Source organism: Salvia splendens, chromosome 13, assembly GCF_004379255.2.
Source record: "Salvia splendens isolate huo1 chromosome 13, SspV2, whole genome shotgun sequence".
In the NCBI taxonomy this organism is placed as follows: Eukaryota; Viridiplantae; Streptophyta; class Magnoliopsida; order Lamiales; family Lamiaceae; genus Salvia; species Salvia splendens.
In genome coordinates, this window is record NC_056044.1 from 22668587 (window position 1) to 22732538 (window position 63952).

Genomic DNA, 63952 nt, shown 5'->3' on the forward strand with positions numbered 1-63952 from the left:
AGGATCATCGTGGGATGCTTGGCTTTGAAGCCGGTAGTGTACATCCCCTTCCAGGCGGCGGGGCAGTTCTTCCACTCCCAATGCATACAATCTATGCTGCCCAATATCCCAGGGAACCCGTGCACCGACCCATGCATATCTATCAGCCTCTGGCAGTCTTCGGGGCTCGGACTCCGAAGATACCGCTCCCAGAATATCGCTCTCACGCCCGCGCAAAAATTCTTCACACACTCGACGGCTGTCGACTCGCCAATGTGGAGGTACTCGTCGAACATGTCGGTCGCGCCTCCGTATGCCAGTTGTCTGATTGCGACAGTGCACTTCTGTAAGGGCGTGAGTCCGGGTTTGCCAACTGCATCCTCCCTGATCCTAAAATACAGGTATCTTCTCTCTAAAGCACCCACGATATGCATAAACAGCGGACGATGCATCCTAAAACGTCGCCGGAATAAGGCATCCCCAAAACGCAGCTGCGGAGCGAAGTAGTCCTGATACAACCGAATATGTGCAGCAATGTGGTCACGGGGTATTGTAGTTCGACGATGGATCGGCCGATGTACCGCCGCTGCTCCCTCTGGTGTAGCAGCCTATTTATCGCACCTTCCACAACGACCTCCAATTCATCCTCGCTATCACTGTCACTAGCCATTCTAGATATACTTGAAAATAGAGATGTAGAGAGAGAAACTTGTTAACACAAGTGGTGCGAATGAAATGAAGTTCAACGAGCCGTATATATAGAGTTTTAAAAAAAAAATTAAATACCGGACGTTCGACCCACGCCACAATGGCGGACGTCCGCCCGCCCGTCGCCCGCACGTCCGAGGACATCCGACGTTCTTACGGGACGTCCGTATCCGAGTTGAAACGCCACAATGGCGGATGTCCCGGTCGCCCTTCACGGACGTCCGACATTGGAGATGCTCTAATTAATTTGCACCAGTTATACTAGCTAGATACTAGTAGAAAGTAGAGCAATTAATGATTAAAGTTCTAAATTTTTTTAAACGGAATTACCTAATTCGTATATGTCACTTTTGGGAAGATGCTTAAAAGTTTCCCAAAATGTACTCACTCGCATAAAAAAAAACGTCTACAATCCTATTTTCTCTTTGACATATCAACTTCATTTCAGGTATAACATTTTGCAATAAGGCCAGCCTCGCAATAGATTAAATAAATTTTGTTAGAAACAAACAGTAGAATAAAATAACATAGCACCAGGGCACCACCATTGTCTCCTTGGGGAGTATATTTTCCCCCGAAATGACCACTGGAGGGTACGGAGCCAGTGGACTATATGTCTGAAGCCTCTTCAATAATATAATGAGGCAGATTGACAACAACAGATCGAGTGAAGCTCACATTTTGGCTGTGGCCATCTTCACTTTCAAATGACACCTATACAGCCTTCAACCATGTTAAGTTGGTGATTGTTTATATTATGATTGAAAAACTTTTTTGCATTCTTTAACTTGGTGACTATCTCTCAGTTGCCGAAAGGTAGTATGCTACAAAATATACAATTCCCTAGGATGATCACAAACATTGATATAGTATAAAATTACAGATTCCCAGTATACTCTAAATTCACTTTTTTCTCTCTTTTCAGACTCACTTTCCTATTTTTCCCTTTGTAATTTTCTCTCTTTGAACTTTTCCAAATTTCAGTTTCAATTTTTGGTTATAAAATGCCATGCGTCGGGCCATAGCTTTTTTTATTTTATTACATTAAATTGCAATGTTTTATTATCTTTTGCAAAATATATTCGAATCTCATATTACATGCTTTTAATTGTTTGGATGTTTCGAAAGATAAACTAGCTCTATTTTCTATCTTGGTTATAATGACTTGAACAATAATATGTAGAGTGAACTTTATAAATAGTCTGAGCTATATCGATTGAAATTTTGGATCGATGCACGTGTATGATAGAAATATAAGAAATTATATACACCATTCTAACAAATTCCACCTCATTCATTATAGATTATTTTCGTATTTCTTGTATGAACTTATATATAAAAATAAGTACAGTAATATATAAATTAAAATATGAAAATAAAATATAGCATCCATATATGCCTTACATTTATTTGTTTATTTGCCCACTGAGATAATAAAATGCTAAAGGTGTCTTTGTAGGTAGTGTATTTGCTTTGCTTGTAATCAAGAGATTAATCCCCATCTTCCTAACTACTTGATTAAGTGGTTGATTATCATGGGGCCTAATTGGCTATAATTGCTATCTCCATTTGATACTTGTTTGCTTGGCCAAAGTTGGTACTTTACTTATTGGTTGATTCCCTAAATATGTGTCTTGCTAAGTCCACATAAATTAAACCATAGATTATTAACCATTTTTAAAATATCTTCATCATTACTCTAGGAGATAATGATTGATAAATAATAGTAGTGGTAGACTTAAAGTCCTTGTAAAACTGCACTCTACCAGCATTTTAAATTTTATTTAGCTAGTAATTAGAGAATATTGTGTGAGATATTCCTATTGTAAAATTATTTGAACTAGTACTACTACTTAAATATTAACTCCTCTCATAATGACTGTGGTCTCATATAATTTTAATTTGGTGTACTTTATCATGAGTATTATTATATTGTAGTAATAATATTTCACGAGTGAGTATGTCAAAAGAAGGGCCAATTAATTATTTAGTACTTGTGGAATTACTGTTTTGTGGCAGTTTATGTTGGTATTATAAGGAACAAAAGAAGGAGAAACATAGATATATCATTAGGCCACCCATAACGCGTCACGCGGGTTGCCCGTATTCCGTCACGAAGGGACGGGACGGCGGCGTGACGCGTTGCAGCGCCCTGTCTCGTCCCCAGCCCGATCCGCGTTCCGTCACACCGTGACAGTTGGCGAGACGTCTCGCCACGCGCCGAGGCGACGTGGCGTTCTCCGGCGCCATGCGTGACGCCCACTCGCCGGCCCGCGAGTGGGCATCATAACGCTGACGCAATAATTCATTTTTTTAAAAAAAATTTAAATTAAATTAAAAAATAAATAAATAAATAAATAAATAATGAAAAACGGTAATATTACCGTTATATTACCCTTTTTCAATTTTTATTTATTTATTTATTTATTTATTTTACTCTATAAATACTCCTAATTCATCCTCATTTCACACACAAATACACATCTATTCTTCCCAAATCATCTCCATTTCCTCTCCAATTTTCATCTAACCTCTCATCACAAAATGTCCACCGACAGAAACTCTGGCGGTGGCGGCTCCGGCGGGATGATTCGCCGGCGGAGTAGTTTTTTTATTTTCTATAAAATTGTATTTTAAATTATGTCATTTTTATTTTTTTAGGATTTTAATTATGTGTTTTTTTTTGTTTTTTTAAATTTTAGGTTGTATTTTTATTTTATGTTGTAATTTTATTTTATTTTTAATGAAGTGTGTTTTTTAATTGAATTTGGTTGGAAATAAAAATAAAAAATGAAATTGAATGAATAGTAATTTAAGGGACGGATGTTGCAGGTTCCGTCCCTTAGTTAAGGGATGGAGTGAAAAAATACAGTGGGGCCCGTAAATAGTAATTTAAGGGACGATTTAGTGACATCGTTGTGGATGCTTAGGGCTCGTTTTGACCAAATTCATGGATCATAACCTTACCTTTCTTCTCTCTTTTTTTTCATAACCTTACCTTGTCTTGTCCCCACTTCTGAGAAGATGGAATTGGGCCATACCAGATGGCAATCTTTTGTCTCAATACTTATTAGATTTATTACAAAGTTTTGAGTTGTTATAAAATACTACCAATGAATACTATTACTACAAAACTGTGTACTCTGATTCATGAAATAATAATTCTAATGATTATTATGAATTAAAACAATCAAATGATTAAAAAAACTATAATTAAAGGTAATGACCGATAAGAAGAAAGCTAAAAATTAAAAAAAATGGGGAATTTAAAAGTGAGAAAATTCCAAACGCATTTGTATTTTGAAAAGCTGTTGTGAATTTCGAACGCACACATAAAAGTTAATTAAAATGATCTATTACTATTACTATTACTATTACTATTACTATTATTATTATTATTATTATTATTATTATTATTATTATTATTATTATTATTATTATTATTATTATTATTATTATTATTATTATTATTTATTCATTAGGCCATCCACAATGGGGCGGACGATAGCGCGCTCGATGCATCGGGCGCGCTATCGTCCGCCACTGTGGCACCGCGGACGATGGACGATGCGTCATCCGCGCCCGATGCTTAGTCCGCGGACGAAGCGCAGACGATAGGGCATCGTCCGCCCACTGTGGCGACGCGGACGATGTCACGGACGATGCAACGCGTTTTAGTTTTTTGTTTAAATTCGAAAATTTTGTTATATATACACCCCTGGCTTCACTAGAAAGAAGCGGATCAAGCACCGGGCGCACAAGTTGCCACCTCTGACAACTTGTGAAGAGTACGCCCCCGGCCGTACGATCTACCAGTCGGATGAAACCCTCGTCTTGGCGAGGTGTTGGGTGGATATATCGGAGGACCCGATATTCGCAAACAACCAGAAGCAGCTCGCGTACTGGGAGCGCATCGCCGAGCGCGTACAAGCACCAACGGGAGTAGCTCCGCAAGCACTGGGATCAGGTGAAGAAGCAAGTCAACTTGTTCGCGGCGGAGTACGAGAAGTGCTCGAGGGATCAGGGAAGCGGCGAGAGCTTGAGCGACGTGCGCGATAGAGCACTGTTGTCGTACTAGTCCATATTTGGCGACTTCAAGCATTTCAACATCTGGGCACTCTTGAGGGACAAGCAGAAGTTCCAAGGCGAGATTCTGCACACCGGTGCGGCGAAGAGGACGAAGACCACCGACACTGGTGGTTACACGACCAGCGAAAGCGGAACTAGTCCGGTGGACCTCAACCAGACATGCACGGAGGAAGAAAGTTCCGGCACACCGATGTCCTCCCGGCGGCGTCCCATAGGCGTCAAGGCTGCTAAGAACAAGGGGAAGGCGAAGGCGACATCCTCCTCGGCCGCCGCCCCCCATCGCCGATCCCGACCCCGACCCCGGCGACGATCCAGGCGACACTTGCCTACGCGGATTTGGCAACGGCCTCGATGGCGCGGACGTTGTTGGATACGCACAACGCCCTTATGAAGTGTACGGATCCGGCCCAAGCCGAGCGCCTCCAGAGGTTGAGCGATGAGTTGAGCCGGAAGTGACGCGGACGATGTCACGGACGATGCAACGCGTTTTAGTTTTTTGTTTAAATTCGAAAATTTTGTTATATATACACCCCTGGCTTCACTAGAAAGAAGCGGATCAAGCACCGGGCGCACAAGTTGCCACCTCTGACAACTTGTGAAGAGTACGCCCCCGGCCGTACGATCTACCAGTCGGATGAAACCCTCGTCTTGGCGAGGTGTTGGGTGGATATATCGGAGGACCCGATATTCGCAAACAACCAGAAGCAGCTCGCGTACTGGGAGCGCATCGCCGAGCGCGTACAAGCACCAACGGGAGTAGCTCCGCAAGCACTGGGATCAGGTGAAGAAGCAAGTCAACTTGTTCGCGGCGGAGTACGAGAAGTGCTCGAGGGATCAGGGAAGCGGCGAGAGCTTGAGCGACGTGCGCGATAGAGCACTGTTGTCGTACTAGTCCATATTTGGCGACTTCAAGCATTTCAACATCTGGGCACTCTTGAGGGACAAGCAGAAGTTCCAAGGCGAGATTCTGCACACCGGTGCGGCGAAGAGGACGAAGACCACCGACACTGGTGGTTACACGACCAGCGAAAGCGGAACTAGTCCGGTGGACCTCAACCAGACATGCACGGAGGAAGAAAGTTCCGGCACACCGATGTCCTCCCGGCGGCGTCCCATAGGCGTCAAGGCTGCTAAGAACAAGGGGAAGGCGAAGGCGACATCCTCCTCGGCCGCCGCCCCCCATCGCCGATCCCGACCCCGACCCCGGCGACGATCCAGGCGACACTTGCCTACGCGGATTTGGCAACGGCCTCGATGGCGCGGACGTTGTTGGATACGCACAACGCCCTTATGAAGTGTACGGATCCGGCCCAAGCCGAGCGCCTCCAGAGGTTGAGCGATGAGTTGAGCCGGAAGTTGTGGCTTTTGTAGGATAGTCATTTTTTTATATCTAACTTGTGTAACTTTTTTTTTTAATCAATGAATTTTTTGTCGTTCTTTTAGTTAATCGTTGTGTTTTTTAATAAGTTTGCATTTATATATTTGAAAACATTTAAATTAAATAACAAAACAATAGTAAAATGCTTAGGACGTCCCTTAGGGCGCGCCTTAGAGCGCGTCTTAAGGCGCCCCACTGCAAGTGGAAGTGCAGGAGGATAAAATGCTGATGTGGTGGTGTATAGGGCGCGCCTTAAGGCGCTCCATTGTGGATGACCTTATAAACAAATTATAGAATTTAATCGTATATCACAAATAAATTTACAAACATAACTCGTAAGGTAAAAAAAATTAACTAGATTAGATTCATATTTTCTTTTTTTTTGTCGCCGATAATTAAAGTGTGTGGGGCATGCACTAGTAGTATGAAAGTGACTGCCTAGAAGTACATGTTCCCATAGAAGAAATCCTTGTTTAGAAATTGTGTATTCTGTATTTTCTATAACATACTGTATTTATACTTATTTAGTTTATCAACATTAGTTTATCTTACATATCTAGAAAACTGTAAATGGGAATCTACGAAACAAAGCAAAAAAAGTTGTGTCTACAGGTTAAGGCTGTCATAATAAAACAGAAATGACAGTCATATTGACTCCACAATAAAATATTATGAATAAAATGCCTCTAAAATCATGAACTTTCACAAAAGGTTAATTTTTCCCTTAAATTTTAAATGTTGCATAAAAAATCATAAACTTTATCGGGTTGTGCAAATTTCTCATTCGACCCGATAGTTTTTCGGCATAAATTTATCCTATGTGGCACCCAGAAGTATGACTAGGCAACCGGAACACAAGACGACGTCGTTTTGTGTTTGTTGAGAAAAAAATAAAAAATTTGGAGATGAGAGGTAAAGAGAGAGAGAGAGAGGGGAGAGTCAGCGGAGATGAATTGGAAGGGGGAGATGAATTGGGGCGGTTGGAGGTGGATGGTGATGATGGGGGCGGAGCAGCGAGAGGACGGAGCGCCGCCGCCACCGCTGGGGAGATGAATTGGGGCGGTCGGTGGTGATGATGGGGGCGGAGCAGAGAGAGGACGGAAGGCGACGGAGCGCCGCCGCTCCCACAGCGGCGACGGCGGCGCGAAGAGGCCGAGAGTGGGAGAGATAGAGGAGGGGGAAAGAGAGAGAAAGAAGAGGGAGAAAGGAGGCAAAGAAAGAGAAGAAGGGGAGGAGCAGGTGGTGCGCCGGAGCGGCGGCCGGCGGTGGGGCTGGAGGTAGCGGTGGTGGCGCTAGAGTGAGGAAGGAGATCTTTCTTTTTTTTTGAAACTAGGGTTAGGGTAAATGAAATGGAAGAAGAGTGAGTGACTGGAATGAAAATAAACACACTCAACATCCAAATCATCGTCCATGAAAGCATAAATGGCAACATCATCACACTGCTTAGAGCATCAGTAGTGGAGCGGAATTCCCAGTCGAATTCCCCTCGAAATTCCCAAAAACACTTCCTGCCACATCATACGGAATTCCCACTGCCCTGCCACGTCATACGGAATTCCCACTGCACAGTAGTGGAATTCCCTGCGGAATTCCCACATTAAAAAAATTCACAAATTCACAAATTAGACAATTTTCGGAATTAAACAATTTCCGGAATTAAAATTTCGACGCGAATACGGAGAAAATGCAACCACTTTATTTAAAAAAAACATACTTCATTAAAAAAATTACATAATTACTAAAAAAAAGTACATTATTATAAAATAAAAACCGGCTTCTCACCCCTCGGATTCCTCGTCGCCAGTCCTCTCACCGTCGGCGCCGCCGCCCCCCTCGCCGTCATCGTCCGACATCCCGTCGAACCCCAAATCGCAGCGCATACTGTCGAGGAGGGGCTTAAGCTTCCGCTTGTAATGGGGGTCGGTCGCTTGGCGCCATTCAACCATCGCACGTATCAAGGTTTCATGTGCGGCGATGCAGGGGAATGAGGGGTTCTCGGGATTGTTTTGGGGGAGGTGCTGCCGATTGAGCCTCGGCAGATCCGCTGGTGCTTCCCCTCGACATCCGCGCTGCGGACTTTTGCCCAACGGGGCGACGGCGGCGGCCCAACGATGTGGGTGTGGGGAACTCTCCCTCGGTGGGGGGAGTTCCGCGGAACCAACACTGCTACTGTACTCTCCGGAGGCGTTGATCTTCGTCCGCTTCGGCCAGCCAGATTCAACACCCGCAGTGAACTTGGGCGAAGACTGCACCACAAGAAACACCGACCAATACTTGAATTCCCCGAAGCCCTTCTCAGCGTCGGAGAACTGCTGATGAGCCAGCAGCTTCACATCCTCGGCAGATATGTCGCTGGTTGTCGAGCGGAGGTTGTTTGTGTAAATGCCGGCAAATCGGCTGAGCTGCCTCTTCAACCGTTCCCACTGTTTCCGGCATTGCTCCACGTTGTGCGCCTTTCCCCCTTGCGGTTTGAACTGGAGGTAGCTTTGGCTAATGCGCCACCACATCCGGTCGATGTGCTGGTTCGCCCCGACGTATGGATCCTCGACTACACTGATCCACGCCTTCGCCAACGCGACGCACTCGTCCATGCTCCAGACGGTCCTCTTGTTCCCGCTGGATCCCTCCCCCACCTCGCCTCCGTACACCGGGATGCCCCGTCCCCTGCCCCTCATTCGCCCGGTCCTCCCTGCCCTCCCCGTCGCCAGTGGTGCGCTGGCAGGAGTATCCCGGACCGGAGAAAGCCCCAACTCCTCGAACGAGAACGTGTCGACGCTAGCGAACTGAGTCTCGAGAGGAGAACTCACCGGGTTGTCCTTCGACAGTAAATCCATAAAGGGCCGATTGACGTTGTCTACCGGCGATTGGGGGACCTAGGGGTGGGTCGGTACGGTATACCGTACCGACCGTGCCATACCGCATACCGTACCGGAAATTACGGTATGTCAAAATTCCATACCGATACCGTACAGAATTTCCGGTATACCAGAAATTCGGTATGATAATTTTTGATACCGTTACCATACCGTAATAAAGGTATGCGGTATGGTAACGGTATACCGAAAAAAACCTATTGTATCCAAAATATTTATAAATGTAATATAGATATATATATATATATATATATATATATATATATATATATCTATATATATATATATATATAAATGTAATATACATATATTACATTTAAATTTTTAAAATTTTATTTAATATATATATAAATGTAATATACATTTTTTTAAAATTTAATATAATATATATCCAAAATTTTACATTTAAATTTTTTAAATTTTAGAGAATTCTATTTTTTAATTTTTTTTAATATAATATATATGAATGTAATATATAGATTACAACATATTTAATATATATATATAATAATCTATCGGTATACCGGTATACCGTGGATTCGGTATACCGCGGTATAGAAAAATTGATACTGTTACCTTACCGAAACACTGCGGTACGGTATCATACCGTACCGGAAACTGCGGTATACCGAAAAATCGATATTTTTTGGTATTTTTCGGTATTTCAATATAATTTCTCACCCCTAGTGGGACCCCTTGCCTACTCCCCCCGCAGCGACAGGCGACCCATGCATCTGGGGCATCATCCCCGACATCTGGGGTATTATCCTCGGCATTTGGGGCATCATCCCATACCACTGCGGGTACATGTTGTAGTACTCGGGCATCATTCCCGGTGGCATCTAAGACTGGGGCATCATCCCCGACATTTGAGGCATCACAGCGGACATCGGCGTACTCCCGCCGATGGAAAAATGGGGCGTTGGTGACTCGCTCGAGACGGGGGAATCGCTCTCGTGGTGCTCCATTGTTGATTCGAAATAAAGGTATTTTTAGAGAGAGAGAGAAACTTGTTAATACAAGTGGTGCAAATGAAATGAAGTTCAACGAGATGTATATATAGGAACCGGAAAAAAACATTTAATGAAAAAAGCAAAAGCGGAATTCCGCGGGCGTCAACGCAATGGCGGACGTCCGCACGGAATTCCGCGGAACACCGCGGAACTGCGAATTCCTTCGCGAAATTCCGTATCCGTGCCTGGGACGCACAATGGCGGACGTCCGCCACGGAATTCCCACAAGCCGGTGGGAATTCCGCGAGGACGTCCGCCATTGCTGATGCTCTTAGCCGGAATTCTCGACTCGAGCAATTAGCACACGAGAGTAAAGTTCATGATTTTTTATGCAACATTTAAAGTTCAAGGGAAAAACCAAACTATTGTGAAAGTTCATGATTTTAGAGGCAATTTATCCAAATATTAGAGCATCTCCAATAGAAATAGTCCACTCATAGCCCAGCCATAGCCTAGCCACAAACTCCTCTTGCCACATCAACAGCACTAAAAACTCCTCCTGCCACATCATCAGTACAAGCAACTGGACAAGCAATAGCCTAGCCATAGTCTAGCTACAATAAACAAAATTATAAAAACAAATAATTAACAATCACACAAAATACCGAATTAAATTTACGACACAGATACGGGAAAACTCAATAATAATATTGAAATTTAAAAAAGTACAATAATTCAAAAAAAATCTAACGACGTGCAGTCCTCTACGCCCACAACTCTTCAATTAAAACAAGTGGTGCGAATGAAAATGACGTGCAAATTGTTGGATATTTTAGTATAATTGGATTAACTTGATTGATCAATATGATCATAATGAGACATCAAATAAGTTGGAAGTGCGGAGTGTACACTTATTTGAATTCGTTATGATTAGACGGGGGTTCGGGGGCAGCGCCCCTGGCTGGGGTTGAGCTGTATAGAAATATTTTATTTCTATTAAAGTTGTTGTACAGAAAATTCATCCGGAAACGTAATTTCCGAAAGTTGAAGGACTAATTTGCAATAATTTGAAAACGAAGAGACGCGACTCTTCGTCTTCAGCCTCTTCTTATGATCGATTTCTGGTTCGAAGTTGAGATCGAAATATAGACATACAGATCGCGTATATATAGTGTTTCGAAAAATAATAATAATAAAATTTGAGCGGGCCGATCGCTCGCCGATCGGGAGCTTGCAATGGCGGTCAGCTGATCAACGAGCGCATCGGCCAGCGCCCGAAAATCGGCGTGCACTCGCCGATTTGCCTCTCGCCGCCAGCAATGATTCGGCAAGCGGACCGGCCAGCGCCGGGAATCGGCTAGCTGGTCCGCTAGCCGCCATTGTGGATTCTCTTATTACCACATTTGTTCACATGTCTCCGTCAAACCTTTCGACGGTGATGTCTAACTGTGCTTTTTTAACCTGTAGTCATTAAAAAATTTAGCCTCTTTTAAACTCCAAAGTACTGCTCCATAATTCATTTTTTCAGTTTTTACGACGATATTTCACTTTAATCCAAATCATATCATATCGCCTAAAATCCATATCTCATATTATACCGCAATTTAAACATTTCTTTTATCTCTTTCATAATTAATATTCCATTTCATTTTATTTTTGTTTGCGTCGACATTCCAACTCTCCGATCTAGCCTGATCACTGCCATTTGCCAAATATAATTATCGACATCTACTTGCATATTTTGATTTATATTGAAACTGAAATTGTTGGGATTCATTTGAAATATTAAAAGTAGAAGATTGAATTAAGTTGACTATGATTTGGGATGCAAGTGAAAGTGAATTGTGTATGTCAGTATGTGTTTATGGATGGATGTGAATGGGGAAAGAAAAAGAAAAAATGTGCACCCTGATCGGAGAAGGATACTCGCCAGTGGAGGAAATTCACAGCATGGTGTTGTGCCATAAAACGACGCCGGATTGCATTTGTTTACTTGGCTGATTACTAAAACTTACTTTTAATAGATGATGCTTCATCATCACACGGAAGAATTAATTATTCATTTTACAACTTTGCTTTCTTTGGCTGATTATTAACACTGGATTTTTTTTATTCCTTTGTTTTATTTTCCTACTCTTAATAAATTATGAGAATCATAATTATTTTTGTTATACATTTAATTAAATTTTCCATTATACTTTAACCAACAATCAAGTTTGTCAAATAATTAATGTTTAATACGTTACTAACAGTGAATTAAAAACATTAGTTTTTTTTATATTGTTCTTTTAATTTATTATTTTTTTATTTCAACATCTACTCTGTGAAATCTTTTCAAATAAAACTCTCTATGAGATTTTCTGACATACTCCCTCCATCCCATTAAAAATGAAACATTTGATTTTCATCACGAGATTTTATGTAGTGTTGTTTTGTTAGTTAATGAGAGAGAATAAAGTAAGATAGATGAAAAAGTACAGATGCCGTTGTTTTCATTTTAGGAAACGTTTCATTTTTAGTGGGATAACTCAAAAAGGAAAACGTTTCATTTTTAATAGGATAGAAGGAGTACTACTATATATCCACATATATGTAATTACTAAATTTCGTTTCAATTTTCAGTTTATGATTTTAGTAATATTATTTTATTTTGCATACATTATTACGCTTCCATTTGCTAAAAAAATATAAAATGTATAATTAATTACCAAGTATTAGTAGAAGTCAATCTGTCCCATAATAGATGACACATTTGGAGATTGACATGAGATTTTAGAATAAGTTGTTTTGTGTGTTAAGTGCAGAGAGAAAATAAAATATTTATATTAATGTGAGAGATAACTTTTTCAAAAAAGAAAATGTGACATCTTTTATGGAACAGACTAAAAAATTGTGACATCTATTATGAGACGAAAAGAGTATGTAAATTTTAGTATCACCAGTCAGACAAGGAAACAAAATGCAATGCGGCGTCTTTTTTTTGGCACAGCACCATGCTGTGTTTTTCCTCCACTACGGATGATCCATTACCCTCCGATCACATGCTATCATCCCATAATTCCCTAACTCACGATAAGAGCATCACAATAAAAGTGGACTAGCAACAGTCTAGCAATAGCACAGCCTAAAACTCCTCCCGGCACATCTTATGCCATTCCAATAGCCTAATCAGTGCTCTAGCACAACAACAGCCTAGTCAGGGCATTAGCACAACAAATATAAATGACATAAATTAAATTGAATAAAAAATGGAGAAAGCTCAAACATAATAAATTAATTAAAAAAAGATCGGCTAGCCGATCGTTGGCCGCCTATTGCGCTGCCAGCGATTAGCTAGCCGCGCTCATCCACGTCCTAGCTCTAGGGTGTTTTTTTTCATCCTCTCAGCCAGCCTACTGCAATAGCGGACTAGCCGAGCTCTTAGTCGCACGCCGGTGGCTAGGGCACCGGCTAGTCCACTATTGTGGATGCTCTAAGAAGGTAAATTATTTTCTCATAAATATGGAATGATAGGTTTTGAATTTTGACTATTTCTAGCTTATGACTGAATTACAATTACGAACATGGTTTTAAACTCCTCTTTTTTGTGTTTCATTCACATCTAAGAATAAGTCAATAGAAATACACTACTACGTACATAACAGAGTATGAAACTCAATTTTAAACAAAAGAACTCGTTCGTATTTCTGTATAGGTGGTGTTTGATTTTCTAGATAAAATAATACTAAGATATAATATAGGATTGAGTTGTGAGATTATTTTAGTCATAGGGGGTTAGCTATGACTAATTATCCAATGATTATCCATCTATGATTGAGTTGAGAGATTAAATTTCATGAACCAAACGCACTACTAATGTAATCTTGGGATACAATCTTGCTAACCGAACAGGCCATAGAGTATAAAAATAGTGGTCTCAATTATTTTAACAAACAACATCCCTAATTAATGGGCTCAAAATTTAATTCAAAGATAGAATTCACGTCAATTAACTCTCAAACACCTCTATTTAACCCCCAACTTGATTTCAGCTCATCATACGCTTCTCTCTCTCACACTCACAGAGACATAAACAGAGCGTGCTGAATTTGCATAGCTAAAGCGTTTGGAATGTTCGGCAAAGGCAGTCTGAGCAAGCAGAATTCCGCAGCTAAAAAAGCTGTGAATCAGCATCCGCAAAGAAACGGCTGTACGATGAGAACCTGCAATTTCATCTCTCCGGTCAGATATCTCAAACACGTCGGCGGAAAATTCGTCGCCGTGGTCGTGCGAATAACCACCAGGGCGCCGCCGCCGCAGAGGGAGAGGGCGAGAACGAGCGTCGCGCCCATCGATTCCCAGAGAGCTGAAGCCATACATGACTGTATAGACTTCATCAATTCTTCCTCTACGCTACCGAGATCGAATTCGGTCGCGACCTCATTGATTTCCCCCTCTACCGTAAACCCTAATTCAATTTCCTTGTGATTACGTGATTAGATTTGTATGTTCTTCGTGATTTTTATTTTTTAGTTTTTGGTCCAAATTAGCAAATTGGTTGGTGTAAATTATTTGGAATTTTGTTTTTTTATTGTCAAATAATAACGTATTTCGATTTGTTGATGTTGATAACATAGTAATTAACTGAATACATGTTGCTTAATTTTTGCTTATTTGCGTGCTAGAGTAGTTAATTAACTTTTCATTTTCCTTGGATTTCTATTTTAAGTTTTTTTATTAAGACAGAATTTTGATTATCTTATGCGGGCCGCCGGGCACGTGTAAATAGAGTAAGATTAAGATTATGGGGTAATTAATTAATACTAATTAAAAAGGATAAGAAGCGAATAACTGCGTACGTGCGTCAGTGCGTGGGTTTATATATTTGTTTAATTGTTTCTATATCTACCTTCATTCATTATAAATAAATTTGATATGAAGCAATAGATATTAAAATAATTGTACTATTATTAATAAAAATGATTTTTTTATTGAACATAGAAAATAATTTAATTATTACAGATGATTCAAATTCAAAAAAAATGGCAATTAACTGTGGGCGAAGAGAGTTGATTTTTATATGAACTCGTAAAAGCTAATAATACGATTAATTGATTACAGTATTAAACAAGTTGTTTCGGCCACCTCTTGATATAATTTCTAATTTAACTTTTATGATCGTACAGTTCTAAGCTTTATAGCATAAAATAAAAAGTACAGTAATTAAAATTTACAGTATTTACAGTTTAGACAATTTCAAAATGTGTAATATAAATTTATCATATTCTGAGTAGAAATTAATAAATGACGTTCGAATTAAAAGTTTTTCGACTGACCATATCGGTATATGTTAATTGATGCGAATATTCATGTATAATGACTTTATTTATTATATAGTTATATTGATGAACAAAAAAAAATTAAAACTGTTGGATGGTCTTCCAGTATAAGTTATAGTCATAAAAAATATAGAGGTGATGTTTCGAATATAAATTATTAGTATATGGAGTACGATATAATACTCCTACTTTTTATTTGATACTGATCTTTGTATGATATATGTTTTAATTAGGAGTACTACTTTTTATAACAAGAAATATTATTTTTACTAGAAAGCATATATATTTGGTATGAAAATTAATCTCTAGCATTTGTCTAATAAATATTTATATGTCTTAGTACTACTTTTTATAAAAAGAAATATTATTATTACTAGAAAGCATATATATTTGGTATGAAAATTAATCTACAGCATTTATCTAATAAAAATTTACAGGTCAAATCGAAGTCGAGATATTAAAATGAGAAACTTGAATACTAGTACTAGCTAGTATTTATACATACACAATTATGGAGTGAAATAGGAAGACAATGTGACATGGTAGGTGAGGTTTGTGTTGTGGTCCATATGATTGGGTTTTATTATGTTTGTCTCTTAGGATTTACAATTTTATTACCATATTAAATGCATGCGTAGCCTCATACAGATGGTGGATGAGATTAATATAACCTATTTATAAGTTGCCGACCACATATTTATACATTTATTGCAAATGACCAATTCGGCTATCATCATAATAATTAGACATGGGAATATGACAACTTTAAATATAAAATCCATCTTTATTTTTTCTTTAATCATATATCCATCGTGCATTAGATATCTAGATCTATAAAGGATTTTACAATCATTTAATCAATATTTTAATTACAAAATCATAACTCTGCAATTTAATTACCTCTAGATCACCCGGAAGCAAATAAGAACAAGATAGATCTAATTGAGAGCTATAGAGAAAGCCCCAATTATATATAGTTTCAAATTAGTAAATTTGTGATCATTTATTTTTATTTCATTTTAGCTCTATTCACAAGATTTTAATTTTGTAAACATATTTCTTCAGTTATAGATAGTAGTACATATTGACGAATCATCATATGTGGTTGATGGTGGTGGGTTTTTAAGCTTGTACTTTTCAAGCAACAGGAGATGTTAAGATTGACAAATTCATCATAAATTTTACTAGAATGATTTCACAAGATTAAAATTAAATTTGTAAAAGTTCCAAAGATTGATAACCTTTTATGATGATTTTCTTGGTTGGGGAGTGATTTTTTATAATACTGGCCTCATTTCATGGTGGACCATATATGAATTGCTTTTCCAAAAAAGAAATCTGATATGCTAAAATGTTATATTTATATAGAGGCAACCATTTATTTGAATAATTGTAGAAGCAAGTAGGAAAAGAAGAAGGATTAGGTAAATTTTGCCAAATATTGCACGTCACATGCAGGTGTTTCCCGCCCCTCACGGAGTGGAAATTGTCCTTGGCTTTCCGTACTATTTTTTTGTCACAGACACAAACCTTGTCTATGTCTTTTCTCTAATATAAAGAATTAATCTTGTTCGTAGAAAATCAGAAAATGTAACCATTAGTACATTTTGTGTGCAATTATTTTCAAAAAGTATTATATATACTCACACATAAATCCCTCCACATACAATTAAATGGTTGGCGCTCGTTGAAATATTCCATATATCTCGATCAATGTTTAGAGCATCCGCAGCGGTGGCGGTTGGCGCCACCGCCGTCCGTGGCAGCAGCAAGGCGAAGGACCGCCACCGCTGCAACCGCGCCGCTGGCACGGCGCTGCTCGATGTATCGAGCACGTCCGTGCCAGCGGACGCACACGTGGCGGTCTCCCATTCGCCAACGGCATAGCCGTTGGTTTCAAACATTTTTTTATTTTTTTTTTAAAAAATCGGATTTTTATTAAAAAAATCGATAAAAAATAAAAAAAAATTTCACTTCCCCAAAAAATTATATCCGTTTATAACCGTTTTTCCCCACTTTTTAATTTTTTTTTTATTTTTTTTACCCCAAAAATACACACTTTCATCTATAAATACCCCCAATTTCACTCCAAAAAATTCACACTTTCACTACACAATTCTCATCATCAATCTCTCATATCCATTTTCATCTTCCTCTCACACCCTACAACACCACTATGTCCGGTAACGACGACAACCCAAGCGGCTCTCACGGTTGGAACCCCGAATGGTTCGGTTCGCAACCGTTTCATAGTCCGGAAACGGAATATTCGGCCCCTCCTCTCACCCAAGATTCGGGCGTTCCGAGTGGCTACCGGCCATACCCAATCGACGATCAAGGTGCCTCCGATGGGCGCTACGGGTGGACACCGGAGCCTAGGCCTCGCGCCCCTTCCCAAATGCCGAATCCTCCATCTCGCGCCGGTGTCCGCACACCGTACTCACCGGCGGAGATGGAAAGATTGTTCAAGGCGTACTTGGAAATCTCCGAAGATGCGGTGGTTGGAACGAACCAATCCGGCGATCACTTTTGGTGGCGCGTCTCTAGCCGGTACAATGCACACCGGCCGCCGGGAACGATCGAGCGCAACGAGAGTATGGTGCGCAACTGCATCGGCCGAGCCAACGAAGAAATTGGCAAGTTCAACGGCTATTTCATCCAGGAGTCCCGGAATGCCGGGAGCGGCCGAAGCGAGGTCGACATCATCACCGACTCGCTGAGCACCTACCAATCCATGAACGGTAAGTCGTTCAAATATCTTAACGTTTGGCAGGAGACGCGGACGCACCCGAAGTATAAGGGAGGCATAACATCCTCCTCTAGCGGCTCCTCCAAACGCTCACGGTCGGCATCCCTATCCGACGCCGGCGAAGAAGTGGCTAGCCAACTCGCCGAAGCTAACTTGGGTAGCCCCGATGCCCAACCAAGCGGTTCCCGACGCCGACCGCAAGGTAGGAAGAAGGCGGCGGCCGAACGACGTCGCGCCGCGACTCCATCTGCCCCTGCTCCCGAACCCGCACCCTATGTTCCACCTCCACCCCCGAACAACTCGTTGTGGGCCCTTTTGGCCCAACTCAATATGGCCGATAGGTCAACTATGACCCCCACGCAACTTCAAACGCACGAGTCCATGATATTGGGTCTCCAAAAACAATTGGGGTTGGTGCCGCCGGATGCGTAGTCTTCCTCGGGTTATATTAGCCAATAATTATGTAATTTTTAATTTTTAGGAGTTTAATTATGTAATTTTTAATTTTTAGTATTTTAATTATGTAATTTTTAATTTTTAGGATTTTAATTATGTCTTTTTATTTTATTTGTAATTTGTTATTTTTATTGTGGTTTTTTTAATGAATTTTAGTATTATGAAAATGTTTTTGTGTAATTGAATTTTATATTAATTGTGCTCGTCCTTGCGGAATAGCACAGTTGTGGGTGTTGTGCTCTTGCCAGAGAGCAGGCATGAATAGTACCGCCCGGGCCCACAACCGTGCCGCTGGCAAGAGCACGGTTGTGGATGCTCTTAGTAGTTTGAGATAAGACTTCTATAATTATAACTCAATTAAGAAGTTCTCCTATGACACATCTGCAAATAAATATGGGTAAATATCAGTTTATATATCTTGAAACTTATATAAACCATACAAACATATTTATGATATCTCTATTATTTTAGTAGTATTTCCGTCATTTAAAACCCTCACTTAAAACCCTCATATGTTGCACTTACACTTAGGGACATCAATTCAACTCAAAACTAATGGGTTAGCTTGAATTGCTCGATCAATTTAGAGCATACACAATAGTGGACTAGGGACCGACGAGCCGCTAGTCCGTCGCACTAGTCCACTACTGCGATCGGCTAGCGGGTGACGGACGAGCGCGACGGATAACCTCACATCCGTCGGATAAGGCATTAGTCCGTGTGCTAGTCCGCTATTGTGGGCTCCCGACGGACGAGCGGACGGACTAGCAGTTTTTTTTCATTTTTTTTCAAAACTCTATATATACGGCTCGTTGCAATTCGTTTTCATTTGCACCACTTGTATTAACGAGTTTCTCTTCTTTCTCTTTACATTTCTCTCTACATCCCGAAATGGCTAGTGGTAGTGGTAGTGGTAGTGGTAGTGGTGCGGGTGGTAGTGGTAGTGGTGCGGGTGGTAGTGGTGGAGATGCTGATGACGTACGCCGGCAAATTAACGAAGAGTTGTGGGCATATACGTCCGTGGAGATAAATCGCCTGATACAAGCGGCATTGCAGCAGCAGTCGGCGGTACCTCGCCCCATCCATCATCGAGTTGTAGTTCCCCGAGACCACGTCGCTACACACCAAAGGTTGTATGATGACTATTTCGCTGATCAGCCGCGGTTTGGGGACAACTTTTTCAGGCGGCGTTTTAGGATGCACCGGGATCTATTTATGCGTATCGTGAACGCTTTAGAGAGTCGGTACAAGTATTTCAGGTTCAGGTTGGATGCGAGTGGCAGACCCGGTCACTCGCCTTTACAGAAGTGCACTGCCGCAATCAGACAGTTGGCCTACGGAGGCGCGACCGACATGTTCGACGAGTACCTCCACATCGGCGAGACGACGGCCCGCGATTGTCTGAAGTATTTTTGTCAGGGCGTCATTGAGATATTCAGGGAGAGGTATCTTCGGAAGCCTACCCCCGAAAACTGCCAGGCTCTGATGCAGATGCACGGGAATGTGCACGGGTTTCCGGGGATGTTGGGCAGCATAGATTGTATGCATTGGGAGTGGAAGAACTACCCCACCGCCTGGAAAGGAATGTACACGACCGGCTTCAAAGGCAAGAATCCCACGATGATCCTCGAAGCCGTAGTTAACTACCGACTGTGGATATGACATGCGTATTTTGCGGGAGCCGGATCAAACAACAACATCAACGTTCTCCAGTCATCACCCCTTTTCAACGAGCAGTACATGGGCGTTGGTCCGGCCATCAGTTTCGTCACCAACGGCAACCGACACGATATGGGGTACTATTTGCGGATGGGATATACCCTAGGTGGCCCGTCTTTGTGAATACGATCAAATGCCCAACAGATCCAAAGAAGATCTACTTTGCGCAACGACAAGAGTCAGCGCGCAAGGATGTGTAGCGAGCATTTGGTGTGCTCCAGGCTCGATGGGCGGCAGTGAAGGGTCTGACGACTGCATTGTTGATGTCATGTACGCGTGTACTATCATGCACAACATGATCGTCGAACAAGAAGGTCCAGAACTGACTGATTGGACCAATGAAGATACTGATGCTGCCGATCCAAGCCACGACGTGACCACCTCCAAGGTACGAATGGGGATACCTCACGAGGACGGCGATCGGGTCCGTGCATTTGCCGACATGCGCCAACAAGAAGCCCATATTTGACTCTAGCAGGATATAATTGAAGAGTTGTGGGCGCGGAGGAGTGCACATTGATATTTATAATGTAATTTGTGGAAATCGTTATTTTTTTATTGAATTGTACTTTTTAATTTTGATTATGCATGTTTTTATAATTTATATAATATGGTTGCATTTCCCCGTATTCGTGTCGAAATTTTAATTCCGTATTTGTGAATTTGTGATTTTGTTTGTTGGGATGTCCTAGTGCTAGTCCTAGTGCTTGTCCACTATTGTGTAGTGGGATGTCCTAGTGATGTGGCAGTTCAGTGGCTAGTCCTAGTAACGTGGCAGGAGGTGTTTTTGGCTAGTCCTACTGCTAGTCTATTCTATTGTGGATGCTCTTAAGAGCTAGAATTGTAAATTTATAGTCCGATAAAAATCACATCACGAATTACTCTAAATCGAATAGTATGCGGGGTTGGCCCAAAATGAATTAATTCTCATTATTTTATTTTCACTTTTCATTATTTTCTTCAAACTTTCATAGTTTAATGAAATATACTCTTATTTGTTTAATATATGTAAAAATATATTAGATCCATTGTTAGAAATTAAAGATATATTCATTATACTTATTTATTTTACTTTTACTTTTACATTTATCATAAAAACTTAATCATTTTTAGGGGAAAATTAGTATTTTTGTCACTAACGTATTCCACATCATAAAAACTTAATCATTTTTTTGAGAAAAAAATTGTATTTTTGTCACTAACGTATTCCTTTTGAGTTAAAATAATCCTTATTTGTATACGTATTCAATCTTTATAGATATTAAATTTTCATTAAAATATTAATTAAAAAATAGTACTATAAAATTCCTCAAGCCCGATTGACCCGATGTATTAGGGTTGAAAATTTATATTTTTCAACCCGAATAGCATGTATCCAAATAGTTTGACAATCCGAATGGATTGATTGTCATCCACCCATCTTTTTGAAGCCATAGAACTCTATTATGTTTACGTATTTAAGCATGCATTTAATTTTCACATTAGATCAATCCGAGTGGGTTGGCCCGATTAACATCAACCTCATCGTTTTGGAACCATAGAAATTTACTTTTTTCGTCTCATAAAAATAGATATTTTTTTTTATCTTTAATGAGGTGGGCTTCATTGTTTATTAACAAAACCACAATCATTATCTTATATTTCTCCAACTTATTTAATTGTGAATTAAAATTCATGACATACCAATTATTTTTATGGGATAACTGAAGTATTATATTTACATATTTAAGCATGCATATAATTTTCACATTAGACGTGAAGTACGAAACTTAGATGGTATAATGAAGTATACAATAAAATAAATAACAATGCCACCAAACAATAGCACTAACCCTAAAGTATGTTGTACTAATCTCACTATAAAAAAAAAGTCGTGTACAAGATTTTCTTTGGCCGTGCTGGCGAAGACTGGGTTTGAGTAAATGGATACTTCTTGACTCGGGCCACCAACTCAGCGACGATACACTTTACTTGTGCAACATTATCAGCTATGTGTAATAGTAATACACACACTTCTCTAAACTGGCTCACCCTTCATTTTTCTTGTTATTTAATACATGATCAAATTAACTAAGATATTTCATCTTTGCCCCTTCTCCAATAAATCAGTATATGTATATATGAGACCTTATTTATTTTCTCCCAATATACTTTCTATCTTTCTATTTTCATCCATCCATCAAAATTAATACGGTAGCATACTAAACCTATAGAAAATTTTCTTAATTTATTATTCACTTTTTATCCCCACATTCTCTTTCTCTCTCCCACTTTACCCATTTTAACTATTTATTTATTATACTTTATCAATTTCATATTAAAATTTGTGTCATCCACCTATGAGACTATATTTTATGGACAAACAGAGTACTAGTAATATTAATTTACGACTAGAGATTAGAAACCTTTTTCGTTTAGAAATGATTGGGGAGATTCACTAATGGAGGGGAGTGATCAATTGCTAACTAATTAGCAATCACAAATTAAGACTAAATCTTAGCAATTAGATTAGAAGATCTAGTGGTTGAAATAATACCACATGCATTATATTTTAAATTAAAAAGATTATTAAATAAACTTAAAGGGTATTAATGTCAATTCTTTCTAATCAAAATCATCTTAAAACTTTAAATTTACGTAATTTTCTCGATTTAAATTATTTTTTCGCAAAAAATATATCAAATTAAAGATAATTTTATAAGGATTCCAACGAGATCTCAATTGCATATGTTCCGACGATGTTCGGATGATGAAATTTGATAAATTATATTTCAATTTTCGTACATATTGATAAGCAGATTTTATCAACAAATGCAAATATAGTGCATGCAAAATCTCAATATAATGCAAGTAAAATATCAATAAAACTGTGTTGATATTTTCTTGTACTTGTGTTAATATTCTCATGTCATATTGTTGATATTTGTAATACACTGTGTTGATATAAAAATACACCCATAAAAATTATCATATGATAACATAATGACGATATTACCCTTTTGTTGATATTTTGTCCACTATTTATTGAAATTTATGAACTTTAATCTCATCCACTCATTTCAAAATCTAAGGATGTAGATTTAGTTTTAGTTTTGGATTATGGTGTTATAAGCATCAGAAGAGGACTCCACTAATGGATACTCATATATATGGTCACTTAGTCTTAGGGAGGTGAGAGTATCAAATAAAGGGTAATTTTATGAGGATTCAAAATGAAATCTTAATTTAATATGTTCGGAAGAAGAAATTTGCACCGAAAATATAATTTGTATATATCTAATATTTTAAGTGTATTTTCGAATTTGCATGCAGTTGCGGTTTAATAATGAAGTACTTATGTTGCAATGATGTAATGACCCAAATGTATTGTATAAGTATTTAAATGTACTGTATATAATGAAAATAAATGTGTGTATTTTCAAATTTTATAATATGTATATTTAACAAGAAATATAACAAGATACAAAAGAATCAATCGCTTTGTATAGATCTGAAATGTCTTGACCGTTACCGAGGATCTTAACATGTGAGACCACCTAAAAATTGTAACGTGGTTCATCGAACCACCACTGGTCTGCACACACATTCACGGTGACAAGTTACAATACGTAATTGTCTAACATACTCACACTGAAAAACCTAGTTTCTTCAAAATTGAAAATAGGTAAAAAAACGACTGAATCCCTCAATCAGCAAAGGATTATCTCTGATAGGAACTATCAACTCCACACATCCACAACCTAGAAGGAGAAAATTTGATCGAAAAACACAGAAAGACCGTTGATCTTCGATCGACACATGAGTACGGAGTCTGAAAGGAAATAAATCTGACTCAATATATTTTCTACCATATTTATGATAGGAAATTAATTCAGTGAATTACTAATATTTAATAGTATTTCTAATATCTTATATCGATTGATGAAATAAATTGTTGATTAGACCCATGAACCGATTAAAACATTATACTAGTAATATATTATTACCTCCAAAATGATCTTAGGATCACACTATATTTTCATCTACTATATACGAAATCTCAATTCTATAACAGTTCATCTACTATACTAGTACCGTCCCAAGATAAGCGAGTCCAGTGGCGGACGTAGAAATATTTATCGATAGAGGCTGAGATTTCTAAATTTTATTTTACGGTATATATTTAAGTAATTTAGATAATTTGTAGGGGCTTTTACACTATAATTTACACTAAATTTGAATAAATTTTAAAAACAATCAATAGAAAAAAGTTAAAAAAAAAAAAATTCATTGAGGGCTTAAGCCCCTCCCTCAATACACTTATGTCCGCCCATGAGCGAGTCATATTCCTTTTTAGGATGTTCATAAGTGAGTTATTTTCTTTTTTTTAGCAAAAAATTCTCTCTTTTACTTTATTATCCACTTACTTTATTCTCTCTTTATTTCTCCACTTTTCATTCTCTCATACTTTACTATCTACTCTAACTCTTTAAATATTAATTCCTTAAATCCCGTGTTCAAAAGAAATGCTTCACTTATCTTGGACGGAGGGAGTATATCATTCATACTTGGTTAAATGTATGCTATTGATATAAAGGGCGAAACATCTTTACATTCCAAAAAACATAGTGAAGATCGAGTTATAGAAACTCAATATGCAGGCCTTTTCCAAAGGGAATTCGAAATGACTTCACTATCCAACCAAACAACGACTCCTCCTTGTTTCCCAACAACTCTCTCCTAATTATCTCCCTCTCATCCCCTCACTAGCACACTCACCACATACATACACGCGTATACATATGTACACATATATATAAACACACCCTCTCAACTCTCATTCATCAATCAAACAAAAAAAGACCTCTCCCCATGGATTCCCTTTTCATCATCCTCCTCATCACGGCCGCCACATCAGCCTACCTCATCTGGTTCTATCTCCTCGCCCGGACCCTATCCGGCCCGCCCGCCTGGCCCCTCGTGGGCAGCCTCCCCTACACCTTCCTGAACCGGCGCCGCTTCCACGACTGGATCGCCGCCACCCTCCGCTCCACGGGCGGCGCCGCCACCTACCAAACATGCACCATCGCGGTCCCCTTCCTGGCCCGGCGCCAGGGGTTCTACACCGTGACGTGTCACCCCCAAAACATCGAGCACATCCTCCGGACCCGGTTCGACAACTACCCGAAGGGCCCCACGTGGCAGACTGCCTTCCACGACCTCCTAGGGCAGGGCATCTTCAACAGCGACGGGGACACGTGGCTCATCCAGAGGAAGACCGCGGCTCTCGAGTTCACGACGCGGACGCTCAGGCAGGCCATGGCCCGGTGGGTCAGCCGGACTATTCGGACCAGGCTTTGGGTCATACTTGAGAAGGCGGCAAAGGAGCGGAGAGCCGTTGATTTGCAGGATCTGTTGCTGAGGCTCACGTTTGATAATATATGTGGCCTTACGTTTGGGAAGGATCCCGAGACTTTGTCGCCCGAGATGCCCGAGAATCCGTTTGCCGTGGCCTTTGATTCTGCTACGGAGGCCACGCTGCAGAGATTGCTTTATCCTGGCTTTTTGTGGAAGTTGAAGAAGCTTCTGGATGCCGGAGCTGAGAGGAGGCTTAGTAGGAGCTTACAGGTACCCACGCTAACTGACACATTTCCTAAAATAAAACTACTAAAAATCTCATGGAAATGTTCCACTTAGTGAGGTGGAAGGACTATCACTCAACTTTGTTTTCTCATTGCATGCATGATGTTGCTTTATTATATCAATAATTAATACTCCCTCCGTCCCACATAATTTGGACACTTTGACCGGGCACGGGTTTTAAGAAATATAATGAAAAGTGAGTTGAAAAAGTTAGTGGAATGTAGGTCTCACTTTTATATATTAGTTTTATAATTAAATGTGAGTAGGAATGAGTTAGTGGAATGTGGGGTCCACTACCAAAAATGGTAAAAGTGAAATGGGTCAAATTATGTGGGACGGTCCAAAATGAAAAACTGGGTCAAATTATGTGGGACGGAGGGAATAATGTATTACAAGGCCTAATATTAACATGAACATGCAAATATATCACAAGCATTGAGATTTAGGAGGTAATGAAATAAATATAATAATATCTCAGAAAATTGAAACTATTACTGTATAAGTGTGATGGGTCACTTCTTCGGTCACTAATTGGTTTTATGTGAATAGGTGGTGGAAAGGTACATGTCGGAAGCCCTAGACGCGCGAAAGGAGAGGCCTTCGGACGACCTCCTCTCGCGATTCATGAAGAAGAAAGACGCCAACGGCAACCACTTCCAGAGCTCCGTCCTCAAACGCATCGCCCTCAACTTTGTCCTGGCCGGCCGCGACACCTCCTCGGTGGCCCTCAGCTGGTTCTTCTGGCTGGTGATGAACCACCCCGCCGTGGAGGCCAACATCATCCGCGAGATCTCCTCCGTCCTCTGCTCCACCCGCGGCACCGACCCTTCAAAATGGACGGAGGAGCCGCTCACCTTCGACGAGGCCGACGCCCTCGTCTACCTCAAGGCCGCCCTGGCCGAGACGCTCCGCCTCTACCCCTCCGTGCCGGAGGACTTCAAGTACGTCGTCGCCGATGACGTCCTCCCCGACGGCACGGCGGTGCCGGCCGGATCGACGGTGACCTACTCGATCTACTCGGTGGGGAGGATGAAGAGCATTTGGGGAGAGGATTGCTTGGATTTCAAGCCGGAGCGATGGATCTCCGCCGCCGGCGATAGATTCGAGGCGCCCAAGGATGCGTATAAGTTTGTGGCGTTCAACGGCGGGCCGAGGACGTGTTTGGGTAAGGATTTGGCATATTTGCAGATGAAGTCGGTGGCGGCGGCGGTGCTTCTCCGGTACCGGCTGGCGCTGGCCCCCGGGCACCGGGTGGAGCAGAAGATCTCGTTGACGCTGTTCATGAAGAACGGGCTGAGGGTGAATCTGATTCCGCGGGATTTGGCGAGGCCGGCTGACGTGGTGGCTGCAGTGTCGGCGTAGGCGGTGGAAATGGACATTTTTATGATCGGAATGGGGAATTGGGGTTTGAATTGGAGGGGCATATTTGTCATTTGGTGATTTGTGAAATTGAATGTACTACTATGTGTTTATAAGGGTTGTTTATTTACGACACTCTATATTAATCTAAATTGTACTACTATAGAGTGTATTAATGGAAAAGAACTTGTCTTGGTATACAATCTCCTTTAATTTTTAATATATACATAATAAATCATTTATTTTTCGATCAAATGGTTATGTAGTAAATTGATTTTTGGAATTCCCTAATACTTAATTAATGGTTTTATATTTTCATTTATTTATTCAGATATATATAGATTCCTTTTGTACATATAATTAGATAAATTATTGTACGGGATAGATAAATTTTGTGCTGGCGCGCTGATCATCATCGTGCCCTGTCCTTCTTCCCCCTCCTGCACTGCCGCCTTCATTTGCACTCATCGTGCGCGCGCACAGGAGAGTGCCTCAATATGATACTATATGCTGATGGTGGTAAAATAGCAATTTTAGAGTTGAACATTTCTTGATCTAATTAAAAGTTCCAAATTTAGCAAATATTCTTCTAAAGATAGCGACTCGACATACTCCCTTCGTACATAAAAAATAGATAAAGTTGTACATGACATGAGTTTTAATGCATAATTAGTAAAAATAAGCAAGAGAGAGTGAAAATGTGGTGAAAGTAGTGTTAGCGGATTGTGTGGTTCACATTTAAAATAATGTGTATGGTTAGTATTGGTTTAAAGAATACTTTTAGGAACGAGGAGATTATTATTTTCGATATTATCCGTGTATAACTCAATTTAGTGTCCGCAAAACCGAGCTCGGGTAACAAGGCATTCAATTACTCCCTCCGTCCCTGAAAATTTGTCATTTATTTCTATTTTTGTCTGTCCTTAGAAATTTTCACCATTCACTTTTAATATTTTTGGTAGTGGACCCTACATTCCACTAACTCATTATCGCTCACATTTTATCATAAAACTATGTAAAAGTAGGACTCATATACTACTATCTTTTTCAACTCAATTCTATTACGTTTCTTAAAATTTGTGCTGGGTCAGTGAAAAATTATTCGGGACGGAGAGAGAATTATTTTCACAACTGTGATAAAAAAAAATACTTAAATTAATTCTGGTTTGGTCCGATTTGAATTAAAGTTTCTCTTACTCCTAATTATTTATTCTTAATAAATGATGTAAGTCAAGTAGCCATTCTGATAGTTTTGCATGTGCGTAACAATTACATTTGCTAAATACTTTGTAGATTCCCAACAACCATCTACTTTTAAAAAAAGTAATTGAGCTATGAATATGAGTGATATTTAGTTGAGACTTGAGTTTATTTAATTTATATAGCAAGTACGTGTCTTGTTTTTCCGCCTATGCCATACGCATTGGAATCACATTTGTAAATTCCTAACAACTATCCGTCTCTGTAAAACGTAATTGAGCTACGAATATATTTAGTTGAGACTTGGAATAATAGCTTATTTTACACTCTCCTTTTTTTTTATTAAGGACCATCTAAATTTGTACATTAAAAATAATAATTTAACTTTTTTAACTTAAATTATTCATTATAATTGATAATAAATGCAGATACATATAACTAATTATCGAATTCCGTAAAATATCTTAAATGAATAAAATGAGAATAACATCATAATTATATTAGCAAAATATTTTCAATGAATTTCCCGTTTTGTTACAAAAAAACTACCTTTTGTGGCTCTACCAGTTCCTCTGATCAACTTTAGTAGTATTAGTTTTTGGATGATTTGATGCTGGTATTGACTTGAATCTAATTTACCATTTCTATTTGCACTAATTCTTTATACAAATCCTTCTTATATGCATTGTTCATCTGAATCAATTATGTTTTCTAATATAGACTTGGACAAGACCGATAAGAAGGTAGCTCCATTTCAGTTTTCAGTTATGTAGTTTCTCGAATATTCTTATTTATTTATTCATGGAGAGGCTCAGAATCATGTGATGTCTGCGTTACACACTCTCACTTTAATTGCATTGTCCTGCCATTTTTTTGAAGTAGTCTCCTGCCATTTCTAAGACATGCTAATATTTGATAGGGTGAACTTGGGGCGAATGCTATTCTAGCAGTCTCGATGGAGTTCCTTTAGTAGTATGCATATATGCCGGTATACTTGATGTTGTATATATCTGTGTATACCTCAAGGATAAAGTTTTTGGTGTGTGTACAGTTGATGTAAGCTTTCACGATCTGGATCATCCAGAATATTGGCAAATTTTCAAGAAACTCTAGTGTATGTTTATGTTTCACAAAGTATGCATTTGATTATCTTGTTACTGATTTCCTCGTAGTTGTTTCCATTATACTATATAATATGCAACTTCTCGTCCTACTTGTATATGGTTCACATGGATGCAATGTTGGAGAAGATGGTGGTTTTGCTCCCGATATATCCAGGCAAGTTTCTTAAATGTTTTTGTGCCTGCAGCCTGAAAGAAGGCTTGGATTTTGACTGTAGCTGTTTGGCAGTCTATGTAGAAGCTTGTCCAGTCTGATGATGCAGATGGAGATTTTTAACTATGTTATTAAGGGTTGTCAATGATGCTGATTTCATGGTAGCCGTTTTAATTAATCACTGCTTAATTATTATACATTTATATTCTATGACAATGTGTTCCTTACTGCTGTCACTACAAGTTCAGGTCAACCAGGTGGGAACTGTAACTGAGGCCATTGAAGCAGTCAAGTTAGCTAATTGGGGAGTGGTGATTTCTCAGAGGAGTGGGGAAAGTGAAGATTCTTTCTTAGCTGATATAGCTGTTGGTCTATAAAGGGTTTATATAGTTCTAATAACCCTAAACAAGTCGAAGAACAAGAGCATTATATGCATGATGACTTCAAAATTTTCTCACAAAAATTGGCCTTCTAAAATTTCACTCAAACTCTGCTAAATTGGCCTTGTTGTACATACTCCATTTCTCTACTGGAGTGGCAAACTGGTAATCAACCACAAAAAGAGGTGCAAATATCTAACCATGAACAACGACAAGAAATAAGAACACGTGGAGCACATTGAAAATCAAGTAACAAGATCCAACGCAATATGAGTAACAAATCCTGGTACATAAAGCATATACAGGAAAATCAGTCTTGTGGATTAGCTTTGAACAATATCAAAGTCAGTTTGTAATGAGATCAAGGCTTAGTCTCTTCCTCATCCTCCTCAATCTTGGGAGCCAAGTAGAATCTTATGTAGCCCATCTCTGCAATCTTGTACTCAACCACCACAGGAAGCTCTGAGGACAAACTTAAGGTGACAGTGCTTGACAATGGGGTCGCCTTAGTGAAGGAGTTGAGATACCTAAGAGCAAATGTGAGAGATACAGGCTCATTCATCTCAATCACAGTGGCATCTTCTGGCTGCAGATCATAAGAAAAGAAGAGTATCTCAGTCATCAGCCATTTACAACAACTAATATAATGTCCTTACTAAAAATCACCTTGTCAACAGTGGTGTTCTGCCTACATACAATGTTTGCAGTACCAATATCACCTCTGGATGAGAACTTAACACCTTCCTTTGTAACAGAGATGACAACTGCATGAAACAGAGACAGGGGTTAGTCTTGCAGCATTTACACTATATCTTAAAACAAAATAGGTTGGCACTTCACCTGTGTCGCCAATGCTACTAAGATCTTTACAAATTCGAGAGAACTCAGCAGATGGCATGCGAACTATAGCATGGTACTCAGCTTCTGGGATTCCTAGATGCTCACTATCAATGTCCATGAGCTTCATCTCAAAATCTGAGATCTTATCTTGTGCTGTAAAACATCAGAATTTGACAAAAACAAACTCAGCAATACATTCAAACATGAAGAAAAAAACAGATTATGATGCAAATATCAAATCCAGACTACCCAAAGTTCTATATATGTGCCAAGATTACCAACAAACTCACTAGAATAATAACTAAATTCCATCGCCAAAGATTGCTACATAAAACTCCATTCACCTTCACATATGCAAATCTACATGATAGTGTTAAATCATCAAAATAATCACTCCTCGGTTAAATCTTGCGATGACCTCGCTCAAAATAAGGAAACAGTTATCATTATTCACTAAGTTAATATCATTCATATTCAACATATGGTGATAAAAGAAACGCATGGTTGCTATAAGACTTACTATTAGAGAATCTAATTTGGGGCATATCTTGAGAAAGAAAAAAAATAGCTAGGAAATTATGATAAACAAGAAACGGAATGAAGGAAAGGGAACGTACTGGGGCTTTCAAACATGAAGGTGACAGTGTCGCTGCCGTCGTCGGCCTTCAAAGTGATGATATCGTCATTCCCGGCGCACTTGAGCATTTTAGCCATGTTGTTGAGGTTCATCCCCATGGAGATGTTCCGGTCGCAGCGGTAGTGCTCGAATCCCTCCGAACGGAGCAGCAGCGCAACCAGCGCCACGTGGCTGGAATCCATAGCCTGCAGCGAGAAACCGGTGGCGGAGCAGTCGAAGTTGGCATCGGTTACTAGCTCCTTGATCGATTCCAGAACCTTCTTCAACAGACTCCCCTGGACCAAACGGAGCTCCAACATCTTCACCTGATTAGTAGAAAATTGGGGAAATCTTGAAGACTTTTGGAGGGAAAGTTTGGGAAATTAGGGTTAGGGTTGAAACTATTAGGGGCGGGGGAGGGGTTAGCATTATATAGAGATATGACGATGCCTTTTAGACTGGCGGGAAATTTCGGGGTCGAAATGCAAATATTTTTAATTCCCGCCATGAGTAATAAGTGTATGATGGGCCGGGCTGGCCAACTAATCGCAGCCTCACAGAAAATGGGCTTTTCAGTTGAAATAAAGAAGTAGGAAGCCCAATTTCAAATTGCATTTTAATTTTATCGATACAACTTGACAAACAAAATCTGAGATCTTTCTTGTGCTGTAAAACATCAGAATTTGACAAAAAACTCAGCAATACATTCAAACATGAACAATACTAAATGTAACATACAGTTGACATAGTTAACCATAAGCAAACCCTGGAAAATTACTTGGCAAAATGAAGATTTATAATTTCTGGAATGGTATATATATGTATCAAGGTTATGACAAATAATTTTAAGGTTTAGGGATGCATAATATTGTACTCCACGATATTCTCTCTATATTGTCGAATAGAGTAAAATAATTTATTTTAATTAGATATTGGATCTTTATAAAATTTAAGATAGTAGAATAATTAAATACTACTTCTACTTACATATTGAAGTGTGCCTGTGAGTGCGTCTTTGCTATTCCAACTTGCAGAAATTCTTATCCACAAGATATCATGAAAACATCATAAACCAATTAGCAAGAACAAAAAGAATAACAAGGAATTAAATATTAGGGGACAGTTACAAACTTACAATCATATAGTTACATTTTGAATCTCCACACTGTTTCTTACACAACAGCATCCAAAATACAAATTCTGAAAGTCAATCGAAAGGTTTATACACTTTGATTATTCTCCTCATTACTACGAGTTCATTTTCAGGAATTTTTAGTAGCAGGAATATTATCAATGTGTTTCATGTATTTCTTGTATTTCTACCTCACCATGTTGAGGGGGAGGATGAATGACCACATTATCTTGCACTGCTTCATTATTATCCTCTGCCACACCTTCTGGTCTATTATCAACCTCTGCCACTCTTGATTTTGGTATCGGCCATAGAAGAGGGAAGAGTAGTGTATAAGAGTTAGGTTGTAGGAAATTGTGTGTTGTATATTCATCGATTCCTACTACTCTTTATATAGAGTTTTACATATGTGTATAAGTCCATGATCAATTGAGATTTTTTAGGCTATCTGAGAAATGAGATGCAACATCAGCCACTCATTTTTATTAAATGAGTAGTCCAGATTTTACCACACAAAAAATATTTTTAGATTAATTTATTATAAAAGGGCAGAATGGTAATTTCATGTTTTTATCTTCTTTGCCATCATTAATTTTCCCAATTTCACTAAAAAAATCTCCTCCTCGTCAACCACTGCCGCTCCTCATCTCCGCCGCACTTCATCTCCGCCGCTGTCGCACGACTCCACATCCTCCTCCACTGCCGCCGCCATTGCTGCGCCTCCGAATTGGAAGGCGAAATGGAAGGCTTCTCGATCGATGCTGCCGAGTTTCCCTATTTCTCCGGCGTCAATCTGTTCGACAGTATTGATTTCGACGATCTCTTCCTCGGAATCGACGAGAGCGACGTTTTGCCCGATTTTGAGATGGATCCCGAGCTCCTCGCCGACATCATTGATTTCTACTCTTTGTTGGATTTTGTAGTGAGATCTGCGATTTTACTCATTTTTCCTAAATTGGAATTTGTAGATCTAAAAATTGGAACAATAAGATTTGTGAGATATTGAATCCTCATGTCGAACTTGTTAGATTTTTTAATTGACTAATAGATTTTGTGTATGTTGGTGGAAGGTTTGCTATGTTTCTGAATTTGATAGAGTTGTTGACATTTTAATAGAGTTGTTGACATTTGATATTATCGTTATTGATATGTGAATTATAAGTGTTATTTTTTAGTTGTTGACATTTTAATAGAGTTGTTGACATTTGATATTCTCGCTATTGATATTGTTTTTGAGCTGTTGACACTTTATACAAGTCGTTGACAAGCTGTTGACATTTTATATACAGGCTATTAACATGTTGTTGACATTTTGCTATAAGTTGTTGACATTTGATATGCATGCTATTGACATATATTGTATGAACATGATGCCTGAACTTGTGTCAATTAAAAAAATTAAGATAAAATAGTTGTTATTTTTTAATTACAAGAATTGTTTTTGAGTTGTTGACACTATATACAAGTTGTTGACAAGCTGTTGACATGTGTTGTATGATCATGATGCCAAAACTTGTGTCAAATAAAAATTGAAGATAAAATAGTTGTTATTTGAAAATTACAAGAATTGTTTTTGAGTTGTTGACACTATATACAAATTGTTGACAAGTTGTTGACATTTGATATACAAGCTGTTAATATTTTCATATAAGTTGTTGATATTTGATACGAAAGCAATTGACATGTATTGCATGATCATGATACCAGAACTTGTTTGAAATAAAAAAATTAAGACAAAATAGTTGTTCTTTTTTAATTATAAGAATTATTTTTGCGTTGTTGACATTTCAATACAAGTTGTTGAACTGGCTGACATTTCATATATATTACATACTGCTAAGTTCAAAAGTTAGAAACCACAATAGGTGTTCATGGTTTGTGTGGGTAGTGCAGGTTTTAGGAAGAAGCATTCACCAACCCAAAGTTTGATGAGTTTAGAGGCACGTATCTCACAATCTTCGGGGAATGCACCCAGGTAAAGGAAGCAACCTTGAAGTCTAGCGGGCAAGTAAAGGTAGCTGAGAGCCAAGATCTTCAATTAGGAACCCTCCCCCATTGCAGCAGCATCAACAGTATCTTCTTCTATCCTTTTCCAGAAATCAATCTTTTCTGTCTCCTGAATGAGTTGTTGTTGACATAATAGTTGACATAAATAACGTTTGATGTTGACATCGTAGTTGACACGAATAACGTTTGCTGTTGACATCGTAGTTGACATAAGATCAAGATGTTTTTCACTCTCTCTCTCTCACTCTCACTCTTTCTCTCAAATAGATCAATATGTTTCTTACAAGAACCAAGAAGCTATGGAAATCTTAGCTCAAGAGGCAAACAGAGAGAGAGATTACCTATGGTAAAATATCAAGACCAATAAAAAAATCAGCAGAATTAACTAAGACAACAACTCCATTAAGAACAATTTCAGCTCAAGAATAAGAAAAACAATCCACCAAAAAAAATCCCTCATTTAAAAGAAAGGAAACATTTTCTAGAAAAACATAACACATTCAACCATCACTATAAACAAGAAAAAATAACATTTTTTTCTGAAAAAATAAACCGAATCTTAATAATTTGATTAGCCTGACAAATCACTCTAAACTTTGACACGCACAAACACACACACCTTCTGAATTAATTCATCAAACACCTGGAGAATCCGATCGAGCTCCACCACCTCCGCCGTCTCCTTGCGCTGCTGGTGGCTCCGGAACGACACCGGCGCTCTCTTCACCTACTACAGCACAGAGAAGAGCTCCGGCGTCACGCACTGCGACGGCTGCTGCTGCTTCGAGATCCACCACGACGACATCTTCTCCCTCAAAGCCTTCCTCCTCTCCAACGGCTTCACCGTCCCCCTCAGCTCGATCCCCTTGAATTCTCCATGGAAATCCTCACCAACCTCCAACCACCGGAACAGCCGGAGCAGGAGCAGGAAAATGATATGACATGGTGGAGGGTGGCAAGGGATACATCACAAAAGGAAAGTTATGATCAAGAAACAGGACATCCAAAATTTACATGAGGATTTCTTTATTATGTTAGTATCCTTTATCTCAAATATATATCAACATGCTCTGCCATACAAATATTTTTAAGAAAAGAAGCATAGTTTTAAAGAAAATAGAAATATTTAGATTCAATAAACTGCACTTTCATGTGAACATGAAAACAAGGACCAAACTCAAGAAAGCAAACCAAAGGAAGCATGGTATAAACTGCATTTAAACTTCTCTAACGATATTCATAGGACAAAAGGATGGATAATAACTAGCTTAACCTAGAGAAAGCATGGTAAATTTGAACAACAGATGTACCAACATCAAAATAACTAATGTTCTTTGGGCAGTATACAGCAGATGTCAATTGAATCCATCTCTCCACCTCTAATTGAACACAAAATCAGATCTGGAAGCTCGAGAATCCACGAATTCACACTCCTATCCTTCCGATTCTGGAAAATCATTTACAGAACGAAGCAATTGCTCATTACCAACACACTGCAAGCCGTAGGAGTCGGAATCGTGCTCGTCAAGATCTACATCAACATCGGATTAGACAAATTGGGGATCGAGAAGCAATTAGGTCTCTTCGCGTTCACGCTCACCTTCCTTCTCTCCTCCACCACCGAAACCCTCCCGATCTTCATCAACGAGCGCCCAATCCTCCTCCGAGAAGCCTCCAGCGGTGTCTACCGCCTCTCCTCCTACCTAATCGCCAACACGCTCGTCTTCATCCCCTACCTTCTCGCCATCGCAATTGTCTTCTCTTCTTCTGTTTACTTCCTATATTCATGTTTCAATTGCTCAAATTCTTCAGCTTCAATTTGGGGGAAAAAACGGTATTGCTCAAATTCTTCAGCTTCAGCTTCAGCTTCAGCTTCAGCTTCACCTTCTGTATACTTCATAGATTTTGAAGGTCTTTGATTTTGCACAATTGTGTGAATTGTATGAAGATCAACAGATTTTTCAGAGAGACTTTTGGAGAGGGTTTTAGAAAATGATTTCAAATACAATTTTATTTTTTTCTGCCATATTATTAATGAAATGACACTTATACCCCCGTGTTGACATAATGTAATAGCTGTTGACATTTCATTAATCTTGTGGATTAGTGGCTGAGATTGCATCTCATTTCTTAATTTAATTAATAATCTCAACCTAACAGCACCCTATGTGTATATAGTATGATTTCCTAGAATCAATTTACAATCAATTGTTCAATCAATATAAATCAATTTATACTGATTTAATTCTATTTCCTTTCCTTGGATGATTCTGATCTTTATTCCATTCTTAATACTCCCCATCGAGTTGAGTGGTGGGATCTCTAAACCTCAACTTGCACAGAACGCTGGAAAAGCTCTTCGAATTGACCGCTTTGGTGAGGATGTCTGCCAACTGATCTTCAGATCGTACAAACGGTAGTTCCACGGCTCCGCTCTCAATATTTTCTTTGATGAAGTGCCTGCCGACTTCCACATATTTGGTCCTGTCGTGTTGCACAGGGTTCTCAGATATACTGATTGCAGCCTTGTTATCACAGAACAACTGACTTTTTTCTTGTGGCAATCCAATCTCCTTCATCAATCTTCTTAGCCATAAAATTTCCGTCAATCCACTCTTTATTCCGCTGAACTCTGCTTCAGCACTAGATAGTGCAACTACTTTCTGTTTCTTACTCTTCCAAGTAACTAGATTACCTTCAACAAAGGTGAAGTAACCCCTTGTTTATTTCCGATCAATTGGATTGCTTGCCCAATCTGCATCCGTGTATCCATAGATCCCTCGATGCTCATTTCTTTTGAACAGTACACCATGCCCAACTGTTCCTTTTAGCGCAGCTTCATAGTGATCCTTTTGTGGTCGGTGCATGAACTGGCTTACAATGCCTACTGCATAAGCAATATCAGGTCTGGTGTGAGACAGATATATGAGTTTTCCCACCAAGCGCTGATATTTGCTCTGACTTGCTGGTTCTGCTCCTTCCACGATCTGCAATCCGTGGTTCACTAGAATTGGTGTGTCGGCTGGTTTGCAGTATAGTAGCCCGGTCTCAGCAAGGATATCCAGTATGTACTTCTTCTGCCTTAGGAAAATACCTCCTTCTGATCTTAATACTTCTATCCCCAAGAAATACTTAAGGTTTCCTAAGTTCTTCATCTCGAATTCTTATGATAGGCCATCCTTGAGCCTTTCAATTTCATCAGTATCATCACCAGTAATGATCATATCATCTACATAGATGATCAGACAGGTTATTCGACCATCTCTTTTCTTTAAAAACAATGTATGGTCTGAGTTGCTCTGTTTGAATCCGTACTTTGCCATAGCCTCAGTAAACCTCCCAAGCCTGACTCTAGGCTACTGCTTGGGTCCGTACAGGGTCTTCCGTAGTCGGCATTCTTCTCCTTTACTGTAACCATCAGAAAAACCTGGGGGAGCCTCCATGTATACCTCTCTTTTCAATTCTCCGTGCAGGAATGCATTTGTAACATCGAACTGATATAAGGGCCAGTCTCTGTTCGCAGATACTGAAAGTAGAACTTGGATATTATTCATTTTCGCCACTGGGGAGAATGTCTCGTCGTGGTCTATTCCGTAGGTCTGCGTGTATCCCTTTGCAACTTATCGGGCTTTATATCTTTCAATAGAGCCCCAGGTCGCCGTTTAATTGTAAATACCCACTTGCATCCGACCACCTTCTTTCCATCAGGTATCATGCACTTTTCCCAGGAGCCATTTCTTTCCAGTGTTCCCATATCTTTCTGCATTGCTTCTCTCCAATGCTTGTGCCTCCAGGCCTCCTCCACAGTACACAGGATTTCTTCTTCTTCTTCTTCTTCTTCTTCTTCTTCTTCTTCTTACAACACTGTCTCAAACGCATGAGCCATTTCTGAGAGGTGATTCTTGGCCAGAAAGGCTTTTGAGTGTTTTGCCTTTGTATGGATGTCAGGACTGAATATTTTCAGTGGAACTCCCCTGTTTAATCTTGGGGGTAATTTGTACCCCCCCAACTCCTTCACTAATCTGCTCCTCTAGCAAATCACAAATCTCAGGTTCATGTGTACTCTCTTCTTCTGAGTTTGTACCTGTCTCTTGATCCCCTTCAGTAACACTATTAGTACTATCAAGGGAGCTTCTTTCAGGTATAGTAAGGTCTACAGAAGGACTTACAATGGATATCAGTTGGGGAATATTCTGGACAGTGGCATTGGGCGTTGGGGCTGTATATGTGAGATTTGCTCGGCAGTCTTGTCAGCCTCCTCTGCTTCCTCTGCCAGGTTCGCTGGTGCATGATAAACTGGAATTGGTGGCCAACTTAGTGGGTCGACCTTACTACCACTCTCCCCTTGACCACTAAGATGGCTAAAGTAGTAGTCTGTTTCAAGGAAATCGAAGTTCATTGTGGTGAAGAGACGATTATATTTAGGATCAAAACATCTATATCGTTTTTGGTTCACTCCATATCCCACAAACACACATTTGACTGCACATGGGGATAACTTGGTTCTTTCGTGTTTTGGAATGTGGACAAAAACTGAACATCCAAATACTCGAGGTCGAAGGGTTAAAGGTAAAGGGATTTGAGCTAGTGTCGAGAGGATCTCTAGCGGGGTTTTCAGGTTTAGTGAGCTCGAAGGTAGTTTGTTTGATAGGTAGGCGGAGGAGGCCACTGCTTCATGCCAGAATTTTCTTGAGGTGTTGGATTTGATGAGCATAGCACGGGCCATTTCCAAAAGGGTTCTGTTTTTCCTCTCTGACACTCCATTTTGTTCTGGGGTGTATGGGCAGGTAGTTTAGTGTACAAGGCCTTTATCATGACAGAGTTGTTTCATATCAGAGGTCACAAATTCTCCTCCATTATCTGACCGAAGAGTTTTTATGGTTTTTTGAAATTGGGTTTGGACTAGGTTGTAAAAATGGGTGAAATGTTGGAAGGTTTCACTTTTTTGTTTCATAAAGTATACCCACGTCATACGAGTACAATCATCCACAAAAAGAAGAAAATATTTAAAGTCTTGCCCCCTAAAACCGGTGAAAGACCCCAAACATCAGAATGGACAAGTGAAAACAAAGAATCAACTCTTGTATTATTTGATTTGTAGGTTTTTCTATGGCTTTTAGCCAAAACACAGGTTTTACAATACAAATCCTTACTGAATTTAGGAAAAAGCAATTTTAAATAACCCGATGAAGGATGTCCTAGACGACGGAGCCATAACCAAGCCTCCCTGTCAGCCATCCCGTGAGCCATCATAGCCTTTCCATGTTGGTCTATCTCATTCACATAATACAGCCCATTCCGCTCAGTGTCACGTCCAATAATTTTCCATGTCCTGATATCCTGCAAAAGGCAGAAATTAGGTTGCATTAGGAGAGTGCAATTCAATTCTTTAGTCACATGACTAATAGATAACAGTTTATGTGACATAGAGGGGACATATAGGCAATTAGACAATGTCAAATTGGGTGAGATTTTAATAGTTCCCGCTCCATCTACTATCGTCAACTCTCCGTTTGCATTTTGAATATGACTTTTTGGTACCCTGTGCATACTAGACATATCAGATTTATCAAAAGTTATAGTATCTGTAGCTCCACAATCAAAGATCCATTTGTCATTCTTGGCATCGGAGGATATGGACAGAGCATATGATTCGGGCAAATTATCAGACAAATTTTCAAGTGGCTGAAATTTATTCTGACAAAGTAATAGGGATGATTTGGGATTTTTAAAAATGAGAGGCTGATTTTCGAATTTTGTGGATCTTTGGGGCTGAATCATGGGATATTTAGTAGGTTGGGGGGGTATTTCCTAATTTGTCAAAAAGGTAGGACTTGAGGGTAAACCCCCAAACCCTAACTTACCCCCTTCAATTTTACCTCTATCCTGTGCCGCCTCCACTCCATTTCCGCCGTTTGCGAAGGCGACTGTTCCGAGAGTTATTGATAAAGCTTCACTTTCAGGTGTCGTGTAAAGCAAGGATGTACCCTACTGATCAGGATAGAAACCACAGCTAAGCCTGAACCTAGCTATCAAAGTAATTCCTCAACCCACTTCTACTGATTAGTATAGTGGTGGTAAGGGTCGAATCCCACATAGATGAATGCGCTTTGGAAATTGTAGTGATATTCTGGAAGGGTTGGTTAGCTACCACGCTTTGGGTTGAGATCCTATCTAGGCGGGAATTTAAGGTGGTACTCTATTGACTAGTAGGTGTGAAAATGATCGATGTGTGGCTGTGTACGTGAGAGTGGGGAACAAAGTGTTTCAGAGACATGTGGAAAGTAGGTGGTTACTATAAAAGGCTAAACGGAATATCAGAGAATAAGTGGTAGTTAGGTAACTAGACTGACAGATCTGTAGGGTACCAGCAGAAAAAGTAAGGATAAAACAAAAAACAACTAAAAATCAAAAGTGGTCCCAAACTTGGATGTGGATGTTGTCTTCTTCAACAAGCACGAACAAAATCAAACAAACTCAGATTCCATAGATGAAATTACAGATTAACAACTCCACAATTCAAATCCATAAATTAACTCACTAAAATTCAAAGATTAAACAAGCAAAATCGAGAACTACACATACTGGACGACATGCAAGGTGGCAGAATCACGTAAACTCAGATTTCGCACTTAATCACTTCAGAAATTAAATCTAAACAACAACTTAACTAACACTCATGGATCGAGCAACTCCGAATGAAATCATGCTTTCAACCCTTAGAAATTACCGCAACAACTAGATCTAAGCTACCTAGGCAGAATGAAACAGATTCAAACAGAAAGAGATGCATAAAAACAACTTCATTGCATAAAACGTTTGGATCTAAACGAAGTACTTCAAAAGCTAACAAGTATTGAAATTGCAACAGATCTAACGTAAGGAAAACAAGTAAAGATTAACTAGGAAAGCAAATAAAGATTATTTTGCCACTCCGGGCGAGGAAACTGCTATGACTACGAAATGAACTGGCTGGAACGGTGGAAGGCGAATCTCCGGCGGACTTCTGGAAACTTCAGGTGATCATGGCTGTGGCGAGGAATGAGAAGATGTAGGACAATGCAGAAGGAAACTGATCTACCGAGAGAAAATATTCTAACTAAGAGTGGAGTGTGTTCTTCTTTCTCTCTCCAAGTGGCTTGCTTTTATAGGGAGGCCTGTCCTTGATTTTTAGGATAGACTCTCTTCGTGAAATGACTCTTTTGCCCTTGTTTGAAGTTGATCCTTCCCAGCAATCCTTCTTCTCCATCTCGAGCCTTTTCTGGCATGCATCCTGGTCAGTATTGCACCCTTCTGGCGCTCTTTTCACCTGAGTTATCCGAAACCTTTCGATACTTACTAGAACCCTTTCCCTGCACACTTTAGCAACTTTTTTGCAGATATAATCCAATTACGCACGTTATACTGACCAGTAACCAAGGCCTAGAATGCGACTTATCAGTTATCTCCTCCGGCCCCTCCTGACAGCCGGCTCTCCCCCTCTATTCACGACGGCAGCTACTCCTCTTCCCCTTCGGAACGACGCTTGATCCTGTTTAGATTTGCGGTCCTCCCACCATTCCGGGTAACCATGGAGCTCGAAACATGTTTCCCGAGTATGTTTTTTCTTCCCACAGTGATTACATGTGAGCCTCAGTTTCTCCCCATCCGTTCTCTTGCTCCAGTTACCGCTGTTTCGTTGAGGGGGATTTCGGTGAGTGGCTTGATTCGACCATGGCTGCCTTTCAACGATTCCAGCCGCGATTCCCTGTGTAGCCCCGGTATCCCCTGTTTGCTCGTGTGTACAGGTCATACACTTGAATCTTGTCGCCTCCGCTTGCATACGTAATCTCCAGGCTCTTCCATACGTCTCTGGCCGTTGGGTATTGAGACACTCGGTTGACTAGTTTCTACTCCAAGTTTTGAATCAACCACGTGAACACGCAGTGATCCCCTTGTTGCCATCTTCCGAAGGCTGGGTCGGTTTTTGCAGGAGGGGTTGGGACTCCAGTAATGTGAGACATTATTCCCTCCCGCTGATTGCCGCCTTCATGTGGATGGCCCAAAGCATTTTCGACATTAGGTTTGGTTCCAATCTGTAACGGTGAGGTATCAAATCTGTGATGTTCAATTTTGGGTTCTGGCTGGTTTGGAATTGTAGGTATCATTTGTTGACTTTGTTCAATACTTGTGCGCATAAATTCAGCGAATAATAGAGTGAATTGCTCATTTTCTGTTGGTTTTGGTGTTTGGTTGGCATCAGATTCTGACATTGTTTGGTGATTTGAACATGATTTGCCGGATTTTGGACTTTTGGTTTGAGATTAGTCCGAGACAATGATGAGACTTCTCTGAGTCTCATCCCCGCTCTGATACCATCTTGATTTTGGTATCGACCATAGAAGAGGGAAGAGTAGTATATAAGAGATAAGTTGTAGGAAATTGTGTATTGTATATTCATCGATTCCTACTACTCTTTATATAGAGTTTTACATGTGTGTATATGGTATGATTTCCTAGAATTAATTTACAATCAATTGCTCAATCAATATAAATCAATTTATATTGATTTAATTCTATCTCCTTCCTTGGATGATTCTGATCTTTATTTCATTCTTAACAGCCACACCTTCTGTTGATTCTTTAGCAATACTAGAATCCACAACAAGATTAAGTCTTGATGAACTCCTAACATTGATGCAATTTTGTACAATAAAATTGATGCAGTTATGTACAAACTGGCTGACGTTGGTGGTCACTTTTCGTCCAATTGGTGTTTCCGAGCAAACCAGAGCTAATGCAGTTAATGATCCTATTATGATGAACAACCCTGCAAACTCGTAGAAAGTAAGACTCGAGGTTCCAAGTGAGATCTTTGGGGAAAGCGGATCTTGGGAAGAAGGGTCGACCGGCGTCGCCCCGCGACGCCATGGGCGGCCTTAAGAAAAAAAATCCAAAGAAAAGGATTTTAAAATGGATTTTCCAAGAATCCATATTTTATTAAATAAGTGCCCAAGTTTTGTTTTCGAGAAAATAGAATTTCTCCGGACTTAGTAAAGTGAATAAATAAATTCTGCAGAGTAGTGAAGCCGAGGTAGGATTAAGAAAAATCTTATAAGGCAAGACTGAGATTTAGGTGTTATCCAATAGGATGCATGTATTCTTTCCAAAGAGAAATAGTTCAAGTACTAATTAGTGTGCTACGCTATTTATTTTCAAAGGATAAATTGCTCGAGGACTGAGTGAGTCCAACACGAGTAATTGAATTGAGGAATAAGCGTATCAGGTGGGCTTTCTTTTAATATCCAACACATTAGTGTGGATATAAATCAAATACTTGTGAAATTATGAAATACCATCTTTTCTCAAAATGGAGCTATGATTCTTTTCAAGTTGTTGTCATGCCATAAAATGTTTGTTTTGATAATGCCTATCTGTGGGGCTATGTGCCTCTTTTGTTTTGGTAACCCCAAAAGCCGTGAGCCATCGAGAGGGTTGGCCGGTTCTTTGTCCATGGAAGGTGGTCACCTTCTCGGCACGATGGAATGATGAAAGAACTTAGTCTGCAGTCGAACTTTTAGCTCACAAAAGAATTTAGTATGCTCGGACCTTTTAAGAAAACCCCCGTGTGTTACTGTTGATGGATGACAACTGTATATAATGTAGGTTTTGCTTTTCGGCACGTGTCCACTGAGTACTCATGTACTCAGCCCTGCATGTATTTATAAATGTGCAGGTTGAACGTCAAGAGAAGGAGTATTGATCGGAGTCGATGTTATTAAATAATTAAGTGGATCTGTCATTTAGTAAGGACTTATTTTGCTGTGCTTTTGTAAAGTGAGAATTGTAGAATCTCACCATCAAACTCTGATTTATTGATGAGATGTTTATTCTATTTCCAAGACCATGTAATTGAATACTTGTCTTCTATTTTATGATATCAATCGACTTGGCCTTGGTGCAAATTCTCAAGTTCTATCTATTAGAAATAGGCCACTCAGGTCATCCATCCTTATGTAGTTATGATATCAATCGACTTGGCCTTGGTGCAAATTCTCAAGTTCTACCTATTAGAAATGGGCCACCCATCTCTATATAGATGAGATAGCATCATCACTAAGTCGATGTGAGACAAGATTTAATAGTTTTAACACGGCCCTTCACGGGTGGGCCGGAATGACACATCGGGCTTCCATCACGTAGGTAGGCAAGAGAAGAGGTAGAAATATAAACTCGATCATCGACTTGGGCCCGCTCTGATACCATATTAGAAATGGGTCACCCACCCCTTAAAAGGCCTTATAAGGGGGAGGGTTATCCATCCTTATATAGATGAGATATGATCATCACCAAGTCGATGTGGGACAAGATTTAATAGTTTTAACACTACCCTTTTTCTATTCCCGCTTCTTAAATTCTTATCATTAGTCGCGGTTTACCCGCTTTCGCTATCCTTAGCAAAAATGCAGTCGTGACATACAATCAGGCCAGGACGGAAACAGTAGAGAGTGGGTTGGGGAGGGGTACCCAAAGTTTTTTTCATTTTTTTTCTTCTTTCAAAATTTTAAAAAATTACATTTAGCCCTTACCAAGCTACTGTAATTGAAGAGTAAATTACAGAATTTGAGTTTATGTAATTTGCAGATGAAAAAATGGCTTCTACGTCGCAAGGAAGAAGAAGAATAGGCAATAAAACTTTAATAATATTAAGTACTATCAGCCTATCACTATTGGGCTTCATTAAAATTAATAAAATATCACCTTGCCTTTTTAAAATTTATAAAGACAATAAAATATAAAAAATTCACATTTTTATATATAAATTAATATTACAGGAGTATTATTTTATCTAGTTAAGAACTAAAAGATGTGCTTTAAAAATTGATTCGACTTCAATTTTAGAACCTATAATTAAAAGTTAAAACTAGACAAATTTTTTAATTTTGATTTCATTCTTCAATTTTTTTCTTTTTAATTCTTTTTTTTACAAAAACTTAATTTTTTATATTTGGGTATATTTATATTAGACTAAAGTCCCAAAATGGTCCTTAACATATTGCGTTTTTTTTATTTTGGTCCAAAACATTATCTTTTGAATTATTTGGTCCCTCACATTTGAAATCGGATCACATTTGGTCCATTTTGGACGGTTCCGTTAATTATTTGACGGTTTTCTGATTCGTCACAAATCCATCACAAAATCCGTCACTAATCCTCGCAGAAGGCGGCCACAAGACCATCATCCGCACCTCCTACCTCGGCCAGCACATCACCGCCGGCACCGATCCCGGCGAGCGCTCCTTCTTCGGCACCGCCATCTCCCGTCGTCATCTTCTCCGCGCAGACTGGAATCCTCCTCTCCGGCCAGGCGAATTTGATCTCCGGTGTCCACTGCTACAACAAGGCCACCGGATTCGGCGGCATCGGGATCTACGCCCAGCTTTGCGGTCTCGCGCAGATGCGGATCGTCGATTCGTATTTGGATTACACCGGAATCGTCGCCGAGGATCCGGTGCAGCTCACCGTCGCGAACACGTTCTTCCTCGGTGATGCGATTATTCTGCTCAAATCGGTGAAAGGAGTGATGAGCGGCGTCACCGTCGTCGACAACACGGCAACAATAAGGGGATCGAGATCATGCAGATGGAGGGTAAATTGAATCAATTGGATCAGGTCGCGATCGAGCGGAACAGAGTCAAAGGAATGGCGGTGAAGACGACGGTGGCGAGAGCGAGCGTGGACGGCGGAGAAGATGACGACGTCGGAGACGATGTTGTCGTTTCCGGCGAGGGAGATGGTGGTGCCGGAGAAGGAGCACTCACCGGGATCGGTGCCGGCGGTGATGTGCTGGCCGAGGTAGGAGGTGCGGATGATGGTCTTGTGGCCGCCTTCTGCGAGGATTAGTGACGGATTTTGTGACGGATTTTGTGACGGATTAGAAAACCGTCAAATATTTGACGGAACCGTCCAAAATGGACCAAATGTGATCCAATTTCAAATGTGAGGGACCAAATAATTCAAAAGATAATGTTTTGTACCAAAATCAAAAAAACGCAATATGTTAAGAACCATTTTGGGAGTTTAGTCTTTATATTATAAGTACATTATTCAGTATTATGATTTTCCATAAATTTTCCAAACATAGATATCGAAGTTGATGTGATGATTTTCAATTCTTTCTCTCTCTCATATTTTATTCATTAATTTTTTAATATAAAATTTCCATAAAAAAATAAAGCGTATATTTTTAACTTGTCCATGTAATATTTTGAAGCTATAAAGTTAATCTTTTTTCTTTCTAAAAGATTAGATTAGGACAATTTACTAGAACATGCAACAAAGTTAATCTTTTTTCTTTCTAAAAGATTAGATTAGGACAATTTACTAGAACATGCAACAAGCTAAATTTTTTTATATGACATATTGATACTAACTGAGTTTACGGTTTTGATTTTAAGAATTTCATAGTTTTGATTTTAGTTCTTTACTTTCCAAAATATTAATTTCTATAAATTCTTAATTTTTGGAATGATACAAACGAACCTTAATAAAAAAAATAATATATTCTTAACTCATTTAGTGTTTTGTGGTTATAAATTTAATAGGGTTATTAGCCTGTAAATACATGAACTTTCATCATTTTCTGGTTTTTCCCCCAAAATTTATTTTTTGAATGTAAATATATAAACTTTTGAATTTTTCTGATTTTTCCCTTAAAGCAAAAATTAAACTGATGTGGCAAACTAAAACTTTCAGGGCAATCAAAACGACGTAGTTTTGATGTTATTATTAAAAATTTTAGAAAATGAAATTCCACCTCACTAATCTCATTATTCCCATCTTCTTTCTTCCTCATTGCCTTCGTTCCAGTTCCCAAATCTCCATCTTTTTCAATCTCCATTTTCAATTGCTCAAAACATACCATGAAAACATAACTCTCATCCTTGGATTTAGGCTACTCATAGATTTATTCAAAAAATTTAACACACTCACAATTTAATGGCAGATCTTAACACAATACAAAGCACACTGTTATTTTACATTGTAAGCACAAACCATTTATATCAATTGGATCATAAACTAAGATTAGATCAATGTTTATAACATTAACGAATGCAGTGTGACTGTTCACTAATCTAGCAAACAACAACAGTAAAAATCAAGCCTAACATAAATGATAACTACGATGAGAAGTAGAGGAACCAAGAAAATCCAAGAACGAAAGTTGTATTTTGTCATACATATTTTTCTGTGATTGAAAGATGAAAAGTCGAAAGAGGATGGAAGTTTGGGAAGATGAATGAAGATACAAAGATATACAAGAGAGAGAAAGAGGTGAAGTGGTATTTTATTTTGTTTATTTTTTGCCACATCAGTTTTAATTTTTGCTTTAGGGGAAAAATCAGAAAAATTCAAAGTTTATGTATTTATATTCAAAAAATAAAGTTTAGGAGAAAAACCAGAAAATGATGAAAGTTCATGTATTTACATGCTAATAACCCAATTTAATATTTTCTCTTTTATTTATAAAATATTAGAATTCTTAACTTAGTCTAGTATATCATGCAATAAGGAGTAAAATTTAGTATACTATATCATATATTAGCACTAATCGAGTTCACAGTTTTGATTTTGATTCTTCACTTTCTAATATTTTTATTTCTTTAAATTCTTAATTTTTGGAATATTACATCGAGCCTTGATTTAAAAAAATAATCATTTGTTTTAAACTTATCTATTTTGTGTACATTAAAAAATAATCATATGTTATAAAGTTAATATGTTCTCTTTTACTTTCTAAGATAGTAGAATTCCTATCTCAATTCACTATAACATGCTACAAATTGAAATTCACTATATTATAAATGAAAACTATTTGAGTCTACTGTTTTGATTTTTGGAATTTAATTTAATTTTTTTATTTTATTTATTTATTTTAACATGCTACAAATTGAAATTCACTATATTATTCTTAGTTCAATTCCCTATAACATGCAACAAGTTAAAATTTGATATACGAGGAGTAGTATTTTACTACTACTAATTGAGTTTACTGTTGATTTAAGAATTTTATACTTTAACTTTTTCATTATTTTCCAAAAGTGGGATTCTATGTTTCAATAACTTTTTCAACTCAATTTCTTTTACATTTCTTAAAATCCGTGTTAGAAGCAAAATGGTCAGTTATTAGAGCATCTCCAATGGCGGCGAGCGGACAGGCTAGCCGATTCTCGGCGCTGGCCGGCGAGCGGACAGGCTAGCCGATTCTCGGCGCTGGCCGGTCCACTCGCTGAACCATTGGAACCGGCGAGCGCCATTTCGTCAAAAAAATCGGCGACCCGACGCTGATTTTCGGGCGCTGGCCGATCGGCTGGCCGCCATTGTAGGCTCCCGATCGGCGAGCGATCGACCAGCTCAAATTTTTTTTTCGAAACACTATATATACACGATTTGCACGTCATTTTCATTCGCACCACTTGTTTTAACGAGTTTTCTCTCTACCGTTTGTGGCATGTCGACTGCATTGCTGATATAATGTACGCATGTATTATCCTGCACAACATGATTGTCGAAGATGAAGGTGTACAACTGACTAGTTGGGCCAATGACGATGCTAATGAAGTCGGCCCAAGCCACGGCGTGGCCGCCCCCAACGTACGAAGGGGGGTACCTCACGATGAAGTCTGCCGCCTCAAGGCACATGCCGACATGCGCCAAGTGGATGCTCATATTCGACTCAAAAATGATTTAATTGAAGAGTTGTGGGCGCGGAGGACTGCACGTCATTAGATTTTTTTAATTAATGTAATTTTTTAATTAATGTAATTTTTTAATTAATGTACTTTTTAATTTAAATATTATTATTAAATTTTCTCGTATCTGTGTCGTAAATTTAATTCTGTATTTTGTGTGATTGTTAATTATTTATTTTTTATAATTTTGTTTATTGTGGCTAGTCTATTGCTTGTCCAGTTGCTTGTCTTGATGATGCGACAGGAGGAATTTTTAGTGGCAGGAGGAGTTTGTGACTAGCCTATGGCGGGTCTATTACCATTGGAGATGCTCTCAAGGGGACTGAGGGAGTGACAACTAAGCCTTATGTGCGAGCCAAAAGAAAGGAAGTTTTTCATTGTATTGGACCCCACAATTCGTCATTAGTTATGAACTACGAATATTTTAAAACCCGCTGAAAACGTTAGAAACCAATTATCAAGAAACAAAAGGAGTAACAAGGAATTAAAGTATTAACTATTAAGGTACAGTTACAAACATATAGTTACATTCTGATTTTCCACTGTTATGCATCTAAAATACAAATTCATAACAACGATTGAAATGTTTATACACTTTGATTAGTGGTCAAAACAGAGCTAATACCGTTACTGACCCTATCACAAGGCCACCGCCCTGCAAACTCGTAGAAAGTAAGACTCGAGGTTCCTTGTGAGATCGTCGCGGAAAGAGGATCCTGAGAAGAGTATCCAGGGCCGAAATTCGTTTGCTCTATCTCTGTCATGTTTGAGCCTTGTGTAACAACCAAGATGGCCCTTGAGAAATGAGCAGCCAATGAGGAGCCCTTGGGAAATGCCTAAATAACATATTGATGAGTTTTGAGAAGCAAACTTAGAGAGTTGACAAATGAAAAACTTACAAAGCCGAATCCACCAGTCCGGTATGTTGGTCCGGCCATTTTGTATTGATCGTCATATTTGTTGAGAAGAATTTTCATGTAGGGGATTTCGTCGAATATGGCGTCCACGCCTCCATTTTTGCTTCCCAACATCATCGCTTGATGGTATTCTTCGGCCGAGGCGTAACTCTTCAGCCTTGAAGCACTGATGTGTAGTTGATCTACAAGGAATTTTTTCATGAAGGATCCATCCTGGCATCCGACTTAGTAATTGTCTGAAAATGCGAACTTCAGTTAATCGACGGTCAGGATGGCTGATAAGTTCGCCGTGTAGCTCTGCATTAGTATGAACGCCATAAACAACCAAAATACTAAAACCAGAGCAGACCAGCCATTTGACACCATGTTTCCTGTCCAAATTCAACACAGGAAATTTAATACTACTATTGAGGAGATTTTGATATGAAATGAAGGAAGAACTTATTACTTTTGGGGAAAGCAAGAACTGCAACGGGTGACCAGTAAACCATTTCAGACTTCTCCTTTGGTGCCATTGCGAAATCTGCTTCACTACTGGCAACACGGTGTTCCAATACGAGAAGAACTATTCCCATCACAACGCACGACACGATGATCGCCAACCAAAGATCCCAGTTCAGGGGCTTAACGAAAATCCACATGTCGAACGGCTTCCTGTTTTTGACCACTAGCTCAACTCCTGATTCAGAATATGGGAGTGAGAAATCAACATATTCTGCCCTTGGAGCCCAATTCGTCGTGTCTCCCACCACCATATCGAATTCCTACTTTGAGAATAGAAATGGAAACACAATGTTAAAGGAAGCCTTGTTCTAGCACAATACATGCAATGAGAAAACGAAATTACCTCAGGTATCTTTTGTAGCATGTCGTCGTAGCTCCAATTAATATCTCGGGTATCATTATAGATATGGAATTCATAGTTCATGCGAAAAGGTAGCGCCTCTAGTGTAGCCAAGAATATATCTATAGAAAATCCAGATGCTTTCACATGGCCATCTCCAAGATCTGTTGCATGAACAAATTCTTCGAATCCATGCTTCCAAGGAATTCCAACTCTGAGTTTCCCAGACGAAGGAATAGCCCAACCGACTGGTCGTGTAAGAGAATCTCCCGGCCACACAATACTTTTGAGTTCGTCTGAGTAACCTGTGCTAATATCTCTTACTATTCCTCTGTCTGGCATCCAAAATCGTACAGTTTTCTCACCACTTCCAATCACATTGAATATCTCAAACTCGGACGCCTTACGCTTCCCATCAACCAGTTCAAACTCCCCACTCAAGCCTCAAAATTTGATGTTTGACAGTTTCTTAACAAGTTCAGGCCCAAATGTTGAGACACTCAAATTTTTTTGTGTTGTTGCACTGATATTCAACATGGAAGAGTTTATCTTTTCCACTGCAAATGCTAATGCAGTGACCGCGTCGTAAGCCCACAGACCATAGGCATTTAGTTCCATAACTGAGCCACTCAAACTTACATTTCTTTTCCATCTTCCTCGGAAACTATCAAGGTCTTTTGAGCGCGACAAGTAAGGTCTAATGCCGATAACACCTTCCATAGAATCATGGGTAGCAAAATCCATGGAATCCATCAAAACTGATAGACTATTCGAGACAATCCATGCATAACCTTCACTCATGACCCCTGCTCTTTTAGCAAGAGGGAACAGCCGGTTTCCAAGGTAAACGTTCATGATCACCAAGAACACACGTGTCTGCCTCGTTGCTAACTTGTTTAGTTCTTTCAAGATATCGCTATCATCAGCCGAATTCGTGATAGCCACCATGTATGATAGTCCAATATCAGCCTTTCGGAATTCCTTGTTTAAAAGAGACACAAACTGACTGCCATAGTCTGTGTCTTCATACAAAACAGCCAATTCCGACCACTGAAATTCCTTGCAAATGGCTGCAAGAGCTTGCACTTGCACAGCGTCGTCAGGGGTGGACCTGACCAAGTAGTGGTTGTCTGCATAGGAAGTGGCCTTGCTACTTGAAGTGAAGGAGATAACCGGAACGCGAACATTTTTGCCGAGTTCAGCAAAGAATGCATCTTCTGTTGATCTTTCTGGTGCTATGACTCCTTGCACGGCCTTCTGCTTCAGTAGCTCTACAACTGCATGACAAATCATATTATTAATCCATAAATCAATTACTATATAACCATTATGATAATACACAATTGTCTTGTAAGTTGTAACTACTACAGAAATGATAAATATCTCATGATGCACGTATGAGTACATATTACTCCAATCTTAAAGGTAATAATATTAGTAATGAAAATAAGTTAAGATATTGAGGGTAATATGTTTGGGATATTGTGTATAAATGGAAATAGATTAATTTTTATAGACATAAAAAATGGAAAAAAAAATACTACCCCGTACTATTTAAACTTTTAAAGGGATACAGATAGTGCATTATTGTTATTTTTTTAAAAGTTCTTTTATGATTTAATTCAAGAGTACCTAATTCTACGAAGAAAGAAGAAAAAGAAAAAGAAAACGATAATGTGTGGATATTGACTGGATACTATACATCACGTGGGTATCAAAATTATGTACTTACTATATGTATTACTAAAAACAAAAAAAATGAAAACTTTAAATTGCTCAAGACCAAATTCGTGTGTTTTTTTTTTCACAAATGCGTGGGTGGACCATATCACAAATAAAACCAACAAGAATTATTGAATAAATAAATTTTGTTCTGGAGAAACCAAAACCGAACATGTCCTCAAACTGCAAAAACTCTATGTAAGTAGCTCCATTTATTTGATCTAAATGAAGCCAAAAAATGAGACTTTCAAAAATTTTATTAAATTTGATGAGAAAAAGGAGAAAAGTCTCTTTCTCACATCCATTTTTCATTACATCAGACCTAATAAAAATATCAGATATAACAAAGCAGTAGAAATAGTTAGTATGAGAAAATTTGATTGGAGTACTATTAAAGAATAACGAAGCTCATGATTTTATATATATATATATATATATATATATATATATATATATATATAGGTCCATGATCAATTGAGATTTTTTAGGCTAATTGAGAAATGAGATGCAATATTAGCCACTCATTTTTATTAAATGAGTGGTCCAGAATTTGCCACATGAAAAATATTTTTAGATTAATTAATTATGAAAGGGCGGAATGGTAATTTCATGTTTAAAATGGGTTGTTCAGCTTGTGTTCTCCCTCTCCTTCCCAAATCACCGACGCAGATCCACGACCCTCACGTCCACGCGGCCCTTCCTCCTCGCCCTGAGGCGGCGCCGCTCCTCCTCCGTCAGGAAGCCGTCGCTGATCTGGCTCGCCGGGATCGAGAGGCGGTTGTGGTTTTTGCTCACGTCGGTGCGGAGCAGCTCCTTCTGAATCACCAGCGTCGCTGGCGCCGTCAGCTCCTTCCCGCGCGCCATCTCCTCGATCGCCCTCCTGAATTCCTCCGGCAGCTGCGGCGGCAGCGGCCGATCATGTTCCTGATGCGGCGAATTTTGCCTTATACTCCTCGGCGGCGCTAATTTGGATTGCGCGCTGCGCGGCGGCGGCGAGTACGTCGAATTTGTGGCCTTCTATTGTGAACAACAGAACAAGTCTTCCACATCTTTCAATGTTAAATCCCTAAATCCCATGAAAATCTGTCTCTGCGGCGTTTCTCGGATGTTGTTTATTTGTTGAAAATCTGCGGCATTGGCTGTTGATTTTTGGGTGAACAAATTTGCTGTTGACATTATACTGAAACTTCAGTTGTAGACATTTGTTGTTGACATGTTGAAATGTAGGAGATGCTGGTTTGTTGACATTGTGAATTGAAGATGAAAAATTAGGATGACATTTTGTAGGTGCCTTTGGAGGTCTGTTGACATATTGACATTTGCGTTGCTAGTGACATTTCTCTGAAATTTATGAATACATTATGGGATGTTTTTTGCTGACATTTGTGGAATTAGCATGAGAACATACCTTGAGCTTCGTAAGACATATCCATAAAATACCAATTTGGTAGATGAGATTGTATAAAATATTGACATGTCATGTCAACTACGGTACATATCGTGTCAACTACACGTACAAGTCATGTCAACTGTGTTACAAGTCATGTCAACTACACGTACAACCATGTCAACTGCACATAGAAACCATGTCAACAACAATTATAAGTCATGTCAACTAGACATACAAGCCATGTCAACAATCCGACACATTAAAACACGAAATGACACTTATACCCCCGTGTTGACATAATGTGATAGTTGTTGACATGTCGTTAATCTTGTGGATTAGTGGCTGAGATTGCATCTCATTTCTCAATTAAGCTAAAAAATCTCAACCTAACAGGACCCTATATATATATATAATAATTGATTGGAGTACTATTAAAGAATAACGAAGCTCGTGATTTTTATATATATATATATATATATATATATAGAGAGAGAGAGTAGTGATCTATGGCAAACACCTCTTAACCATATAACTAGAGAACAAATAATAGCCACAAGATCAAAAAAATCAAGGGCTAATATTAATTTTCAAATTTAATGAGATATTAGCTCCCTCAATCACAAATTTACTCCATAATAACAAGTCAGGGGTATTATTGTCATTGCACAAAAAAATTAGATTATGTAAATTTTTACTTCATTTGAAGGTTAACTTCACGGACATGAAGCGAGTGGATCTGATCAAGGAGATCGCGGCGGAGTTCGAGCTGATCGCGAACCGGCTGTCGGAGACGGAGGTGGCGACAGTGGCGTCGGTGGTGGAGCTGGAGCCGCAGCATCTGGCGGAGATCGCGAAGCGCGCGCAGAAGCTGACCGGGCCGAAGAATGTGAAGCTGAAGACGGTGATCGACAAGTCGCTGCTCGCCGGAATCATCATCCGGTATGGGAATTCCGGCTCGAAATTGAGTTTAATTACTCTTAGGTTGCTGAATGTTGTATGTGAATTCAAGAATTATTGAAGAATTCGGAGCTCTGTTCATCAAAGCTAGAATTTGCCCGAGCAAAGGCGGCGATCGGTTTCAGCTATAAATACGGCGAATTGAGCTACGGAAATTCTTGTAATAATAGTAATTGAAGTTCATCCTCTTCTAATTCGGCTAAATTTTCATTCTTAATTATTTATTTGATCAGAGAGAAATTTGTAAATGCTGATGCTAGAAGGTGTTTGATCAATCTGATTTTACTTCACTCTTGTTTAGAAAACGCTTCACTCTTGTTCACAAAACACATCACTCTTCTTCTGATTTTACTTCACTCTTGTTCACAAAACACATCACTCTTATTCTGATTTTACTTCACTCTTGTTCACAAAACACATCACTCTTATTCTGATTTTACTTCACTCTTGTTCACAAAACACTTCACTCTTGTTCAGAAAACACTTCACTCTTGTTCACAAAACACATCACTCTTATTCTGATTTTACTTCACTCTTGTTCACAAAACACTTCACTCTTGTTCAGAAAACACTTCACTCTTGTTCACAAAACACATCACTCTTATTCTGATTTTACTTCACTCTTGTTCACAAAACACATCACTCTTATTCTGATTTTACTTCACTCTTGTTCAGAAAACGCTTCACTCTTGTTCACAAAACGCATCACTCTTACCATGATTTTACTTCACTCTTGTTTACAAAACGCATCACTCTTATTATGATTTTACTTCACTCTTGTTCACAAAACACTTCACTCTTGTTCACAGAACACATTACTCTTATTATGATTTTACTTCACTCTTGTTTACAAAACACATCACTCTTGTTTACAAAACGCATCACTCTTAGCATGATTTTACTTCACTCTTGTTTACAAAACACATCACTCTTACCATGATTTTACTTCACTCTTGTTTACAAAACGCATCACTCTTATTATGATTTTACTTCACTCTTGTTCACAAAACACTTCACTCTTGTTCACAGAACACATCACTCTTATTATGATTTACTTCACTCTTGTTTACAAAACACATCACTCTTGTTTACAAAACGCATCACTCTTAGCATGATTTTACTTCACTCTTGTTTACAAAACACATCACTATTAGAATGATTTTAGTTCATGTTGCCTCCCAAATGATAGACAAATGAGTAGAGAGTATGAGCAAAAATGACAAAATCAATCAGCAGAAAATCACGAACTCAATTCTCCAACGTACAATGGAAAGAAAACAAAAAAAGGAATTCGAAATTAGAGAAGGAAAATGGAGTAATTATCATCATATCATTCTCGAATCGTAATTATAGCTAGGGATTGGTAAAAGCCCCTTGTAGAACCCTCTATTTCAAAATCTCCTCCAAATCTCACTAATTTACAAAATGCAATATCGAGAATAAGACGAGAATGCAAAAACAAATAAATGTTGATGGAGTTGAGCAGAAGCGAGTTCCAGTTGCGGCGCTGCTCGGTAATGAGATCGGTTAAGATTCAGCGAGCCGCGAACAGCCCGGCGGAGGACGCCTTCAGTGGAAGAACCGGCGCATGTGCGGCGGCGGTGGAGAGGTCGACCATGGCGGTGGCTGGAGACAATTCAGATTCAGATTGTATAAATTGCGCAGAAGACAATTCACGCTGATACATTTGAGATATTGAATTCCAAAAATGCCCTTTGGCTATTATTTTTTTATAAAAATCTGCAAGATTATTTAAGCCATAAGATTAATTTGGAGTATAAAGATGTGTGGCTGAGATTTGTTCTCTAGTTATACACTTAAGATTAGTTATATATATAGAGGATAGTGATGAAGATATAACTAATCTTAAGTGTATAACTAGAGAACAAATCTCAGCCACACATCTTAATGCAACAAATATTATTTATTTTAATAATAGAAAATATGCTGAGGGTATTTTTGGAAATTACCTTATGAAATTTAAATCAAATTACGCAGCAAGTTCATCAACGAGCCGGAGAGAAAGTGATCTGAAATCTCATCTATGAAGCTCCTTCTCTCTGTAGATATGGTGATTCACGGCGGCGAAGTCTATCTGGTGTTTTACGGCGAAGATCTTGACGGTGGAAGAAGATGCCGATTCACAGTGGAGATCGGAGATCGGTACTTTGAAGGATTAATAGGATAAGAAATTTTCTTTTGAAGCTGAATTAGATACGTTGGCTTCAAATTCCAATGCAGCCATTTCGTGTCAATCATTCAACTCCCTCCTATTCACGATTTTTGTAATTAATTGGGAATTTGCTTAATTATTTCTTAAACTTGATAATCTCACCAGAGAGTTTAAATAGGAGTACAAAAATTCGGTTGAGGCCGTGGGAATAGATTAACTGATATTGCTTTTGATGTGGTTAAATCGAATAACTTTGTGGGAATTGTACGTATATATTGATAGTGAATTAGATAAATTATTAATACTACTACTAATTTTACAATGCACAGTTACTCGTATTTTATCTTTGCTAAGATCCACTTCACATTTTAACTACTCCGCATTTCCTTATTTTAGAAATAAAATGTGTGCTTGTTAATCACATGCCAACACAGTTCCACTTCACTTTTTAATTTCACTCTTGTTTACAAAACACATCACTCTTATTGTGATTTTACTTTACTCTTGTTTACAAAACACATCACTCTTATTGTGATTTTACTTCACTCTTGTTTACAAAACATGTCACTCTTATTGTGATTTTACTTCACTCTTGTTTACAAAACACATCACTCTTATTGTGATTTTACTTCACTCTTGTTTACAAAAAAGTCATTCTTATCATAATTTTACTTCACTCTTGTTTACAAAATACGTCACTCTTATTGTGATTTTACTTCACTCTTGTTTACAAAACACATCACTCTTATTGTGATTTTACTTCACTCTTGTTTACAAAAAAGTCATTCTTATCATAATTTTACTTCACTCTTGTTTACAAAACACGTCACTCTTATTGTGATTTTACTTCACTCTTGTTTACTATAAAACACATTACTCTTAGCATGATTTTATTTCACTCTTGTTTACAAAACACATCGCTCTTGTTTAAAATAATCTCATGCGACCTATCAGAATTAACCGCATAATCCACTACTAAGCTGCCTAACCGTTGTTTATACTATAAAATCCAATAACTCGCACAACACCAAACTCTTAATCCAATCAAAATTTCCTCTACACTATCGGAAAAAATTAACACCGAATCCCCAAAATCCAGCAACAAAAACTTTTTAAACAAATAATCATACAATTCATATACAATCATAATATATTAATTGAAATTGAGCACTTACCGTCAGCGAATTTGAATTATATATATCTTCACGGGAATTTGAATGATTGTAAACAAATGTATATGAGTGTAAACAAAGTCAATTAATTTTGAACGAAGTTTGGGATGAAGACCAGATTCGATCAACCAAACTAGCCATTTTGTTCTGAAACCAGTAGTATGATGCAACTGAACACCATATATAAACCCTTCTCCACCGCCACATCCGCCGCCCGGCCTCAGATTGTTCCCCGCCGCCGATAGATCTCCAAAATTCCACCAGCTTCGTGGCGCTGCTGCTCCGCCGGAGAAACTGCAGCTCATGCAGACCGCTCAAATTGAACGAGGACGACACCGTCGATGACGCGCTGATCCCGTAACTCTCCTCAAGCACCGTCGCCAGTGGCCGGAGATCTCCTCCGACCTTCACCTGGAGCTGAAACATGCCTATTGTTATTATGGCTATGCAATGACCATTATACCCCCGCCTTGTTATTATGGAGTAAATTTGTGATTGATGGAACTAATTTTTCCTTAAATTCAAAATTTAATACTAGCCCTTGATTTTTTTGATCTTGTGGCTATGATTTGTTCTCTAGTTATTTGGTTAAGGGGAATTTGCCATAGATCACTACCCTATATATATATGTGTATATATATATATATATATATATATATATATATATATAGGGTTGTGATCAATGTCGAACCAATTTTAAAGACCGAACTAGAGACCAAATCTGGGCCATTAGATCTAGTTTTTTTGATGAGATGTGCTGTTGTGTAAATTTTCCGGTCTTCATTACAAGCCCATTTTACTTCATTGTATAGATTTATTACTTCATTCCGTACGTAATACCTTGAAACTACAACATGTTTTTACTTTCTTCCAGTAGGTTTTGAAATGATTCAACATATGTTTCATTTGAATTCATTGACCTGAGTTTTTACTTTATTTACATTAAAAAATGCAATTTATTCAAGTGCGTTTATTACTTCATTCAGAAACGTTATTACTTCATTGGATAAGGTTTTTACTTCATTCCAGTAGGACTTCACATACTTCATTCCAATAATTTATTGCATCATTCCATGTGTTTATTACATCATATCAGCGTTGTGGCGGTGGTGATAGATATTGTAGAGAGAAAGAACGACACGCGACGGCGAAACCGCATTTACGTACTGGAATGAAGTAATAATCCTACTGGAATGAAGTAAAAACCTACTGGAATGAAGTAAAAACCTACTGGAATGAATTTAAATCTTTGTAACATGTTTGTATGACTTATTTACCTTCGGATGAATTAAAATAGGCTCGTGATGAAGGTGAAAATAAATTATAAATTTGTGTCTCTCATCCATAAAAAACTAGATCAAAAAACCCTAATTTGGTATGGTTCGGTGGTTCGGTCTTTAAGAGTGGATTTGTGAATAATTGGACTATATATATATATATATATATATATATATATATATATATATATATATATATATATATATTAAAAACTTACCAACATAAGTACTCCATATAACTAATTTTTATAAATAGTAGTATAAATTTTAAAAAAGATACCCCTAGTCAAGTTAGTCACATATCTCGACTAATTTAAAAATTCAAAATTACTTTGCTTAAATCAAGCCTTTATGTTTTACTTTGAAAATAATCATTTTGGTAATTGACTTTGGACTTCTTACCTCATCACGAAAGATCGTTTGCTAACATAAACTAAACATATTCTCTTACATAAGTTCAATCAAAGCAAATAATTAGCAACAAGAGACAAGAAATAAATTGTTATTTTTTTGTTTTAACGACATACCTGCAAAGTTAGCATCAAGTATAGTGTCTGCATTTCTAGTGTGCAGTTGCAACCTCGTTGCATAATTTAGATGTTTTTTGTAAAAATCTTCGACCGCCATTTTCATGCACAAATCCACCATGGATCCCATAGGCGAGTTAGTGTCGAGAACTACACCGATGGGGATGGTCGAAGGCCGTGCCCTTTCGGAAGTTCCATTTTCGGCAGCAGAGGTGGTGTAGCTATCGAACAACAAGAATAGTATCAGAATATGGATTGTGAAGAGATGAGAATAATTAATGATATTGTTTAGCATGGCCATTGGTTTTCCTTTTTTCATCATTATTTCACCCACGTAATATTGTATAAATAGAGAAAATATGTTACACATTCTACGCAATAAATAGAAAAGACGCGTTGATTAATTCAAAATACGTCGAAGAAAATTGATTCACGTAGTTATGGTCGACGATGAAATGAAAAACTGAGAAATGAGTTTTTTTAATATTCTAAATTATTAGGCTATATAAATGTTTAATTTCACAATCCCTTTTATTTTATGTTCATACATTTTTTATTATTATTTTGAAAATTTGATGACATAGAAATTCAATCTATTTCCTATCACATAGTCGTCAAAAAATATTCAACATGATGCTAAATACCAATTTTATTCCAGTTCAAGTTAAGTTCTTCCTTTTCTTTTAATGAGACATGTCATTTTAGTCTTTTGCTATGGATTGTTATCACGGTAGCATCGCATAATTTTATAAGTTTATTCTTTTCTTATGATTATAATTTTAAAAAATTTAGTAATAGATTAAAAATAAATGCACTATATTTTCATACCATTATTTATTACTAATATTTATAAAATAATTAATACACGATAGTGTTATTACTGTAGGTAAATTACCTAACATAGCCATATCACAAAACAATAAAAGAGTGAACAATCGTTTTTGTTCTTTGACTATGTATCGGCATCAAATTAGCTACTACGTATAATTTAAAAAATATGACTAGAGGTTCTTCAATTCATTTAATATCAAGTACTTTTTCATCTTTTAAATTTTTTTTGAGTGAAACTATTTTCAAGCATTATTTGATGTAGCAATCTCTCCGTTTCACGGTAGTAGAGGCGTTTCTTTTCCGCACGCAATTTAAGAAAAATTGTGTTAAGTGAGTTAAATATAAGAAGAATAAAGTAGAAAATAAAAAATATAGAGAGATGACAGAGAATAAAGTAAGAGAGAGTAAAATAAGTGAGATGATATGTGTTTACTTTTACCAAAAAGAGAAATGACCGCACCACTACTATAGGGCGTACCACAATGGCAAAATAACTTCACTACAATGGAATAGATGGAGTACAATATATATAATGTTGCATTTCTATCATGTACTACCTCCGCCCTTGAAAAATATAAACTTTTGAAATGGCACAGATTTTAATGCAAAATTGGTAAAGTAAGAGAGAAAAATTAGAAAGTAAGAGAGAGGGAGAGATAAATCGATAAAGTTAGAGAGAGGAAGAGAAAAGTTCTCCCTCCTTCCATCATTGTTGAGTCATTTTTTCAGTTTGGGAAGTTCTCTTATAGCTGAGTCATTTACATATATAGTACTCTCTCCGCCTCGGCTAAGATGACACATTTCTTAGCCGGCATTTTGTGAGCTATCGGTTAATGTGTTTAATTGGAGAGAGAAAATGTGCGTGTAAGTATTGAAATATGGAGATAAAGAAAGATGTACATATTTTAATAGGAGTGAGAAAAAGTGGTTGGGTGTATTAATTGGAAAGAGAGTTTCCAAAAAAGAAAATGTTTCATCTTATTTAGGACAAATTAAAAAGAAAAATGTGTCATCTTAAGTGGGACGGAGAGAGTAGTACTAATAATTAACATTTTTTCTCACTCTTACCTTACTATCTCTTACTATATTATCTCTACTTTATTCATTTTCTATTCTATTCTCTCTACTTTTTTCTCTCAATGATTTTTTTTATCTATGAACTTATACCACACTAAACATTTTTTTTTAAATTCCGTGCTGAAAAGTTCCGCCTCAATATGAGGAAACAGAGGGAGTAGTGAAAGTGTGTTAGTGGATTATGTGGACTACGTTCTAAAATAGAAAGTTTAGAAAATTTATATTTTTAAGGGACTGCCCAACATAGAAATAATTTCTATTTTCAAAGGGCGAAGGTAGTATCTCTTTCTCTCTTTCTTTCCCATATCTTCCTTTCTTCCTTCTCTTTTTTTGAAACAAATTTCACATGTGTTTTTGTAAATAAAAAAATACAAAATACCCCATTCGTCCTAAGAAAGATGAGCTCTTCCTTAGACAACATAGGATTTAATGCAATTTTATTTTGTGTGTTAAGTAGAGAGTACAGTAAAAGAGATGGAATACAAAAGAGATAAATGTGTTTCCAATTTAATAATGAATTATCTTAATTAGGACAAACCAAAAAAAGAAAATGGGACGGAGGGAATACACGTCTAGGGGCATATTCCAAAAGATGATGAAAGTTGGAGACGCACATACATTTTCATATTCCAATAAATTCATTACTAACCAGTGGCGGATGCATGATTTTAACTCTGGGGGATCCAAATTACTATTATCAGTTGCATATTTTTTTCGATATTGATCTCACCACAAATAATCATGGCATGAGTGAAGTTGTGAAATATGTGATTATAGTGAATGATAAATAATAAAAGGGTGATGACAAGAACTAGAGATACATATGATCATTGTCGTTAAAAGTAGCGTCGGCATCGAAAGAGCCATTGAATACTTATAACACAACTATTATACATATATGACATATTTTTTCATAATCATCAAATTTTTTAAAATAAATTATCTTGAATAATACTAATAAATATAATAACTATTAGGAGTAATAGCTTGTCTATTTGAAAAAAAAATGGAAAGTGTTAACAATATATAAAAAAAAATTATTGTAAAGTGTATAATTTTAAATTAAGAGCTCGTCTATATGAATGGGAAAATGGGAAACATAACTACTGCGCAAGGACACATAAAAATAGCAAAAATTTAGGAGGATCGAACGCAAACCTCCATACTGGAAGGCTGAGCAGTCAACGACTTGAGCTAATCAATCTATATTTATTTTGCGTGAACCTAATAGTATAATAGAAGTTACAAAAGTTGGGGTTCTATGGATATTTTTAGGAATCGACTACCGTGCATAATAAAAGATTGTGTTATTTAAATTGTAGTAGTAGTATTTCTTTCAAAAATTTGATTCAAATATAATATTACTTTTAAATAAAAATTATGTATATTAGTAGTATAAATTTTTGTTTTGTGTACTCTATCCTACAAGTTCTATATATCCTGGATCCATCATTATTTATGAATTATTAGCAATTACGCTCATAAAGTTTTGTTGGTTTATTTAGACGTGTTTTTCGTAGTGGATTTTATTTGATATGGTGGTTGACTTCTTAAATTTAAAAAACAAAGTACTGAATTTCGTTTGACATGGTATAAAATGAATATTTGGGATATGAAGTTGGAATAGGAAAATTCGTCACCGATAAATAGGAGCGTGTGTGAAATTGACATTTAAAGGAT

The 63952-nt window shown here is 38.3% G+C and overlaps 2 protein-coding genes and 1 pseudogene across 2 annotated transcripts; 1 reads left to right on the forward strand and 2 right to left on the reverse strand.

Moving 5' to 3' along the window:
* Nucleotides 1-25062: 25062 nt before the first annotated feature.
* Nucleotides 25063-27349, forward strand: LOC121760308 (cytochrome P450 86A1-like). Its single transcript, XM_042155978.1, has 2 exons — nucleotides 25063-25829; nucleotides 26394-27349. The coding sequence occupies exons 1-2, from the start codon at nucleotides 25074-25076 to the stop codon at nucleotides 27204-27206; spliced, it is 1569 nt and encodes a 522-aa protein (XP_042011912.1). The 5' UTR covers nucleotides 25063-25073; the 3' UTR covers nucleotides 27207-27349.
* A 2923-nt stretch (nucleotides 27350-30272) lies between these two features.
* Nucleotides 30273-31924, reverse strand: LOC121759909 (proliferating cell nuclear antigen). Its single transcript, XM_042155483.1, has 4 exons — nucleotides 31516-31924; nucleotides 30899-31051; nucleotides 30725-30822; nucleotides 30273-30644 (listed from the first exon to the last, which is right to left on the reverse strand). Exons 1-4 carry the CDS (start codon nucleotides 31832-31834, stop codon nucleotides 30420-30422), a joined length of 795 nt encoding a protein of 264 aa, XP_042011417.1. The 5' UTR covers nucleotides 31835-31924; the 3' UTR covers nucleotides 30273-30419.
* An 11284-nt stretch (nucleotides 31925-43208) lies between these two features.
* LOC121760711 lies at nucleotides 43209-60659 on the reverse strand (annotated as a pseudogene).
* Between the last annotated feature and the right edge of the window lie 3293 nt (nucleotides 60660-63952).

Excerpts from the sequence above, each read along its gene's own strand:
- LOC121760308 (XM_042155978.1), top strand. The coding sequence starts at position 25,074 with ATGGATTCCCTTTTCATCATCCTCCTCATCACGGCCGCCACATCAGCC. Across the intron at positions 25,830-26,393 it reads GGCTTAGTAGGAGCTTACAG|GTGGTGGAAAGGTACATGTC; the intron begins GTACCCACGCTA and ends TTATGTGAATAG.
- LOC121759909 (XM_042155483.1), bottom strand. The coding sequence starts at position 31,834 with ATGTTGGAGCTCCGTTTGGTCCAGGGGAGTCTGTTGAAGAAGGTTCTG. Across the intron at positions 31,052-31,515 it reads CTTCATGTTTGAAAGCCCCA|CACAAGATAAGATCTCAGAT; the intron begins GTACGTTCCCTT and ends GATGTTTTACAG. Across the intron at positions 30,645-30,724 it reads AGAACACCACTGTTGACAAG|CCAGAAGATGCCACTGTGAT; the intron begins GTGATTTTTAGT and ends TATGATCTGCAG.